Source organism: Pinus tabuliformis, chromosome J (assembly GCF_031772625.1).
Source record: "Pinus tabuliformis cultivar Carrire ecotype Pingquan chromosome J, CPIR1, whole genome shotgun sequence".
Classification (NCBI taxonomy): Eukaryota; Viridiplantae; Streptophyta; class Pinopsida; order Pinales; family Pinaceae; genus Pinus; species Pinus tabuliformis.
The window spans coordinates 1,218,490,747-1,218,562,835 of NC_142295.1; positions in this window are offsets into that span (position 1 = coordinate 1,218,490,747).

Below are 72,089 nucleotides of genomic sequence, written 5' to 3' on the forward strand. Positions count from 1 at the left end.
GAAATACAATACTAATACTTATATTTTATCTATCCTTGGTTCTAATTTTGTTCTTGTGTACACACACAGGATTGGTTGCCACACTGAGAAAATACCCAATGCCTTCTCCTCAACTAGGTGCACATATACATAGTGTGCATCACACACATATGACCACACATGACATACAACTCCATGCAATACATGCACACACACCTGACATACCACACATAAACCTACACCCAGTGTATACAATACAATACATACACCTATATCCAGTGCATAACACAATACAAACACCTACACCTGATGTACAACACAGCTCATACACCTACATCCATTTTACAACACAATAAATGCACCTTGATGAGAATAGGTATTGCAACAATAATGCTGCAACTCCCAGGGCTACCAACTTTACTTATCAACCAAGGGTTTGTACAAACTTGGAGGTGACAGTGCTATATGCACAAGTAGAAGTGAAGGTCTTGCCTATTGTCACTGTTTATCTGGCAAAAGACCCCAAGGGTTCCAAGCCAAACTTCTATAGGGCCAGAAGAAGCTTAATTCTTTGATGAAAGAAGAGCACACCTATTCTAAGAGAGAGCTACTCTACTACAGAAATGAAGAAAACAACATGAAATTCTTAAACCATACCATAACCTAACTAACCAATCAAACAGTTATGCTAAGCAGAATTGCTAAGAAAATCACTAATCTAAGGCTACTATATAGTTGCAGCAGTAAAAAGAATTAAACTATACTAAGGTGGAAGCAAAGAAACTTAAGCGGAATTGGTTTTCAAGCGGAAGAGCAATTGGAGGTTGAAATCAATGAAAGGAGGACATAACGATGTAGTAGTGCATAGGGACCGCTGGATCAATCAACGAACAGAAGATGGATGATGGATATCATATCGTGAAGAATTAAGTGAATGGATGGATGAATCAAGGTAACAAAGGAGATGAATGGCCGAGATCTGATCGCATGGGTGAAGTCAAGAGATGGATGGATGAGGCTAACAGGAGATGAATGTTTGAGATCTTATCACGCAGGTGAAGTAAAAAAATGGACAGATGAGGCTAGTCAGTAGATGGATAATGGAGATTAGATCGCGGGTAAAAGAAACGTGCGGAAATGGTGGAGCAGGTTTCGAAGGTGGTACACTGTATTTCATGTGCCTTAAAACCATAAGCTGTATTTTGAAATTTCACGCAATTAGCCTTACTTCACGACACGTAGCATGGGAAAACCACTCATTTCGCGTGCTCTCGGGCGGATAATGGTCGGACAAAAATCCACGTGATATCATGCAATAGCCGTTGGATCAGGCGGGGTAATTAACGGTGGAGATCGGCCAAGCTAGTTGGTGATTGGGTGAAGCGACAACCGTTGGATCAAGCAAGGCAGATCGATGGTGGGGACTTAAAGTTCATAAAGTAAGTGGTGGACTTCATGCGAGGCAACAATTGGAGAAAATAGTGAATCGGACGATGATTGTGAAGGTTTGTTGGTGATTGGACGACGAGGAAGCGATGTATGAGGAATGTGTTGGAGGTGGTTTCAAATGAAAATGACAGAGAAAACCAGTGAAGGTGAATGAGTAACTGCATCAAACAACAAACTCCATAACTCATGTGAGAACCTGAAACTTGTGTTTTTGGGGATTGCTAAAGGGTCTCTTCCTCAAGTCATGGTCCCAAAGGGAGGAGATGAGACTGAGACACCTGCGCACAACTTGATAGTGATTTTTTTCCTCTAACTAACCTGTGAACTGAAAGAAGGCATAAATGAAAGTAAGCTACAACAAATGCAGCTACTGAAGAAAATGAACAAGAAAATCATGAATGATCTATGCTATATTGTTGTGATGAAAGTGCAACTACTTAATTAAATAAACCGTGAAAACCATAAGGCTACTTAAGAAAATGAACAGAAAACCATGAAACTACTTAAGCAAATAAACAGAACAAAACTCTATGCTAACATACATGTACAGTAAGGAGGAGTTGTGGCTGCTTGGGTTGGGCCCTAACCCAAGAGCTTCAGCCCTCGAAGTTAAATGAGAATTGGCTTAAACATAGCTCATTCTTACTATAAAAACCATGGATTACAGAGCAAACTATCACAAGTCTTTGTAGCTCAGAAATAAAACATAGTTTTACAATGGAAGTCTGAAACCCACTGAGGTCCTAAGCCTCTCTACTTATACATTTGAAGTCTCCAATGACTTCCTTAAACTTGTTTCTTTCACTTTCACTTGCTCGACTATCTTCTAGTCCTCATGATGTGGTTGTTTGCACTCTGAGCTGGTGGAGGAATATTCTAATGGAGGGGTAGTAAATGAGGAGGATTTACCTCCTATAATTACTCTCCCTTGTCCCATTCACTTTTTACCAAGGTCTTTTCCATAGTTCCTTGCTTTTATCTCTTATTCCTACATTTTCCTTGGTTTTACCCTTTATTCCTGCATTACATGCACATTAGACCACAGAGAAAAATATCCAAATCTAAGTCATCTCATAAACAAAATATAATCAGAAGTATTCAATAAGTTGTGAGAATAGTTGGTTTGACTAAGCTAGGAGGTGAATTAAGGCCAATTAAGGCCCATATAATTACTCAATGATGAGGCTCATCATCACCCCCCTATTGAAAGTTTTGCTCATCCTCTGAGCAACTTAGTGGATTTGGTAGCCTCTTTGACATCCTAAGCTTTTGCTGTGGTCTCTTCTTCTTGTTCATAGAAGCCTGCTTTCCTTTATACTTATTCTCACTACCTCTTTTCCTCTTCTTTTATGATCTTCAAGCTATGTGGCAGTGTGTTCCATCTCATTTAGCAGGCATGTATATTATCATCTCTTAGTAGCTTAAACATGTCCTCAAGATATGAAATTTCTTGCACTTGGGCAGCAATATATCTAAGTTCTAGTTGACGATCGATTGCAATTAGATTATGGGTGCTGATTAGGGCCATAGGATTTGATTGTTCAGCTCTAATGAAAAGAGGTTAATTTTTCTCTCTGGTCAACATTCTTTTTCATCTCTGCAGCCCTTGACTCCTCATGGTTCATCCATGATGCCAAAGCCATTAATTGCAGATCTCCTAGCTTTGCATTAAGATACCAAATATTCATGTCTTTTAGGGCCATGTTGTGCAAGTAAAACTTATCCATTTTGGCCCTATTCTTTAGTGAACTTTGATCACAAAGATCAACAAACTAGCTCTAGTCCTGAAATGGCATGGTGCTCCTTTGCGATAGTGTTTCAATCTAAAATTGCAACCATTGTATTCTGAGGTAAAAGCATAGGATTTAGCTAGAATCCTACACTGGATGGCCTCTAAGGATAGGATGGCCATACATGTTAGTTGGTTTTCCTTTTCCTGTAGCTGTCCTCACTGTTTTTCTTATCTTATTCCTTTTGTTGTTCTTTCTCATCTCCATCAGTTTCTTCCTCTGTTTCAACATCATCCTCCTTGTGTTATGTTTCAACATCATCCTCCTTGTGTTTCAACATGTTCCTCTTTATTAGTTTCTTCTTTATTAATCTCATCCCATCTAGCTCTGTATCTTCTTCTTGTTTTGCCTGCTCCTTATTGACAGAAGGACTAACATCATAGATGAGGGTTTTGATGTCATCCTCTCATGGTAAGTCTCTAAATATTGACCATTTTATAGGCATCCTGAGGTTTTGGAGGGCATCCTCAATGAGGATCCTGATCAACCCATGGTGAACTAATTGTTGGGAATTTCCTTTCTTCACTTTTTTGCTGGAATCCGTGAGTGATTGCATCAGAAAATAGGTTATGTTGAGTCTTTGGTGAGCTGGTGTTTCTACCCCAAATCTTAGTTCTTTAAGCATTCTAAAAGGGTATCCAAAAACAACACTGTATCTACCCTCACATGAGATATACTTGATGAGCAACTTGCTTCCGAGTCTTGACGAGGAAATGAGAAAATTCTTGAGAAAACAGAGTTTCCTGTGTATGTAATCCACTAGATTTTTAGAGGAAATTGGCCACCTTTTTACTTATAAACCAGCTACCTCTTAACCTTTACAACTTTTTATCAAATTCTGCACATGAGTGAGTGAGTAGGATACTTACCTGTGGCCTTAATGCCACACTGCAGTTGTCAAAGATCAGAGGTGTTGCTAATGGTCATTCTTCTTCCTCCTCTACTGTTTGCTGATGGTTTCTTGGCTTTTGGAGGTGTCTGCGACTGAAGATCTGATGCTGCTGCTGTTGTTGGCGTCTGTGACTAAAGATCAGATGTTGTTGTTGCTGTTGTTGTATGTGACTGAAGATTAGATGATGCTGCTGTTGTGGAGCTCTAGGATTTGGTGTTGTTATTGCTATGGAGCTCCTGGATTTGATGTTACTGCTATTGTGGAGCTCCTGGATTACCACTTGGAAATGTTTTGTGTCTCACTTAGAATTTCTTGATCATGTTACTGGATGGTGCTGTGAGGATGCTGTAATGAATGGATAGAGGGAGTAGGAGTGTATGTGGATGCAAGGATGATGGTAATGGTTGAGGTGATTATGTTAGAAAACACAACCTTCACCTGAATTGAAGCAATGAAGTGAAAAAAAATAGAATTGATGGAGGGATGCATGGTAAGGAGTGGAGGAGATGAATATATGTGAGGCAGGGTTCCCTTTGGATCTTCTCTTTTCTCCTTGCTTGTCTTTTTCACCCACCCGCAAAAATAAATTATTATGTTTTTCTTTTATTATTATATATATATATATATATTTTTTTAAAGAAACACCTAGGCTGCCTCAGAGAGGTTTTCACTCTAGATATCTACCCTGGGCACCTCAAGGAAGGTTTTGACCCAGGGATCTTCTTTTTCTTTCCATTTTTTCTCATCCTTGGGCCACCTCATGAGGTTTTCAACCCAAAGATGGGACTCAGGTGCCTCATGGATGTTTCCACTTGAATCCTTATTCTTTTTTCCTTTTTCAGTGACCTAATGAGGGAGTAGCTGGAACTTTCTCCACCATCATCACTATCTTATTAATGTTGTCAATGAACTCTTGTCTTGATAAAGGCCTCTTATACATTTTCAATCGGTGTCCATTAACTAGCAATGGAATGGATTCTTCATCAACAGTTCTGATTTGCACTGAACCATTGTCATGGCATATTTCCACCACATAAGGTCCGATCCATCTTTTCCTTAGATTTCCCTTGAAGTCTTTATACCTCGAGTCATATAATAATGCCTAGTCCCCTTCTTGAAATTGCTTCTCCTTGATGTGATTGTCATGCCAGATCTTCCTATGAAGCTGAACTATCTTTGTATGTAAGAGGACCTGCATTCTGAATTCATCCAAGCCATTCAAATGTAACAACCTTTCTTTCTATGCATGATTGTGATCTAAATCTAGTTGGGATGCCATCCTCAATGTGTTATATTCAAATTCAATGGATAGCATAACCTTTTTACCATAGACCAGCTCATAGGGTGTAAATCCAATGTTGGTCTTCCATGTTGTATTATAGGCCCAGGTGGCCTCAAAAAGTCTCTCTTCCCAATCATTTCTGTTGTTTCTCACTACCTTGGTTAAGATGTTCTCTAGTGCTTTGTTGGTCACTTCCACTTTCTCATTAGCTTGTGGATGATAAGAAGTGGAGGTCCTATGCTTCATTTTGTGATGCTTGAGCAGTTCTTCAATCATGCTGGAGGTAAACTGGTTTCCTTGGTCTATGACTAGCTCTCTAGGGTACCCAAATTTGTAGAATATGTTCTCCCTTAGGAACTCAACCACCTTCTCTTCTATTGCTACCTTAATTGCCTTGGTTTCAGCCCACTTAGTCAAATAATCAGTGCACACAATAATGTGTTGTTTTTTATTTGAAGGAAGATTGATAGGCCCAATGCAGTCCATGCCCCACTTGTCAAATCAATCGAAAGTCAATTGAGGTTGTAGGGGAATTTCATCTCTTGGAGTAGGCTTTCCCATCCTCTAGCACCGATCACACTGAATAATGTACTTTCTCACATCCTGATGAAGAGTAGGCCAATAATAGCCTGCCTGCAAAACTTTGAATGTTGTCCTCTTTGTTGCAAAGTGACCTCCACAAGGCCCATCATGACAGGTTAGAAGGATGTCAAAGACTTCCTCTTCCCTTACACACCTTCTCAAGATTTTATCTGGGCCAAGTTTGAACAGATTACCCCCAATCTAGGTGAGGGGGGCACTTTTCCTGACTATCTTACTCTTTTCTTTGGAAGGCAAGTTTGGTGGGAACTGTGATGATACCAGATAGTTTGCTATATCAACAAACCATGGGGAGAGAACTGAAATAGCAAACAAATGATCATCTGGTAACTGGTCATCCACCATTCCTTCTTCACCTGCAGGCATATTCATTCTAGATATAAAGTCAGTAACAACATTTTCCTTGCCAGGCTTATCAACAATAGTTAGATCAAACTGTTGTAATAAAAGCAACCAACTTATAATTCTAGCATTCACATCTGGTTTGTTCATTAAATATTTGATTGCAGCATGATCAATATGTACAAATGTTTGATAGCCTATAATGTAATGCCTAAACTTGTTCAATGAGTGCACAACAGCTAGAAGTTCCTTTTTCGTCACAGTATAATTGAGCTGAGCCTTTCACGGGTTTTTACTAGTAAAATAGATGGAATAGGGAAATTTATCCTCTTCTTGACCTAAGGCTACTCCTTTGGCTTTGTGTGAGGAATCAACATGAATATGAAAAGGGAGGGCCCAAGTTTGGCCTCTAAGGATTGGTGCAGTGGTTAATTTTTCCTTTAGAATGTCTAAGGCCTCTTGACAGCTCTTTGACCATATAAACTCAGAATGTTTGGCCAACAATCCAAACAAAGGAGAGGCCAATTTGTTGAAGTGCTTTATGAACCTTCTGTAGTATCCATCTAATCCTAGAAAACTCCTAACGTCTCTCTGCTTTTGTGGAGGTGGGACCCTTTGGATGATTGCTATTTTGTTTGGGCCCACCTGCAGTCGTTGCTGAGATATTGAAGAACCTAGCATAGTCCCTTCAGTCATTAAGAATTCACATTTTCCTAGACTGGGAGATAGACTTATTTCAATGCATTTGTGTAATTCTTTGCCTAGGTTAGTCAGGGCTTCTTGGAAATCACAGCCATAAGGTGTCAAGTCATCCATATAGATTTCCACAACATCATGTACTAATTCAGCAAAAATACTCAAGACCGCTATCTAGAAAGTGGCAAGAGCATTGGATAAGCCAAAAGGAAGGACCCTATAAGCAAAAGTACCCCAAGGACAGGTGAATTTGGTCTTATCCTGGTCGTATGGGCAGATTTGGATTTGGTTGTACCCACCGAATCCATCTAGAAAAGAAAAGAACTTCTTCCTTGCCATGCCATCTAGCACTTGGTCAATGAAGGGTAGCGGAAAGTGATCCTTCTTTGTGGCTTTGTTCAATTCCCTATAATCAACACAAATCGTCCACTTACCATTTTTCTTGGGAACTAGCACTGAAGGAGAGACCCACTCATAGTTTGAGATAGGGTAAATGAATCCTGCATCTAGCAGTTTTTGCAGTTCTTCTTTGACTATGTCTTTAAGAGTTGGATTCATCCTCCTTTGTGGTTTCTTGACTAGCTTGCAACCTTATTTGATGTATATGTGGTGAGTACACATAGAGGGGTGTATTCCCTCATTTCCTTATAGCTCCAAGCAAAGGCTTCTAGGTTTTCTCTCAACATATTGCATAGCTTTTCCCCTTCAAAAGCAGAAAGAGATGGATTGATTTTCAAAGTTTTCTCTGGGCCAAATTCTATGGTTTTGACACGTAGTGGGTTGGAATCATGCAAGAATAAGTGAATGAGATGTTTTTTCAGTGTTTCCCTTACTTCTTCTTCTAATGGCAGTGAAGTAGGAGTTGGACTTTGGAGCAGGTGTTCAATTAATTCATCCTCATCTTGCTGTCCTCCTCTTATAACTGTTTCAAAAGCATAAATTTGGGCAGAATAGACCTCATCCTCTTCCTCCTCCTCCAACCATAAAGGTAAATCATGCTCTAGGGTGGGTTGAGCAGGAGGGTATAGGACTAATTGTTTAGACATATGCCCATTCTTAATGGTCATATTCCCAGCTCTGCAGCTAATTTAAGCATCAACTGTGGCCAACCATGGCCTCCCAAGGATGAGAGGGTAACCAGTAAGCTTAGCCTTAGGCTGGAGAACTAGGAAATCTGTAGGGTACTCCCAAGAATAAATGGAGACCATCACATCCTCCACAATTCCCTCAAGAGTGACTCTAGAACGGTCTTCAAGTTGCAGAACTGTTGTGGTCTTCCTCAATGTCCCTTGGAGGTCAAGCTTGAGCATGGTGTCCTTGGTCATCACATTAATGGCAGCCCCAAGATCAATTAGAGTGTGTGGGACAATGGTTCCATTGATGTGTACATCAACTACAGGGCTTCCAAGGTCCAAATATTTTGGACATATTACCTGCTCCAGCATTAAATCAGACAACTGCCTAATCACATTAATGGTAGGGGCATCCCTTTTTCTTCTTCCTAGATGCTTAAAGAAATTCTACTTAATCAATCTATTTTAAATAGGAACATCTTTGATTTCCTGGAGAAGGGGGATATTTACACATAGATTCTTCAATTCTCCTAGAAGTTCAATTTCTTTTGGGGTAGGCTAGAGTGGTTGGGCTAATCTTTCAGAAAGGGTGGATTTAATTTAAGGTTTCTTTCCTCTTTTTCTTCCTCAACCTCCCAATGTGCAGAGGGAGGTTGGTTATCTGGGAGAATTCTCCCAGATCTTAGGTTGATCTCCTGGATTTCAACAACATAAGCTGGGTATGATGTCTCTCCATTGTATACTTGTTGATCCTTCCTATTGTTTAGGTTCGGATTTGGCTGGGTAGGCATCTCGGGTTGCTTAGGTGGAGCAGAGTGTAGGAGTTGTGGTTGGGTAGGTGGTGGAGGCAATAAAGCTGGAACATTGTTGAATTGGGGCCTCCACCCCTGGGGTGGTGCATTCCACTAATGTTGTGGCTGAACATAAGGATGAAATGAATGGCTGGCTGGGAATAATACTGAGATGCATAGGACCAAGGAGGGGGTGTAGACCAGGAAGGATGACTAGGGGGTCCTCAAGGAGGTATAGTTGTGCTTTGGTTGGGGTTGTAATATGCATGGGATGACCCTTGCATACCCTGCTGGTATGGTCTAGGCCTAGGAGGTCTCCTTTGGTTGATGTAGAAAAGATGCTTAGTGTGGCCTTCATCTCCTTGATATACAACTTTGAGTCCAAGTAAATAAGGTCACTTTTCTGTGGAGTGGTTTTCTTCACATACTGAGCAAATCTCAATACAACTTAATTGACATTCGTTCCTAGGATGTCTCCTGGTGCATCTAGGACAAAAGGTGGCCACAACTCTCTTTGCTTCCTCTTAATTCCTTTTGATACTCATGGTGTCCAATTGCAGGGCAAGGGTTTGCAACATATCACTTTTGAAATCTTCCAGCATATTTCGAATTTCACCCTTGATGGGTAAGTTGGAAGATGATGTATTGGCCATAGGTTGGCTACCCCTACCCTTTTTCCTGGGTGACCTAGAATGGTTTCTAAAGATAGTATTGATATCCTCATAGGGTAATTGATAGACATCTCCTCCTGCTATCATATGTAAGGTATCCAGAAGATCTTCCCTTACTCCTCTAAGCAGGACTAGCTTTAGTGACTCAGGGTCAAGTGTGCACCTGGCCCTTTTGTAACTAAGATGGAATCTTTCTTCATAGTCTTCTAAGGACTCATCCCAGCCTATGGTCACCCTAAAAGTATCTTCCTTAGTATCCTTTGACCTACAGTATTCCATATATTTTTTGTTAAAATTATGTTGCATCTGATCCCAAGTTGTGATGCTATCTCTAGGTAAACCCATGAACCAATGCAATGCTGCATCCTTGAGGGTAGATGGAAACAGTTTTAGCTTTTTCTCATCATCTGTATAGTCATAGGTTCGACATATAACAACAAACTCAAATAGGAAAGTGTTAGGGTCCTTTATGGTCAGGCCATGGAAATGAGGTAGAGCAAAGTGGCTTATATTCTTCATCTTAGTGTCCCCATTAGTTTCCCTGATGGGGAAGGAACTGTCAATTCTCTCTCTATCTCCCCTGTCATTTTGGTTTCCAGCCATTGGTTCAATAGGAATGGTTTCTTCCTCTTCTTCTTCTTGTGTAGGTTCCTCAAATAGGTAAGGTTGCTCACCTAAAGGGTATTGCAATTCAAAGTCACTAAAAAAGAGAGAAGGTTGTCTGTTGGATGCAGTGGGGGCATTTGAAAAGAATTTCCCTGAATTGTCCCTAATCCTACAAGGTATGAAAGGAAATATTTTTGGGTTGGTTTTTGTAAGATTTTGTTAAAGCTAGAAAGTACTTGCAGAATAGAAAGGAAAGCAGCTAATGACAACTGAAATAAAGAAAGAAACTAGATTACTTTTGTAGAAATAAACTAATGGAAGAAAATTGAAGACTAGAAGTAGAAGAAAAGAAAGTTGAAAACTAGAAATAGAAGAAAGCAGTAATTAATTCTAATTAGACACCTCCCTGGCAATGGAGCAGAAAAGTAATGAGCCTAGGTATTGCAACAATAATGCTGCAACTCCCAGGGCTACCATCTTTACTTATCAACCCAGGGTTCCTACAAACTCGGAGGTGACAATGCTATATGCACAAGTAGAAGTGAAGATCATGCCTGTTGTCACTGTTTATCTGGCAAGATACCCCAGGGGTTCCAAGCCAAAATTCTATAGGGTCAGAGGAAGCTTAATTCTTTGATGGAAGAAGAGCACACCTATTCTAAGAGAGAGCTACTCTACTGCAGAAATGAATAAAACAACATGAAATTCTTCAACCATACCATAACCTAACTAACCAATCAAACAACTATGCTAAGAAGAATTGCTAAAACAATCACTAACCTAAGGCTGGTATCTAAGTTGCAGAAGTAAAAAGCATTAAACTATATTAAGGTGTAAGCAAAGAAACTTAAGTGAAATTGGTTTTCAAGAGGAAGAGAAATCGGAGGTTGAAATCAATGAAAGGAGGACGTAAGGATGCAGTAGCGCATAGGGACCATTGGATCGATCAACAAACAAAAGATGGAAGGTGGAGATCGTATCGCGAAGAATTAAGTGAATGAATGTACGAATCAAGGTAACAAAGGAGATGAATGGCCGAGATCTGATCGCGCGAGTGAAGTCAAGAGATGGATGGATGAGGTTAACAGGAGATGAATAGCTGAGATCTTATTGCGCGGGTGAAGTCAAGATATGGACGAATGAGGCTAGTCGGCAGATGGATGACGAAGATTGGATCACGAGAAAAAGAAACATGCGGAAATGGTTGAGCAAGTTTTGAAGGCGGTAAGCTGTATTTCACGTGCCCTCAAACCATAAGCTATATTTTGAAATTTGACGCGATTAGCCTTACTGTGCGACAATAACACAGGAAAACCACTCATTTCGCACGCTCTTGGGCAGATAATGGTCATACAGAAATCCACGCGATATCACGTGATAGCAGTTGGATCATGATGGGCTGATCAATGGTGGAGATCGTCCAAGCTAGTTGGCGATTGGGTGAAGTGACAACCGTCAGATCAGGCAAGGCAGATCGATGGCAGGGACTTAAAGTTCATAAAGTAAGTGGTGGAATCCATGTAAATAGTGAATCAGACGTGATTGTGAAGGTTTGTTGGTGATCGGATGGAAAGGAAGCGATGTATGAGGAACGTGCTGGAGGCGGTTTCAAATGAAAATGACAGAGAAAACCAGTGAAGGTGAATGAGTAACTGCATCAAACGACAAATTCCATAGCTCGTGTGACAACCAGAAACCTGTATTTTTGGGGGTTGTTGAAGGGTCTCTTCCTTAAGTCATGGTCCCATAGGGAGGAGATGAGGTCGAGACACCTGCGCACAACCTGATAGTGATATTTTTCCTCTAACTAAACTGTGAACTGAAAGAAGGCATAAATGAATGTAAACTACAACAAATGCAGCTACTAAAGCAAATGAACATGAAAACCATGAATGATCTTACGCTATATTTTTGTGATGAAAGTGCAACTAATTAAGCAAATAAATCACGAAAACCATAAGGCTACTTAAGAAAATGAACAGAAAACCCTGAAACTAATTAAGCAAATAAACAGAACAGAACTCTATGCTAGCGTACATGTACAATAAGGAGGAGATGTGGCTGCTTGGGTCAGGCCCTAACCCAAGAGCTTTAGCCCTCGAATTTAACTCAGAGCTAGCTTAAACATAACTCATTCTTATTATAAAAACCATGGATTACAAAGAAAACTGTCACAAGTCTTTGCTGCTCAGAAATAAAATAGAGTTTTACAATAGAAGTCTGAATCCTACTGAGGTCCTAAGCCTCTCTACTTATACATTTGAAGTTTCCAATGACTTCCTTAAACAGGTTTCTGTCACTTTCACTTGCTTGGCTGTGTTCTAGTCCTCATGATTTGGTTGTTTGCATTTCGAGCTGGTGGAGGAATATTCTAATGGAGGGGTAGTAAATGAGGAGGATTTACCTCCTATAATTACTCTCCCTTGTCCCATTCACTTTTTACCAAGGTATTTGCCATAGTTCCTTGCTTTTATCTCTTATTCCTGCATTTTTCTTGCTTTTACCCTTTATTCCTACATTACATGCACATTAGACCACAAAGAAAAATATCCAACTCTAACTCATCTCATAAACAAAATATAATCAAAAGTATGCAATAAGTTGTGAGAATAGTTGGTTTGACTAAGCTAGGGGGTGAATTAAGGCCAATTAAGGCCCATGTAATTACTCAATGATGAGGCTCATCACACTTACAACTGATGTACAACATAACACAAATACGTGTCTAGAGTGCAACACAATGAATGCATATGTCACAATACCATGACTACACAATGCACATACAAAGTACCACATTCCCACAACATAGCATGTACGACATGCACTCAAAACCACACGTACACCAGTACCACATGTACCAAGCAACACCTGCACAACTTGTGCACAACATCACATGTAAACGGCACCACCTGGACAACGTATACACAATGCCATATGTACACTGCACCATTGTACAACTTGTACACAATACTACATGTACATAGTACCACACACATGACATATACATGACACCACATGTACATTGTGCCACATGCAAGACATGTACACAACACCACCTGCACACAGTTCCTTTTGTACAACATGTACATAACACCACATGCACACAACACCACATGTACACAAAAACACTTGTAATCATGAACACCACACCATATGTACATGGCACCATATGTACAACATGCATGCAACACCACTTGTACATAGCACTATATTTCCAACATGTACATAACATCATCTATACACAGCATTTCATATCCAGTATGTGCATAAGACCATATGCACACAAAACCGCACATCCATCATGCACACAGTAGAATATGTACACAATACCGCATATCCACCATGTACATAACACCATCTATACCCAACACTGAATATTCAACACTTCATACAACACTATTTGTACTACACTGTGCACATAACTTTACATAATCAACATCTACAGACACTAAATGTACACCACACCGCATGCACACAATATCAACAAGTACAACATATATGAGATATGCACAAGAGTCGTACCACACATCCAAAACCACACTGATTCTTTACCAAGCAACCTTGCATGCCGCATACCACACTACTTTCACTTTGCGTATGTATCCCTTGGTATAAATTTTCCATAACATAAGCATATGCATAATACACGCATACAATATAAATTCATATTCACATGATACTGACCTCATATGTTTGTCATGACTTACTCTTCCCACTTGATTCCTGATAGAATAGGAACCTCTTCATGTCATTTTCTTGTGTAAGCAATCATTCCTCCACAAGAATGATTACTAATGACCCTATTAGACAGTGACATAGATACACGCATACGTACATACATCCTAAAAAAATAATAATCTCATTAGTCAATGTCATACATACATACATATGTACATATAAACATAAGCATAAAATAATCATGATTCATGATCACCCTTTCCGACATGACATACATGCACGCCTACATGTATACATATATAAAGATCAACATAATCATGACCAAAACAAATATTATAAGTTCAAGGTTAAGAGAAATTTCTTTATCCATGCAACACATGTACAATATTGCGAACAACAGTCCCAGCATAACCAAGGCATCTGACACCTCAGATTCATTTACTTTAACTTTTCTTGATTACCTTTCCCATGAATGTTTTGTCATCATCCATTTACCACAATGGACCCAACCAATCCAACCGACTTTCATAGTCTTACCTTCTGCTACACTTACTCATACACTGAGATTCATCTGTGTCTGGAATTACCTGTTGGGTACCACAAAACTCTCCCCGATCTCCATTAAATTTCCTCTTTCTAAACCAAATCCCAAGACTCAAAACATAAAAGGAAAGAAAAGAAACAGCCAAGAAGGAAACCATGAAACTAATAACGACACCACAACCCAAGTGCCATGGCCATGTACAAGATGAAAAAAACCACAACCAAGCACAAAAAAGCACCAAAATACCAAAAGCACAAGACCTGCAACAAACAACATGACTCAATCCCCACAGTTCCTAAGGAAATATCAACTTGAGCATTCTCCAAGAATTCATGGCAATCTCTTCGCCATGCAATCCCCTGCATCATATTGCCATCTACACTTAACTGTCAGTGTATAAATAAACATAACAATACATCAGTTACCTTATCTTGTTGTTCCAAGCATGGTTCTTGCAAATGAACACATCCATGCCATATCTCAAGGGACTCCAATCCTTTGACAAATCCACATGTAACTAAAGACTAGCTATTATACCTATCAAGTACATTTTCATGAATCTAGCACATATCCAAATAATGTCAAGAAAAATCAAGGTTAAGAAGACTCCCTGTATGCAAAGCACTCGTTCGTTTGAAATTAGGGTTTCCAAACATCGCCAAAGGAAGTCCTACTTGATTCCTTTCTTTTACCTTTACCCTGCTGCAAGTGATTCTTACTATATGCTATCACGTCACCCATCTATCCGTTATATAAATACATCAATTATTACCTTTTCACACTAATATTAGGCATGTTTCCTGCAATTGCTCACACATCATGTCAACCACATGTTCTGAATATCAAGACAATCATATCTATCAATTGAAATCAACCTTTACCAAGACTAACAAACATGTCATAATCCATAGTCAACTCATAGTCATTAGACGTAATGCTACAACTATCACCTACTACACTCAAGTACCTTCTTGACACATATGTATTAGTACAATCATCTTAAAACAAGATCATTAAAACACATACTCATAGTATGTAATTCACTAAACATTCAACCAACTTGCAAAAATACCATGTTAAATAAATCAACTAGACATCGAACACTCAAACACCAAATAGATGTCATAATAAAATAGTCAAGCACAAGGTAGATGACACAAACAAGTTCATACCTTAATGTATCTCAGGGGAGGAAATCTTGTCTACACAATCAATATAGTTAGCACGATATAACTTCTCAACACATTAGCTTATTCATAAATAAGATCATGATATCCATAATAGTCACTAAAACTCATCAACAATTATCATTCATACATAATAATCACATATGCATAGTCAATCTAGATTAGTATGACATAATATCAGAACATATTAACTCATACTTGAATGTCATAACCCTAACCATCTACATAGGCCAATTCATTTTAGCATGATACATATAACATCAAGATATTAATGTTATAACACTAATCATCAAGTTAACTAACATATAACAACAATCAGTTAACATATAACATGCTCATCAACAACATATGACCTAATCATCAAGCTAAATATCATATAACAACAAAAAATTAACCTATAGCATACTCATCAAGAACATATAACATTTTCATCAAGTTATCTAACATCCAACAAAAATAGCAATGCATACAACCACAAGTTACTATCATTCATGACTATGTGACACATGTCCATGTGACTATATTAATCAACTATCATCTATCATGTATGTAACCATAACATCAAAAACATGTACATAAACCTAATGCATGTAAACCTAATGCATATAAAAATCCTTAACTTACATACATGCATGCCCAACATGAAAACTTGTATAGCGATCTGCTCTTATCCCAAAGTCTAATGTTGCAGCCTCATTATGATGACCTACATCTCATGCTTTATCTCAGCCAACACATTAACATCATAACAACGAATAACATCATGATGACCTAAATTGCATACAATGACTTCATAAGGCATGCTTGACCTACATTTCATGCATAACTATACCAAGACTATACATGCATAACAACTGCATAATCAACCATTCACACAAGAAGGCATACTCCACGACAAGACCTTCAACCTTCACATGGAGACATCACTACAACCATGATCAACACCATGCAAATGCAAAAATCACATGGACTACATGCATAAGGAATACATACACAACCAACATAAAAGCATGATCCACACAAAGCCCAAGGAGAGCACAACCACACTCTGATACCACTCTGTAGTATTATATATGACCCAAAGAGAGTGTAAACCACTCTGATACCAATCTGTAACACCCCCTCCCCGTTCTACCCAAATTAACCCTACCAACCATGTTAAACATGAGGAGACATTCTACTACAATCAAATTCGACCTCCTAGGTAGCCGTAAGGAAATGGAATTGACAAAACATCACACACAGTCATCCAACATCATCAACAAAACCCTCAGAAGACAAGTCAACCACTCAGACAGTCTGTCCATGGGTCATACTATTGTTTTGGAACTATTACGCCATAGTTTCTCTCATGTTATAGGAAAGGGAGTGACCAAAAACCCAAAGTCCCTCTCATATTCCTGCCTGCTAGCAATTGTGGACCAAAATTTCTAGTTTTGTTCCAAGGACCCTAGAATTTAAGCCACTTTATCAGGCCCAGAGCCTAGACCACTTCCTAGAATGGAATCAATGCTTAGAATCAGGAATATTACAGGGAAACAATGATGCAAAAGAAATGAGATGATCAAGACCTTTTCCAGACCTCTACTAGCCATGACATGCATTTCATACAACATATCGTGAACATGTAACCTATAGGTGTAAACAATAGAATTAAGTGTAGGGATCCAATATTTATCTGAGAATCTCTATGAACCATTGATTCCTTATCTCATTAACTTCCATTTCATCCATTGGGTCATATATATATTGATCATTCAAAAACAAGTAAGAACATGATGGGAGACATACATAAATTCTTTCACAAAATACAGACATAACCAGCATAGTAGGGACATAAATACCAATGAAATCAGAACCGTATAAACCATATATAATCCATCATAATTCTCATAGAGATTTAAGGAGAAATAATCTTTCATTATTGATGTAAAATCCAAACCTGGGATGGGACTTCCACATTCCACCTGACCGTAGAATGGTTGAGCAAAATCTCTCTTCAACCATTCACGCCCCTACCATATTCCAAGCATGAATGTGGGATATTCTAGAACACATCAATAAAAAGCCATCTAGGGCTTCAAGAGGCCATCCACCTCAACTGATCACACAATGATTCCACCTCACGGTTGGACATCACCAAAATCATCATCAGAACAGTCTTTATCCTCACCTACCAGGGCTCTAGAGACTTTGTTCCAACCTGGCTCCTGAGACTAGTAACTCAACCTACGACTGTTGTTAGCCTCCAGAGTGTTTGTCCAACCAAGGCTCTAGGACTAGTAACTCAACCCACAATTTCTGTTGGGCTTCCAAAGCATTTTTCCAACCAAGGCTTCCAGGACTAGTAACTCAACCCACCACGGGCTTCTAGAGTGTTTGTCCAACCAAGGCTTCCAGAACTAGTAACTCAACCCAAGTTGTTACAGGGCTTCTAGAGAATTTGTCCAACCAACGCTTCCAGGACTAGTAACTCAACCCAATCCGTTACAGGGCTTCTAGAGCATTTTTCCATCCAAGGCTTCCAAGAACTAATAACTCAACCTACGCTAAAGAACATGAGAACCAACCAAAACGAAACAATGAAAGTAAACCAAAAAATTCAATGGATATCTAGGAAATGGAAAGGCTAAGAAATCCACTATTGATCCAGGAAATCCTCCATTGCAATGATAGATCACAACCACGAAACCACATGCATATGTCATGCATGCAAAAACTAGTGAAGAAATGATAGATGCAACTTGGTACTTGCAAGCAAATCTGATGTAGCTACTGATTCCGATGCCCTATTGTGATTTCCCTCTCTTCCTTTTCCTTCTTGCTCCAAAACTCCAATTATGACCCACCCTACAAGAGTTCTCCAAGAAAACTCTAAGTATCCAAGAGTGTGAGAGAAAGAGAATAATGAGAGAGCTCTAAAACTGAATTGATCAAGCCTTGCCCACTGATTCTCATAATTTTTTTTATTAACGAGGACTCTATTTTCTTCATTTTCTATTATTTTCCTTCATTTTACTCTTCAATGTGTTGTAGATTCAAATGGAACCTGGAGCACAAGTAATTCGGGAGATAGAGAAAGATTCCTATACACAGCCTTTGGGTTGATTATAGAATAGTTCCTAGGAGATCTTAAATAGAGGAGTGCATGGAAGATTATCTATGAGGGGATTTTTGCAGCACTCAAATTGTCACATAATAAAAAGATAATAAATTAGGGGATTGGTTCAATGGGCCTTTATTAACATAGACTCAAGCCAATAGAGGGATCCAAATGTGGGGGGTATATCGAGGAAATCTCAAAGAGAAATGTATTCTTCTGGTGGGTGACACACAAAAATGAGACAACTTAATACTGAAGTTATAGTAATGGTGGAGAGGAGGAGAGAAAGGAGGGAAATAGATGCATAGGGTTGTGTTGTAGCGTTACAACCACCCTCCAAAATTTTGAACTACACCCAATTTTGGAGCCTCCCTTAAGAGTTTCATTCAATGACTGCACACACTCGGGTTCACTCTATGAGCTCGTGTGAGTCCTTGCATCTGCCTTGCTTGTTCATTCATTCAAGTTTCTCCATGCTGGTGCCTAATCATGCTTACGATCATGTTTTGGTTATGCTCAAAGTATTCGTTTCGTATGTGTTTTTTGTGTTCTCTATGAAATCATATGTCACACTCACACACATAGTCACATTCATTGTTGCATAAGCATCGTCTCGATCAATTAACAGTCAATCATGAGTGTCATGCTTGTCACTTGCACCATCAGTCAGTCATGTTGAATACGTGTATCTGGATGGTTTGAGTAGTTTCTTCGTTGAGTCATCTGAGTGTGTGTTGCATGATCACCTATGCATCTTTTGATCGTTCACACACCTAGTCATTTTTGCTGAATTTCTGACGACCAGACTCCCCTCTAACAACTGGACCATCACCCCACCATAGATTTGATCAAATGTCAACTAGAAGAACGCAGAAGCATGAAGCAAGTATTTTCAAGTTGCACTACTCGCAAGCAATTCAATCCACTTTCATACTGACCACCCAGACAGTCGGACCCTATAGTCACCCCGGAACTGACTCCCCTAAAAAATTGCACAGAGGCCACTGACCTTACTCGCTCAGCTGATTGAGGAAATTGTGCAGACATACCAGACAGAAACCAAGTGCCCATCCCTGTCTACCTCAGAAAATTGCACAGTTTTCCCAATTAGTCATCCCAACAGTCGACCGGCTGCTCATCCAAGAAATTGCATAGTTTTCATGAGTAGGCCTTCTACTGGCCATCAATCCACTCAGCTCAGAAATTGCATAAAGATGATCAGCAGGTTGACCTCCCAGCCTCAGTATAGTTTCCTCTCCCAGCAACTCCTAGCAGCAGACTACCAATTCCCTCTAGGAATTGCGCAGTTTCTGTTGACAGTGACCCAACAGCCAAATGGCAGTTCCCTCTAGGAATTGCATACTTTTGGCTTCTAGTGGCCCCAACAGCCAACTGCCAGTTCCCTCTAGGAATTGCGCAGTTTTGGCTGCCAGTGACCCGAGTAGCCAACTGCAAGTTCCCTCTGGGAATTGCGTAGTTTTGGATGCCAGTGACCCTAGTAGCCAACTTCTAGTTCCCTCTAGGAATTGCACAGTTTTGGTTGCCAGTGACCCTAGCAGCCAACTGCCAGTTCCCTCTGAGAATTGCATGATTTTGTCTTCTAGTGACCCCAGCAGCCAACTGCCAATTCTCTATGGGACTTGCGCAGTTTTCGCTGCCAGGCGCCTGGGAACTTCCTCCCAAAAACTATACAATATCTGTAGCATAGCCTGTTCCTCGAGAAAATTATGCAAATTTGGCCTTCCATCCCTTGCTGCCCGCTTGTTTTGAAAACTGCGCAGATCCTGCCTACCTTGCCTTCCTACAACCCGAATTGTCCCTCACAAATTTTGTGCAATTTTGCCTTCCAACCGAGTTAGACCTCGCAGACAGTCACTGTGGACATGGATTACCCATCTTCATCACTCAGTGACTCTTGTGCAGTTTTCATCAGTAGTGCTCAGAGCCATCATCCCGCTTCACAACTTTGTTGCCTGTCCCAGTCATCTGCATTTGAAATGATCATGTGTCATGGTAGACAAGGAGGTTTTGGATTTGATGTCGTCTTGTCATGAGTGAATGCAGGTATATTTGCACCAACAAACATGGAAAGATGAAAAATGGGATGAACGAAGGGAGCACATGAAGAAGGAAAGATTCACCAATAGACGAATGAACGATGCATGTGAAGAGATGTGCTCGCAAAAGAATGATCATGCAAAGATATGTTTGCAGATGGATAGACAATCAAACATGCAATATGTGCTCACGAATGGACGAATGGACGAACGTGCACCTTTCACGAATAGACAATCCTGTCAAACCTTTCAACATGCAAGCAAGGAGCAACATGCCTAAGTATCATCAAGTGAACCAAAGACCATCGAAGACTCCGTGCACTTTTCCATGTGGAGGTGAAGTTGTGATACACCATGAAGACATCCATCACCCAACAGCACTGTAGCTCGAAATGCATTCTAGCAGCAACATGAATGTACCAACACTGTCATGTCGATTCATGTCATGAGTCATGTCGCCCACATCTCCACTATGGGCTATGTTTTCAATCAATGTAATGTAACATGGAATTCCAAGAGACCCACTTGTTGTACAAAGAGTCATGTAAAGTCGAAAAGTCATGGAAGTCAAACAGTCATGAGGGTAGTAAAACAACCACAAGGGTCAGTTTTCACCCTTGGCTATAAATACCCCCTCATTTATACATGCAAAGTACTTTTCACCTCAGCTCCTCCCACATATTCAAGAGACTCTATAATCCTTTCTTTGAGGAGTAAGTAGTGGCTCCAATGCCCCACATTTGGGGTTAGTGATGTATGGTGTAACGATGTGTCTTGGAACTTTCGCTTAATTCATAAGCCTGCTAATAGGCCATCATGCTTTCACACATATATTGTATCTGTTGTAAGACTAATCTTTAACACTTGTAATGCATGTTGCTTTAACCTGTGTTCTACATCTGAACTATTTCACTTGTTGTAATACATAATCTATTAATGGAAATGTGTTGTATATGTTTTTAGTGTTGTCTCGCCCATGTAGACTACTTTCCTAGACATCAGACAAACCTTTCACATGAAGCTTGCTGTAACAACCGTTGCACTCGTTCGGACTTATCTGTTGAGTGTTGTCTGTGCTATCTTACCTTGTATGTTGTGACTTCCGCATCTGTGTGGACTCCTCCTCGGGAAGCTATGTATGTCCTGTTGTGTTCTGTGTTCCTAGCAGTGTTGGGATTGCTCCCAATCAACCTGGAACTCACTCTCACCCTCTCCCTCGACAGTGAAAGAACCATTGACACAAGTGACACTTACACTCACGAGGCACGCGAACCTCACTTCCCGAAGACAAAGAAAACCACTCTCCTATGCTGACAAGAAAGAATTGAGGAAGATCCTTAAGATAATGGTAACTGAACCATCATACCGGATGGGACTCCCACACCAAATGGTGTGAGGTCTAGTTGGGACTTCATACCGGGTGATCCCCTGATGTTGGCGAATCCAACACCATCAACATTTTGGCACTAGAAGGAGGGCCATATGACAAGTTGAGCCCATTTATCCGAGTTGAATCTCTTACCCAATGAATAATACATGATTCGTGCTCCCGGGATGTTTCTCTCATTTCTCCCTTAATCAATTATCAATCCCCAATGAGCTTTTCAATCACTTGTCCTTGTTAAAGTTTGACGGTGAGGGCAGAACATCCGTAACCGATCACACTTCTGATTTTCTTCATTTATGTGAACCTCATGAAATCGATAGTGATGAACTTGTTTGCGTACTCTTCTTCCTCATCCTTGAAGGTTGTGCTAATCGGTGGTGTCAGACCATGCCACCTGCTTCCGTTCACTTTCGTCACGAAGCTCCATCAAGCCTTCGATGAGTGTGACCACCAATATTTCTATGAAATAATCTCTCGTTTAAGAATGAAGCCTGGTGAATCAGTTGAGGAATTTTCTACCCGCTTCCTTCACCTATGTCATGAAATTCCTGAGCAGTTTGTTGACCTTGACTTCATGAGCCAAGAGATGAAACTCTTGGTTCATCTCTCCTGAAACGATGAAATTCCTGATTTCCGTTCTTCCTCAACTCTTGCAGATCACCAGACACCTCATGTCTCGAAGAGGGTGCCCCCTCACAGTGGTTGCAAAGATGAGAGATCTGTTTAGCATGTTCCCAATCCATCTACTTAGTTTTCTCCCGCCCCCAATGGGGGAAATTCCAAAATGGTTAGGAAAGCCTATGGCGAAAACTCATCCCTCCATTCCGCAAGAGGACATCACCATTCCTAACTCATGTCTTGAGCCTAATCTGTATCTCTGCCATCCTCCATCATCTACAAGCCATGATTCCTTGCACCATGACTCGCTTGAGTGATTTACTTCACTAGCTAGTTGGACGCACTCTCTTGATTCTCGAGTTGCTGGCTCAAGTTGCATTCATGTGCAAGGCAATCTCATAATACAAGTGAAGGAGAAGGATGATGAAGACACAATCAATTCCTCTCAAAACATTGAGCTTCCATTCTTGATCAATCCATGATTCTTGGTGAAACATCATGCACAATCAATTCTTTCAATCAACCTCCAGTCTTGGGCTGTCATCACTCCCATGCTTTCGTATGTTGTGATGAACACCCAAGAACATCATATGATCTATTGTCATCTCATGTACACTCTTGTTGATCTAAAGATGATCTGAGTTTGTCATTTATGTCAACCCAAGCAGCACTAGGGGCTACCTTGATCTTGCAAGGGAATTTTGACTTGACAACTTACTCTATTTTGAGTCAAGGATCTTCTAGATGTTTTCTACTAATCGAGATGTTTCCGTTGATACATGGCACGCCAAGATATTCTTCACGGGTTGTGGCATGTCACCCATAATTGGTTTTTGTCATTGAATAGTCAATAAGTTAAATATTTTTTAAGCTTCTAAAATCCCTCCAACATTCTCTATAGAAGCCCCTCTCAACTATATAAAAAGAAATCTCACATATCCTCGTTGCATTTTCGCTATAACTTCGTTTTTTCAACATCTCAGATTCCGAAATGAAACCCCATTTGATTCACAATCTTGATGAACGTCGTGACTGAATTTCAGATCTTGGTTCACTATATGTTCGGAGATATGATCTGTGGGAGTTATGGTTTTTGCAGGCTCCCAAATTTCATCTCAAAGAAGTGACCTTGGGAAAATCGTCATAACCCTCTCTCTAAGAAGATGATTGAAATTTTGTAAATAGCGGAAGATAGTGTACAGATTTTAGTTCTTTGTGTATCAATTTTAGAGCCGAAGGAGGAAATGGTGACACGTAGCACACCGTACAAGTTAGCTCTACTAAACTAGTCCATAATTAGGTCATTGTGAGAGATTGGGCATAACTTTGCCTTGAAGAGTCCAAATCGGGTCAGAACCGTGCCATTGGAAAGAAGACTTAGAGGGATACTACAGGACTGAAAATCACATATTGGGAATCTGAAATCATAGAGATACATCAGATTAAATATTGTGCTCCTAGAAGGAAAGAAAAACTAGGTCAAGTGTTGTCAATGGGTGCAAAGGACCAGACTTTCTAGGGTTGCAAAGAGCAAGGTGCAACAAATGATGCAAGAGAGGTAAGCTACAGGTAAGTATCTTCTGTATATGCATGTTCATCTCTTAATTGCATTAGTTTCTTTGTATTCTAATTTGTTGTTTTTATTTAGCACTGACATATGTTCTGCAGGATGAGGTAAGTTTTGCTATTATCATGTCATGGGTATTTCTTTGAATACTTTTTGCAGGTATTATATATTCATCAAGAGAAGACTCAATGCATAATCTAATGTTTTGAAGAGTGAGAAAGGGTAGCATGACAAGAGCAACAATCAAGGTGCAGAACAACAGCAATAAGTTCACCACATGAAGTCTTCAAGTGGGAAGCACTGCATACAATGATTGTAAAAGTATCATTGTACATAGTCATTGTAAAAGCATCATTGTAAAATTTTACAAGTGTCTATCTACCAAGAGTTGAAAAGGCAGTGTTGGGAGGTCTAGGATCATCATTAGGTGGTTGTGTCATAGTTGGGGTTATGGTCTAGTGTGTCTTCTTCTTATACATCATTCTATATCATTGTAAAGTGGACAATTTTCCTTGGTACGAGAGTCCATTCTTCTTTTATTCTTCTATAGGGTGGTAGGGTGGTGCTAGGTTGGTGCATGAAGTCACCATTAGGTTCAAGCTTGTGAAAAATTAAGGGTGGTAGGGTGGTGCTAGGATGAGTTGTAACTCATTGGGTGTTGGGGCATCCGTTCAGTTGAGTACTGAAGAATCTCGGGTGTTGGAGCATCCATCCAATGGGAGTTGGAGAAGAATGCTTTTCTATAATTCTAGGAAGTTGTTTCTTTCATTTCAGTTGGGGCTGAAGATTAAAGAATTTATTAGAAAAGCATTCAGTGGTTTTTGACCCAGAGGGGGTTTTCCACCTAAAATCTTTGTGCCTCTTGGGTTCTTTTATTTACTATTATTACTGCATAAACGTTAATAATAATTGAAGATTAACTAATGCTTTGAAAATATTTAAAAGTTCTAATTGCTAAGAAATATTGATTCACCCCCCCCCCCCAAGTATTTTCCAACAACTATAACTCAAATATGGAATGTGCACCGGTCGAAGAAGACATCCATATCGAAGCTTCCTCTGCACCTCACTTGCTTGTGTGTTCTATCATTCACAGCACATCAACATGCATCAGAGACACTTTGCATTCTCTTGCTTCTTCATCTTCTGAGTTATCTCCTCGATCAACACAAGGCAATGAGGTTGTCCATGATGAAAATGGTTTCAACGGAATGGACTCTTCCCACTCATCATCATCTTGTGTGTTGCATGAAGACAACTCGTCAAGTCAGCTTGCTAAAAAATTTGATGAAGCCTGTGACAGAGATGGTTGTCATCTTGAGAGAAGTTTTTAAATCAGTAACAAAAGCCATCCTCAAGCCATGCATGATCTGGTTCATATCCCAAAATGTAATTTTTCAATTCTGGAAAGTTTCGGGACATGCTAGGGAGTCGAGGAACTTCAACGTTCGTTGATGGTTATGTCAAGACCTCGCGACTCTGGTAAGCCCGTCAAACCAAATCATATCTCGTTTCTCATGCAAAATTCATCTATCTGCATGGTTGGACTTGTCATGGATCCCTATGTAAATAATATTTATTGTTCGAGGTATGATATTTTAAAATTTCATATTTTCTCTAGCGATCAAATCCATGAGTCTGTTACAACATGTATGTCTTCATGCACCTCTCTTACATCCAGCTTGGGTTGGGAGTGTCCATCCCTCATCCAATCATGGGACACTGAAGTTGATCATCTCTATCCAGAATCACACTTATTAGATTTTCTCTCTTGTAATAAACTCCTTGGTCTTCTTGCAAATTTTGCACGTCAAATCTGCCCACTCATCACACTAGCAATTTCTTTGTGTGATGACGAGTGCAAAACCTATCGCTCGAATCAAGTTACTCTCATTTCACCGCACCCCAAAAGGTTTTACACATTCACATTGTTGGAATCCTTTCTACATTTCTGTGATGACCATGATCCTTGCGCACTTTTTCACTAGTTGCAGGTGGGTTTTCTATCATGCCTAGCACACAACGAACTTGGTTCCCTCATTCAGAGCGTTTGTATAATTGGTCAAAATTGTTCATGTCAAACTGGGAATCTGGCATCTCCACCGACTGGTCTGATTTCTCTTCTATCTTGGGTGGATTTCATGTAGTTTATCATTTTACCAACAATACATCCAATGACATTCACTTCGCGCACTATGATCTTCACCATGTAACATCTTTCTTCTTAGACTTCTATCAAGTGAGTGAAGCATGTCAGCCTACACTGATGGCTATGGCAGGCCCTCACTGTCTTGACATGAATGATGAAAATGACCAGATCTATCTATCCCTATCATATTCCCATTGTGATCCCCTCTCTCGAATCAAGAATCTATCTTCTCAAATATCACAAATCTTTCAGAACATCCATCATGAATTTACGATCCAATCTTTGAATGGCTAGAAAAATATTACTTGGCGAGTCATGTTGCAAGTAACAAGCTTTAGTCCTTCCTCACACTTGCAGAGAAACTTGGTGCATAACAACACATACTCGCAAGAGGCCTCCGAGTGAGCCTCCCTTGAGAGTTTCTCTCAATGACTGCACACACTCGGGTTCACTCCGTGAGCTCGTGTGAGTCCTTGAATCCACCTTTCTTGTTTATTTCATTCAAGTTTCTGCATGTTGGTGTCTAAGTCATGATTTCGATGATGTTCTGGTTATGCTCAAAGTATTCGCTTTGTATGTTCTTTTTGTGTTCGTTATGAAAGCATTTTTTCGCACCCACACACAGAGTCACAGTCACTGTCGTGCAAGCGTCATCTTGATCAATGAACGGTCAATCCCGAGTGTCGCGCTTGTCACTTTCACTGTCGGTCATTCATTTTGAATATGTGTGTCTAGATGGTTTGAGTAGTTTCATCGTCGAGTCATTTGAGTGTGTGTTTTCATGATCACCTATGCATCTTTCAATCGTAACTCACACACTTAGTCATTTTTGCTGAAGTTGTGATGACCAGACTCCCCTCTGACGGTCGGACCATCACTCCACCATCGACTCAATCGACTGTCAACCAAAATAGTGTAGAAGCATCAAGCAAGTCTTTTCAAGCTACACTTCCCGCAAGAAATTCAATCCACTTTCATACTGGCCACCCGGACAGTCAGACCTAGTAGTCACCCTGGGACTGACTCCCCTCAAAAATTGCACAAAGGCCATTGACCTTACTCACTCAGCTAACTGAGGAAATTGCGCAGAAAGGTCGGACAGACACCAAGTGCCTGTCCTTATCTCCCTCATAAAATTGTGTAGTTTTCCCAGTCAGTCATCCCAACAGTCGACCGGCTACTCATCCAAGAAATTGTGCAGTTTTTATAATCAGGCCTTCTGCTACCTAGTAGTTCGCTCAACTTAGAAATTGAGTAGAGATGATCAGCAGGCTGACCTCCCAGCCTTAGTGTAGCTTCCTCTACCAACAGCTCCTAACAGCAGACTACTAGTTCCCTCTAGGAATTGCAGAGTTTCTTGTCGCCAGTGACCCAATAGCCAACTGCGCGTTCTCTTTAGGAATTGTGCAGTTTTGGTTGCCAGTGACCCCATCAGCCAACTGCTAGTTCCCTATGAGAATTGCACAATTTTGGCTTCCAGTGACCTCAGCAGCCAACTGCAAATTCCCCCTCAGAATTGCACAATTTTGGTTGCCAGTGACCCCAGCAGCCAACTGCCAGTTCCCTATGGAAATTGTGCAGTTTTGGCTACCAATGACCCCAAAAACCAACTGCAAGTTCCCTCTAGGAATTGTACAGTTTTGCCTACCAGTGACCACAGCAGCCAACTGCCAGTTCCCTCTGGGTATTGTGCAGTTTTGGGTTCCAGGCTCCCGGGTAGTTCCTCCCAAAAAATGTGAAATCTCTCCGTGCTGACCCTCCTTGTAGCCCGACCTGTTCCTCTGGAAAATTATGTAAATTGGCATTCCAACCCCTGATTCCTGCTCATTTTTGAAACTACACAAATCCTGCCTCCCTTGCCTTCGTGTAGCCCGAACTATCCCTCCCAAAATTTGTGCATTTTTTCCTTCTAGCTAGGCCATACCTCACAGATAGTCACTGTCGATTTGGATTACCCATATTCATCACTCAGTGACTCTTGTGTAGTTTTCATCAGTAGTTCCCAGAGCCATCATCCCGATTCACAACCTTGCTGCCTATCCCAGTCACCTACATTCAAAATGATCATGTGTCATGGTAGACTAGGAGGTTTTGGATTTGCTGTCGTCTCGTCATGAGTGACTGCAGGGATAAGTACACCAACAAAAATGGCAAGACGATGAATGGGATGAATAAAGGGAGCACATGTAGAAGGAAAGGTTCACCAACGGATGAACGAATGATGGATGTGAAGAGATGTGCTCACGAACAGATGATCATGCAAATATATGTTTGTGAACGGACAGACGAAGAAACATGCAAGATGTGCTCATGAACGGATGAATGGACAAACGTGCACCTTTCACGAATAGACAATCCTGCCAAGCCTTCCAACATGAAAGCAAGGTGCAACATGCCTAAGCATCACCAAATGAACCAAATACCATCAAAGACTTCGCGCACTTTGCCATGCAGAGGTAAAGTTGTGATACACCATGAAGATATCCATCACCCAACAGTACTGTAGCTTGACATGTACTCTAGCAGCAACACAAATGTACGAGCATTGTCATCTCGAGTCATGACATGAGTCATGTCGCCAACATCTCCACTATGGGCTATGTTGTCAATCAGTGTAATGTAACATGGATGTCCAAGAGACCCACTTGTTGTACAAAGAGTCATGTAAAGTCAAAAATTCATGGAAGTCAAACAGTCATGAGGGTAGTCGAACAACCACAAGGGTCAGTTTTCACCCTTGGCTATAAATACCCCCTTATTTGTACATGAAAAGGAATTTTCACCTCATCTCCTCCCACATAGCCAAAAGAGTCTATAATCTTTTCTTTGAGGAGTAAGTAGTGTCTCCAACGCCCCACACTTGGGGTTAGTGATGTATGGTGTAACGATGTGTCTTGAAACTTTTGCTTAATTCAGAAGCTTGCTAACAAGCCAACACATTTTCACACATGTATTGTATTTGTTGTAAGACTAATATTTAACACTTGTAATGCATGTTTCTTTAACTTGTGTTCTACATCTAAACTATTTCACTTGTTCTAATACATAATCTATTAATGGAAATGTGTTGTATATTCTGTTAACATTGTCTCGCCCATGTAGACTACTCTCCCGGACATCAGACAGACCTTTCACATGAAGCTTGTTGTAACAACCGTTGCACTCGTTCAAACTCATCCATTAAGTGTTATACACATTATCTTACCTTGTATGTTGTGACTACCGCATCCGTGTGGACTGCTCCTCCGGAAGCTGTGTATGCCCTGTTGTGTTGTGTTTTCCTAGCAGTGTTGGGACTGATCCAAATCGACCTGGAACTCACTCTCACCCTATCCCTCGATAGTGAAAGAACCAAAAAGTGACACTTACACTCACCAGGCATGCAAACCTCACTTCCCGAAGACAAAGCAAACCACTCTCCTGTGTTGACAAGCAAGAGTTGAGGCAAATCCTTAAGATAATCACAATCAGACCATCGTACCAGATGGGATTCCCACACCAAATGGTGTGAGGTCTAGTTGGGAATTCATACCAGGGTGATCCCCTGATGTTGGCAGATCTAGCACCATCAACAGGCTGTAACAAACAGAATCCTCAAGAACAATGTTCCAGCAGAAATATGGAAGAGGAAGGAGGTGGAGTGATAGAAACATCTGAGTGCTAATTAAGGTATCATTCTCTGCAAACAACTAAAGTAAATTTGAGCTACCACAGGCACTGCAAGATAATCAAATACATAAGTATATCTGTAGTTTCTACATGTACTATATGCTAGTGAATAACACAAGTAAATCTGAGATATGCACAAGTACTATTCTCTATTTAGTAGCGAAGATAAATCCATAAATCAAAGAGAAACCAACAACTTCATTATACTATTTCAGAGAAGGGAGAACACAAATGAAATGAGCTTTAAAAGAGGAAACATATTGCACATTGATCATGCTTGGAATCACCATGATAGTTTCATTCATACTTAGATGATCCAAATAACTAGTCCATAACATTCAACACAACATCAGTCAAGTCCCCCATGAATAAGCAAATAGAAGCAAAAGTGGCATCTCAGAACTCAGACCTTGCGGGTGCGAAATTTTGGAACCTCATTAAAGTGTTTCTTCCACCTATTTATAAGAAGAGGAGGAGCTTGGGTTACAGTTGCAAAATATCTTTGCCATAGATCCAGCTGTCTGCTAGACTAGTTGCCTTGGTGTGCGAGGCTCTATTGCCTAAAAAGATTACAATCGGGATTTGATCCCTTCTTGGATAAAAATACAAATTGCAGAAATAAAAGGAAAATTGGAGGGTGATGGAGGAAGTGTCTAGTTGTTGATTCTATGAAGGGCCTTTGATTAAGCCATGTCTTAGCTGTGATGTCCTTCCCATGCTACGCGACTGGTTCCTATCAATTATTCCTTAACTGCCTGAGTGACTTGATCTCTGGAGTAGGGAGTGCATAACTTAGTTTGCTTGTTCTAGAACAACAAAGTTTGCCCAGGTAGTCCTTTGTATTTATGACTGAGCGAGGCTCCATGATGAGCCAATAATATTCCTAAGTCCCCCCATACTGATATGTTGCTGCACCATACTTCATTCACTGCTTCAGCTGTCGGCCCATCCTCCATTTAAAGCTCTGCACAATTCTACTGGAGCATTACTACATCAAGACCTTTACTCTAAAAGACATCATAGAACAATGAATCTTGATCACCTTTGGCCCTCTACGACTTAGGCCCCTTCTGCTTTTCTTATCATATGACTGGGGCTATGACCAGGTGCTTAACCCCCGGGCGCTAAGGGCTTTAGACTCCTATCTGGGGATCCTTTTTCCTTTGTTAATTATAATCCCACACACTGGTGATTTGCATCATTCGCCCTTTGATATCTCCCTTTAACCGCTGTGATGATCGATTTGCAGGATTGGGCCCACCCAAAATATCACAGTTGCCATACATGAGAGTGTGTGAGGATGAGTGGTTTTCGGAGGGGTCTTGAGCGGTAAGTGGTAAGTGAGGGGGGGAGTGTAAAATGATATGAGAGGGACATGTGTAGGCAGGGCCCAATATGGAAACCTCTTTTGGAACCCCCCCCACCCCACCAATAAAGGGAAACACGACGAGGGAGGCCAAAAAGGCCTAGGAGTCGTTGATCAAGGTGGAGTCAATATGGGCCATTAAGAGATGGAGGGAGCTTGAAATATGCGGACTTTGAAGAGGAACATACCCAACAACCTTTTAACTCTATTGTACAAAATATCGCTTCCAGAGAGCTCCCACATATCATGATCACAACCCGAGAAGGACTTTAGCTAAAGGGCCTTTGTTTTGTGCGATCGCCGATTGCCGATCTGCGGTGGTGAAGTCATCAGTACCACATGTCACCATGTTAGTGGTGACACGTGTCACCCAGAAATTCCCTTATAGGACCCCTAAAAATGCTGAATTTGTGTGCCACATGTCCTCCGTATTGCCGCGTCATGCTGACATCAACTGCTCCGTGTATTCTTTGGAACAATGGTGCTCTACCACATGGCCCCCTTGGAGTAGAGAGAAAAGGCCCGCCTGCCTCTGGTTTTCCCTTGAATTCCTTTGTTAAATGAAATTAGCCTTTTTCGGTGATTTAACATTATGTGCCTAGTTTTCGGCAATTTTGCGCTATCGACGTGTTCACCCCCAACAATTCCTTAAAAATGTTCCATTGGGCCTACCAATCAACGATTTACCAATATCATGGGGCTGCGGGATTGCAATGATGTGGGAATACAATGATGCGGGACTGTGATGATGTGGGATTATGGGATTGCGAGACTACAAGATTGCGATGATGCGGGACTGTGGGATTGCGATATGTGGGATTGCGGTATACAGGACAGGGATGATGCGGAATTGTGGGATGTGGGATTGGGATATGCGGGAAAGAAATGATGTGAGATGGCAGGATTGCGATATGTAGGTTTGCACACCGCCAATTGTCGATCTGCGACATCGAAGTTCAACACCATGAACCACCGATAAACCATAAGCCTATGCCTGAGACCTCGCCGATAGCCGATTTTTTATAAGACTGGACCCGCTAATATGTGATTTGCGATATCGATGATCAACTAATCATTGATCTCACTACCATCCTTTGTTACTACTGGAAGCTTCGATTATGATTTGCGATGAGCATTTTCCTTTGGGCTATTTCTCTTTGTTTTCTAGCTTTCCAAGTGTATCTTTAATATTCTTTAACTACTTATCCAGGAGTCCATTTTTGGACTTCCATATACTATTGGAAAGCTTATCACGAGAATTATGCAATGAATAGATACTAATTTGGCTCTGAGAGCTTTTGTGGCATAGGAAATGGCTTCAAACTTCAATTCTCTTATGGATTCAGGGAAACTGATAACTTGTAAAGTAGTGAGTGACAACATTGGCTCCTACTGGGGGCAATGCCTTTTTGTAAAGGGGTTGAGAACCTATAGACCAGTATCCCTCACCATTGGGCATGGAGTCATAAATATATGAACTTACATAAAATCTCCATGAACCTTTGTTTGTAGGGAGTCACTTCCTCCTCAAAATGAAATGCAGAAATAAAAATTCTAACAACTAGAAATTAAATGCTTAGGTAGTGAGCTTATTTATTATAAATTTATACTTATGCATAGGGCTCAATTAACCTAAGTGAGTTCAACCCTCCAGTGGAGCCAGACCAACATTTGGGTGCTGGACATAGTGCCTTCATGCTGCTGAAAAGTAAAAATTAAAAAAATAATGTACCATGAAAAATATGCAAATAAGAGGCTTGATGCATGCTCCAGAAATAACCTTTCCTACTGATCAAATAATATGCCCATGTACTTAGCTATAAGGTCATGGAATTGATAAGGAAATTTTGTAGCTGCCTCCTTTTCATGAGCATTCAGCTGACCAATATCCTCTTGGTCAGGGTAGCCACAAACACTTCTCAGCTCCTTCGCCTTAGATCTTTCAAAAAAATCTTGTTACTGATATTTTACTACCCATCCTTCACAGGGCCATCCCTCTTGTAAATATGCAATATACTCTTCATTGTCTAAATGTAAGAGTCATATATTGGAGAATCTACTGAGAATTCTTAGTAGGGATCTTTCAGCACTTTGCGTGGTCCTTCCACTCTGGGCTCTTCTTGAAAAACTTGGTGATGGGATCTTTCTCCCCACGTTTTGGTAAACATCTCCTTCTAGACCTTCGCAACCATCTCCTCCTCCTCTGAGTAATATGAATGATAAATAGGAGGACGGTATTTATCTAGTTCTCCAAGTGAAGGATGAGCATTGTAAATTGGAGCCTCTTTGCTGACCTTCTGATGGGCCTCCTCTACTTGCGCAACTTTCCATGACTTGAAGCATTGTGGATCTACATCACTAGACTCTCTAGAAGAGTCGTATTCATCATAGGAAGGAGAAACATCCAGTTCAGTCGAATCGGGCCTCTGAAGGTTTGTTGGTAGCTCAATGATGCCTCCTTCCTCTCTTTCCTGCTCATTGGGTGATGCTTCTTGATACATGTAGATGTTAATTTGGAGTGGAGCTCCATAAACATCTTTAGCAGGAGGGTTATCAACCTCGAGAATGTCTTCATCATTAAAATGTGCAAAAAAATCTTCAAATAGAGCATTCAGTGGATAATTTTTTTATAAATATTGATGGAATGCTATATGAAAACATTTCAAGGAAGATATGCTACCACGAGGTATCGTTTTATACCAAAATCTAGCATCCTCATCTAAAGACCACTTGAAAAAAATTCATTTGTACATCTTCAATAACAATACCTTGTTGCTCCATGCATTCATGAAAATATTTTAGGTGTTGGTTAGGCCTTCTCTCTATGTTCAAATTGAATCTAGGCAAATAGGTATGTGACTCATGAAACATAGGGACATTATTGGGATAACCAACAATAGAAGAGAAATCCAGTCGGGCAAATTGGTTGGCCAGGAATGCAAGAAGGGCCATCTCAAAAACCTCCCTATATGAGTGATTTCAGATTCAAAAGTAGCGGAAGGTTTTTGGCTGTTGTAGCATCAAAGTGAGTATGAGGCTTCTTGAAAGCCACGATGATCAAACAAAGATATGGATAATAGAGTCTCCAGGATGTTTACAATAAAATGAAACAGTGGAATCGCCAAGGTGAGAGATCTTCAAACCACACTTCCCTTTCTCACCTAACAAAGGAAATGTAAAACTTTGTTGTACCCAGGGAAAAAAATTCTAATCCGTTCCCCGACAATAGTTCTAGAAAGATGTTGTAGCCTCAAATGGAACCTGGAGCACAAGTGCTTCGGGAGACAGAGAAAGTTTCCTAGAGACATCCTCTAGGTTGATTGTAGATCAATGCCTAGGACATATTAAATAGAGGAGTGCATGTAAGATTATCTCTGAGGGGGTTTTTGCAGCACTCCAATTGTCACGTAATAAAAAGATAATAAAAGGGGCTTGGTTCAATGGCCTTCATTAAGGTAAACTCAAGTCAATAGATGGAGCCAAATGCGGGGGGTATATCGGGGAAATATCAAAGAGAAATGTCTTCTTCTGGTGGCCGACACACAACAATGAGACAACTCAATACTAAAGTTGTAGTAATGGTGGGGAGGAGGAGAGGAAGGAGGGAAATAGATGCATAGAGATGTAACAAAAAAAATCCTTAGCAACAATGTTCCAGCAGAAATATGGATGAGGAAAGAGGTGGAGTGATAGAAACATATGAGTACTAATTAAGGTTTCAGGCCAACTATAACATGGGTATCATTCTTTGCCAACAACTAAAGTAAATCTGAGCTACCACACGTACTGCAGGCTAATCAAATACACAATTAAATCTGCAGTTTCTATATGTAATGTATGCTAGTGAATAACACAAGTAAATATGAGAGATGCATAGGCATTGTTCTATACTTAGCAGCCAAGATAAATCCATAAATCAAAGAGAAACCAACAACTTCATTATACTATTTCAAAGAAGGGAGAACACAAATGAAATGATCTTTAAAAGAGGAAACATACTACACATTGATCATGCTTGGAATCACCAGGACAATTTAATTCATACTTAGAGGGTCCAAATAACCAATCCATAATATTCAACACAACATCAGTCAAGAAAATAGAACCCAAAGTGGCATCTTAGAATTCAGACCCTGTGGTAAATTCTGAAACCTCATTAAAGTGTCGCTTCCCCTTGTTTATAAGAAGAGGGGGAGCTTGGGTTATAGTTACAAAATATCTTCGCCAGAGCTCCAGCTATCTACTAGACTAGCTGTCTCAGCATGTGAGGCTCTGTTGCCTAAAAAGATTACAATTGGGATCTGATACCTTCTTGGAAATAAACAAAAATTGCAGAAATAAAAGGAAAATTGGAGGGTGATGGAGGAAGTGTCCCGCAGTTATTCCTGAGAAGGGCATTTGATTAAGCCACGTCTTAGTTGTGATGTGCTTCCCCTGCTACTCGACCGATTCCTGTCAATTATGCGTTAACTTCCTGAGTGATTCATTCTATAGAGTAGGGTGTGGGCAACTGAGCTTGCTTGTTACATAGCAACAAACTTTTCCCAGGTAGTATTTTGTATTTATGACTAAGTAGGGCTCTATGCTGAGCCATTAATATTCCTGAGTCCCCCCGTACTAATCTACTGCTACACCATACTTCATTCACTGCTTCAGCTGCCGACCCATCTGCCCTTTAAAGCTCTGCACAATGCTACAGGAGCATTACTGCATCGGGACCTTTACTCTAAAATACATCATAGAATATTGAATCTCGATCGCCTTTGGCCCTCTGTGACTTAGCCCCCTTCTTATTTTCTTATCATATGATCGGGGCATGACCAGGTCCTTAGCCCCCGGGTGCTAAGGCCTTTAGACTCCTGTTCGGGGAGCCTTTTCCTTTGTTAATTATAATCCTGCACATCGGTCATTTGTAGCATTCGCCCTTTGATATCTCCCTTTAACCCATGCGATCATTGATCTTTGGGGTTGAGCCCACCCAGAATATCGCAGTCACCATACGGGAGAGTGTGTGAGGATGAGCTGTTTTCAGAGGGGGGACTGAGTGGTAAGTGGTATGTGAGGGGGGGAGTGCAAAATGATATGAGACGGACACATGTAGGTAGGGCCTAATGGGGAAACTAATTTTTGGACCCACCCCACCTCACCGATAAAGGGAAACACGATAGGGGAGGTTGAAAAGGCCTGGGATCCGTCGATCAAGGTGGAGCTAATCTGCGCTATCAATAGATGGAGGGTTCTTGAAATATGTGACATTTGAAGAGGGATGGACCCGACAACCTTTTAACTCTATTGTATAAAATATCATATCCAGGGAGCTCTTGCATATCGCGATTGAAATTTGGGAAGGACTTTAGTGGAGGAGGGCCTTTATTTTGTGCAATCACCAATTGCCGATCTATGGGGGTGATGTCATCATTGCAACATGTCACCTTGTGAGTGGTGACATGTGTCACCCAAAAATGCCCCCATAGTACCCTGGAAAATGTTGAATCCACGTGCCACGTGTCCTCCATACTGCAACGTCACTCTGATGTCAACTGCTCCATGGATTATTTGGACCAATGGTGCTCTGCCACGTGGCCCCACTGGAGGAGAGAGAAAATGCCCCCCTACCTCTGAATTTTCCTTGAATTCCTTTGTTAGAGGAAATTGGCCCTTTTCGTCGATTTAACACTATATGCCCAGTTTTCGGCAATTTTGCACTATCAGCGTGTTCACCCCCCTCGCAATTCCTTAAAAATTTTCCATTGGACCTATCGATCACTAATTTTTTGATATTGAGGGGTTGCAGGATTGCAATTATGCAGGACTGCGATGATGTGGGATTGTGGGATTTCGGAATTAGGGGACTACGGGATTGCGATGATAAGGGACTGCAGGATTATGATATGCGGGATTGCGATGATGCGAGACTATGGGATTGTGATATGCGAGACTGCGATGATGTGAGATTGTGGGATGCGAGATTGTGATATGGAGGACTGTGATGATGCAGGATTATAGGATGTGGGATTGCACATCGTCGATCACCGATCTGTGATATCGGCATTCAACACCATGAACCGCCAATAAACCATAAGCCTATGCTTGGGACCCCACTAATCGCTGATTTGCGATAAGACTGGACATGTCAATATGCAATTTGCGATATTGACGATCGATTGATTACTGATCTTATTGCCCTCCTTTGCTGATACTAGAAGCTCTAATTGAGATTTGCGATGAGCCTCTTCCTTTGGGCTACTTCTCTTTGTTTTCTAACTTTCCAAGGGTATCCTTAATCTTCTTTAACTTCTGATCCAGAAGTCCATTTTTGGACTTCCATATACCGTTGGAAATATTATCATGAGCATTATGCAATATAGAGGGACTGATTTGGCTCTGATATCTTCTGTGGTTCGGGAAATGGCTTCAAACGTCACTACTCTTATGCGTTCATGGTAGCTGATAACTTGTAAATAAGTGAGTGACAACAACATGAAATATGTGACCTTTCACCTTCCTTTTCTCCCAATTTCAATAACTTTCATAAAAAAAATGCCAATAAATTCCTCATGCCTTTCCAAGGGATTTTCCATTGCCTTTGGAAATTTCCTTAGCCATAATAAACTGAATCAAGACCCATTAGGACGTTTCCCCCACCATTCAGCTTGGAATACATGTCCCATCACCGTGGCCTTATGTATATTTACATGGATTTTTAATGAGGATTGTTACAAAGTTGCAGAATTTCTGGTGAAGCAGATAGGCAAAATAATAATCTTGTTATGAAAAAATGCACATACACATAAGAAGTAGATTTTCACTTTTTTATTATCCCATACCATCTGTTATTGCATGTCCCTAGCCTCACAACCTTATTTACATAACTGCTTATGATTTCCTATCTGTAACATTCCATCTATCCCATTCCATCTGTCTTATACCTTTTAGGGTGTGCCTGAGACCTAATGATGATAAAGCATTCAACTGTGCTTATTAGGAGTAAGATGAAGCTGGAAAGCTCAATGTGTCATTATCCAAATAATTTATGGCCATAACAGGAGGAGCATTGAAGACTAATATCACAACACTAGGACCTCCTATTCTTCCCGTCAGTGAGAAATTACTTTTCTTTGCCATCGTTGATGGGAGAAAGGTCTTCAATATGAATATCAAACCCTATATTCAAGATTTTAATCTTACATTTGAGCATTTATGTATTCATGTTGGAGGAAGATCAGTGATTGATGAGTTTGAAAAGAACTTGCATCTCAAGCCAATACATGTAGAGGCTTCGAGGATAAATTTACTAGAAAAATATTCCTGATACCAAAAGATGAAAAACTCGTGAGAAAATCCATTCAAAAATATCAAGATGTGGCCTTCAACACTTTGTTTATGAAGAAGTAGAGAAATAGAGAGCTAACAAGGCTCTGTTATACCATTCAAGTTGGGTTCAAATCATCAAGCTACAATTTACCCCAAACATGTCATGTATTAAGAAAGTAAATAACAGAGCAATTGATTTTGGTAGTATTAACTACAAGAATTATTTAAAAAAGACAACATCCTTCACTAAATACATTGTCTGGCAAGCGATAATAAAATGGTTTGAAACTATTATGCACTGGTTTTCAGCTATAGAAAGGCGACATATGGCACACACATTTTTAATTGTTACGTTGAGGTATACCTACTCATTATTGGAGAAGAAAAGCAGTTCATTGGTTAGACTTTGGCTTGACGTGCAGAAGATAAAGCACAATCTCCAAAAAAGGCTATTGATAAAGTATGCCATGTACAAATCCATTCCCTGACCATGATATATATATATATATATATATATATATATATATATATATATATATATATATATATATATATATATATATATATATATATATTGCAAGGTACATGGTCATTTAATCTTTCTCAGCTCTATATATCCCACAAGGTCCAAGGAATTCTTGTGTCTATTGAAGACTTCAAGGTCAGAAGTGTTTTTTGTTATTAGGGTTACCTCTAGGAACTTTTGTGTTGTTTGTATTGCAGTAAATCCATCACAAGTTCCAAGGAGTTTCACTATTTTTGAGTAAGCTTGTACCCAAATTTATAGGCGATTGTGGTTGAGGACTAGTGCGTAGAGAATTTTTTGGGATTGAATTATTTCCTAAATGGAGAAAGTGTGTTGATCAAGATTAGTAGCATTAGGGAGAAGAGATTATGCTTGGTAAAAGGTATAGGCTTGTTCAGAAATCCCAAAACAACCATCATCTCATGCCTGATTACCTATATGATTTATCACCCACCAAAGACTAGCCTAAAGGTAAGCACAATTCTTCAATGCTCCTTGTCCCTTCAAAGATTTTAGTCTCAGAGAGGGCCAAAATCCCAACTTATCCACTGGATCTCAAGACATTTTCAAGAGTTGGGAACAGTCATTGGAATCAAAAGAAGTTAGATCGCCAGTCGAGTTCTTCTTGGAATCGAAGCAAGACAATAATGATTGGTTCTCTAGATAAATTTACAAATCCAACCTCTCAGACTAGAATGGAGAATTCAAAGAGATATACTTGTGTCACATTCCATGGTCCAAAATAAACCAAAAAACACATATATTCTTATTGTGATATGGAGAGTGAAACTGTGCAATATCCTGTTCGAAAAGAAAACGAATAGGGAATATGGAAAGTTGCATTTCTACCTCGAAGCCATGCAAAAGTTCCAATGTTTCTTGTTATAATTTTTCTCAACACCTGCTATCTCTATAAATGACAATTGAGGCATGGGGAGGACATATATATGTATAGGTATATTATAATGATCATACCATGTTTTTTGTTAGAGATTGCTTTAAATATTGGAGAATCACATTGAATTTATTATATTTTTGCCTTAGCTAGGCCAAAGATTCTTTTTAAATTTTAATGGATTTTGTTTTCAAAAGGTATATAAAAATTCATATTCAAAGCTTTCTCATCAATTTCTTTTTGATTATTGCAGAGGTGACAAAGTATTCTGCAGCGTGGAATGTTGTTACCAACCAGGGAAATTTTAAGGATGGAAATATATCTTAAACTTTAGAAACCTTGGTGAATCTTAGTATTCCCTAATATGCAAGCTATAAAATATTTGGTGTAAAGATGTTCAAATTTATAATGATTGTATACATAGTCTCAATATAATTTTGGTGATATTTGAGGTAAAATAAATTTATATTATAAAATTTGGGTGAATAATTTTTAGAAATGATGAAAATTGGCAATTTTTATTTTGGAAAAAGCATGGAAAATTAGCTCACCTGTGAATATTAGCCCCCAAAATTTTCCATGTTACCAAAAGATTTTGATCGATGAGCAGATGGAAACATTTCTTTCTTCTACACCATTTGGGTCAAGTGCTTCTTCTTATAGTGGAAAATTCTTTTAACCATTACAAATATGTTACAAAATAGAGGAATAAGAGTTGTTTGTCATCCATACTATGTAAAATAAAGGTGTTTTGATGTATGTGTTGTTGCCTCGAAGGAGCCGTAGCAAAATATAGCCTTAGATGACATAAAGATATGTGTGTTTTTAATGTTGAGGAAAAGGGATGGAATGGGGTGGGATTTTCTGAAGCACACTTTTTTGGGACAAGATTTTTGTTGTCTGCAAGTTTTAAGTTCTATCACAATCTATGTATAGGGCTGGGCCACAAATTCTTCCTAATGTACATGAGTTTCTTAATAAGATACTTGCCTGCAGTCAATCACATATAAATCTAGAAGGATGAAAGAGTTGAGGCATACCTGGAGGGAGGCAAGCTTATTCATGTATATGCTCTTCTTTGTCAAACCATATGATCTTATATTCGGTATAATGAATGAATATTTTCATTATGTTGACAAAATATTAGTTAAGTATATAGCTTATTTTTGATGTGTTTTCAACATATTGTGATTAGAACTTAGCAATAAATGCTTTGAACTTGATATTTATTATGCGTTCTCTGAGTTTCATTTGAGGATGAATTGTGTTTCATTGGAGAATGCTAATTTTAGTTTATGTTATTTTTGCACATTATATTGCAAGGACGATGTTTTGTTTTCAAGTTTCACAAAGAAAATTGACATATTGAAGCTTTATATGCACTTAATTTTGTTCTATTTGATTCCATTTTCTTTAAATGTTACTTAAACAACACAGGTTACAACATCATTATTTATATTCATTTCTCATAACACATAAGGAAGTATAAGGTCTAGTTGCAATGCAAGTTCTAAACCTTCTACAACTTTTTTGAAACTTGTAGAATTAGTCTTAACTATGTTTGATAATTCTAATGGGATTGTTTTTTAAAATTCATTAAATAAAATGGGGTTCCATTCAAAAATGATGTGCACCTTACTTTTCAAGGAGAAAATAGTGTCTCCACAAGCATCTTTGTTCACGTCACTACAATTTATCAATTGCGCTTCAAAGAAAACTCTCAACAAAAGTCTTTTGATATAAGTTTTAGCAAATATAAGTGAGAAAAGAGGGACATCATCAAGGTTGAAAGGGCCATGAATAAACCTCATCTAGAAACATGTACAAATACATCCTGTTCAGAAAATGAATATAACTTTTTCTAGTAAGATAACATTACTCTATAGACCCGTAGGGTGTTCTTCAGTAGATTAATAAGTATGTAGCATACTTATGTGATTTTGATTCTTGTAGCTTACATTTGGGTTTCCAATTTATTACAAGGCCAAGAACAGATGTTGGGCCAATCATATTAAAAGAAAAGACATGGCTAAACAATCATACATTGAGGAAATTGCACAATCAAGATAAGTATTTCAAAACAACTATCCAAATTCATTGAACCAGGAAAAAAACTGCTGTAAGCTAATACATAATGTGTTTAACAAAAGAATAATCAATTCGAAATCTCTGAGAGGCCAACCAATTCAATCACACAAAAGATTTCCTTACCAATTTTTAACATAACAAAACAATTTCGGAACCAACCTTCCATACTATATATCACTTCTTGTTTGTGGGACCACTACTCAACCAAGTTTGATGAACAAAATGTTTGTAGGTATACAACTAGAAATGATTGAGATTTGTAAATATATAACAAGTAAAGCCTCCCATCCTATACTTGGAAACAATTATCATGACTATATATATTGAGCTTTTGTTGATTGTCACTGGATGAGGATTAACTAGCATTTGGATTGTGACCTTGTTTGAATCACAACTCAAAGTGGAAATATTGTGAGATAGTCTTCTAGTTTGTGGGAAAATGGATTATACGTCTAAAAAAACAAAAGAGCTATAGTAGCAATAAAGTTTTTGATGATAAATATTTCAACAGACCTTAGGTGTAATCAGTTTATATCGCAAGGTCACAACAGACTAGTTCAAAGGGGTCTATGCAAATGCAATGCATGGAGTTAAAATTCAACTCATATAAGTCTTCTTTCACAAGCTGAAAGCCTTCGATGGATGTGAGTTGGTAAGGTTCCAGTCGCAAAACTTTGCATGTACATCCGAGGTGTCAGAATAGAATAGATGAAAGTTAAGAAGATACAAATTCAATTAAGCAAATTGTAATAAGTTCTTTGAAAATGACAACTTTAAACACTCAATAAAAAGAAGTTACGAAACTAGGTAAAGTAGAACAAATATTATGGACTGACATTTGCAATGGAAACACTAGTGTACAAGCATGTGTCAATCTCATCAAAAAATTTAAACAAGTGTTTCTCTTTAAATTCATTAAATTTTTTTTAAGGTACCTTTATTTTGGCATGGAGTGCTTTGAAAAGAAATTTACAACCAAGGAGCATGAGCTAACTAATTAGTATCCTTTTTGAAGGATATTTTGTGTTAAAACTTAACTAAACTCGTGAATATTTGGACAGGCATTTGAATTTCGAAACAAACTTTAATAACTTGTGTGTGGGTCGCTGATATCATCAATTAAAAGGGTTTTGGTATCCTAGTCTATGCTCATAGTCATTTCTACGATTCATAGACCAAATCTGTTGATCTTCATTATTCAAATTTACCATACTTGTGGTAGAGTATGGTAATTTGAGATTTTCAACATCCTTGAGTTCAAAAGATTCATATTTTGGCTTCAACTTGATCATCTTATAATTTATCCAAAATCATTTGATGCGTGTCACTTATCGAAAAGAGAATGATACAAATGTTTTCTCGAGTTTGAATTGGGTGAACAATGTAAATGGATCTAAATGAAACCTAAGAGAGCTATATTAATTGCAAAAAATCTTGAATCCCAAATAAAGTTGGCATATACAAATAGGATGTGGATAAATTCCAATCATTCAAGTAGGCAAATACTTCAAAGACAAGTGTTGCGAGTGCAAATATATATGGTTGTTTAACCAAAAGACCAAATGAAGGTCTTCTGGTCAATAATTTCTAATGATAGAGATCTTTACTATCTCTATAGTGCATTCTATCACAACTACACTAAATAACCAAAAAGAGAGAACCTGATACTGCGGATACTCATGTCATGTCAATGATGCAACTACTGAGACCCCCCTCTTTAACTAAGATCCAAAATTCTACTTACACCCTTTGGAAACATCTGGTGACACTTTCACTGTCACCATGGAAGAGTAACAATTTAATGCCACTGTTACCTTACGTTTCATTTGCAACATGTGGTGCAATTTCTAGTATTAACTATATATTAAACTAAAATATATTATAGTATTACCGGAATAATATTAATATTATACTATTATACCATTGTAGTATAATAATATTCGTATTATTAATATTATGTTTTTATACCATTATTATACTAAATAAATTTAATTAATAGACAAATAAATTTCTAAGAGTGAAACAACTTCCAATGTGCATTTGACACAATTGACATATAAGAATTTTTTTTAAAGATTTTTAATTATTATTACCTATATAAATAATAATGATCATACTATTTTATGTTTATTTAATTATAGTTATTATACTAACATTATTTTATATATTGATATAATATTAGTTATTACATTAAATTTGCTAATATATTCATAGTTATATTTAAAAATATATTATAATTAGCATATAACATAATAATAATATATATTTATTAAGCAAAATTTTTCGGTAGAAATCACATAAAAAAAATGTTTAGCGGACACGTTTAGAACCAATAAATATAGATATATTTCTCTAACAATTATGTTATCATCAATAATTATTATATATTTATTAATATAATTGTCAATATATTTTAAATCTCAATATATTAATAATATTAATTATCTATTCAATTAAAATATATTATAGTATTTCATGAATAATATTAATATTATATTATTATAGCATTGTAGTATAATAATACACTAAATTTCTAAGAGCAAAACAGCTGCCCATGTCCATTTGACACTATAGTTTATAGATTATATATTAAAGATAAAAAAAATATTATATTTTTATTTATAAATAATATTATAATTAAAGATTATATATTAAAGATAAAAAAAATATTATATTTTTATTTATAAATAGTATTATAATTAAGGGAATAAGTTTTTTTTGAATCAATGACTTTAAGTTTTTATTGGATGAACTTAAGTCGATTGCTGATTCTCAAAATCAGACAGACATGAGCGTGATCAAAAAATTGACCACGCCCATATCCTTCCCATTCCCCAATATTCAGGGAATCAGCGGTCCCATTTTTATCTACATTTGTTGTTTACCTTCATATCTGTGAACCATATGACCATAACATCTATCAAATTCAATTCCAGATATGTCGCCCTCTACTCCAAGTGTTATATTTCGCCCAATTCAATTCCAAATATTTCACCGTCTACTCCAAGTGTTATATTTCGCCCAATTCAATTCCAAATATTTCACCGTCTACTCCATGTGTTATGCTTTCCGCAGTTGCCGGGCGGTCGATCCCTGCACCCGGAATAGGAGGGCTCTCAATGGGGCTCGATCCACTAAGAATAATAATTTTTTAATAAAAATCCCAGATTTGAAATGGGAATGGGAGGGTTCTCAACTGGGGATTGGTCTCCAGTTGGAATTTCACACAACATCACAGATGCGGTTGTTGGTCCTGGACCATGGTGGCAAGGGTGTGTCCATGGTTTTCGCAGATTCGAAAACGGGTTGATGTACGTTTGATTGTGCCGCGAAAGCGGAGTCGTAATGGCCAGAAAACAATTAAAAATGCACGTCAAGAGATCGAATTCCTGAATTCGTTCTAGCAGTAGACACAGGACGGGGTTTTTAACTTTATTGTGTTGAGCTTGATGCAACTGATGAGGATTAACAGGATGGATTCCGGCGACAAGCAGTTGTTACATGAGCTGGAGGCACTGAGGGAGAAGTTGTATCCAATCGACAGACATCAGAAGCAAAAGCATTCCATAAGGATAGAATTTTGCTTGGGATCGACATCCCTCAACGAGATCCTCTGGTGGTTCCCGGCTGCCAATGCCAATTTCTGACCCGAAGCCAACGCGAAAAACGCCAAGGCCGATGGGAAGCTCAGGCAATCAAAAGAGAACCACCGAGCGGAGAAGACTCCGGCCGAGAAGAAGAAGCTATGGGATTGGAAACATTTGCATGCTCTGTTCAATGTATTCTGCCCCGCATTTGAATAATGATCTCCTCTCAGTTCAGTTGCTTTCACGTCTCATACACGACTTGCACTTGCACATCGTTTGGAGACAAACAACTCCAACCCTACTGCAAGTGCTGTTTTCTTAGTTCCAAACGTGCTATCTTTGTGTCATAAAAGTCTGAGTTCAATTAATGGTTCAAGTGATAATTTTTTTATTATTATAGATGTATATATTATAGTTGAAATATGGAAATATATTCTTTTAACGATATTGCGGATTAATATTATTTAAAATGTATTTATAATTGTTATGGTTAGTATTATAAAAATTAAATTTACAAAAAGTGTTTTTTAATTTTTTATATAATTTTTTAATATAATGGAAAGAAAGTATATATAAAACTAAGAAAATAAAAATATATAAAAAAGGATTAATTGAATTAGGTTTTTCACAAATATTTTCTTTTAAATTATTTTTTTCATTTCATTTCTTCATAGAATTACAAACATAAAAATTTATGAGTTTTGTTTTTATATATATTGATGGCCTTGTTATTGGGTAACTATATGGGCCTTTATTCACCTCCTAATTTAGGCAAACCAACTATTCTCACAACCTATCGCATACTTTTGATTATATTTTGTTTATGAGATGAGTTAGAGTTGGATATTTTGTTTTGTGGTCTAATGTGCATTTAATGTAGGATTAAAGGATAAAGCAAGGAATTTTGGCAAAGACCTTGGTCAAAACCCGAATGGGACAAGGGAGAGGAATTATAGGAGGTAAATCCTCCTCATTTACTACCCCTCTATTCGAATATCCCTCCATCAGCTCGGAGTGTAAACAACGAAATCATCAGGACTAGAACGCAGTTGAGCAAGTGAAATACGAAGCACCAGTTTATCTCGAGTTTGGGAGCTGAGCCTCCCTAATTTTAAGGAAGTCGTTGGAAACTTCAAATGTATAAGTAGAGAGGCCTAGGACCTTAGTAGGATTCATATTTTTGATTGTAAAACTCTACTATATTTTCGAGTTGCAAGACTTGTGACAATTTTTGATGTAATCCATTGTTTTGATAATAAGAATGAGTTTTGTTTTGAGCCAGCACTGAGTTAACTCAAAGGACTGAAGCTCTTGGGTTAGGGCCCAACCCTAGCAGCCAAGGCTCCTTTTTATTGTACATGTATGCTAGCATAGGTTCATGGTTTAATTGTTCATTTGCTTAAGTAGCTGCATTTCCATTACAACAGTCTAGAGTAGATTGGTTGTATTTTAGTTTGCTTCCATTTGTGCCTTATTTCAACTCGCAGATTAGCAAGGAGAAAAAGATCACTATAAGGTTGTCAGCAAGTGTGTTGGCCTCACCTCCTCCCTCTAGGACCATGACTTTAGGAAGAGACCCTTCAACAACCCTAAAACACAGATTCTAGTTCTTGCATGAGCTTTGGAGTTTGTTATCTTGATTCAGTACTTGGTCCATTTCATTGTCATCTTTTTCCATTACTCTATTTTTGCAATAATATCTCACTCATGTTCTCATTTACTTCAACACTTTCTTCATGCATAATATGGGAAATTAATTCCTGCTTGTCTAGTTGATGAAAATATATCTTGTTGCATAGTTCTTGGAAGACACACATGTTTTAAGCACTGCAGGTACTTTAGGAGGAAGTCTAGACTTCATCACCAGCATCCATCTTCCACCTCATCCACCTCAACCATCTCTTGTTCCACCATCACCCTCACTAGTTTTTTGTCCTTTTTCTTTGAAATCCCCCTAGACACCTTGAGCGAATCTAGCCATATCTTCTCTTGGATATTGACTCCTGAGTCTTCCTAGACCTTCTAACACCCTATCCCACTCATCACACACCTTTTCCAAGCTTCCTAACACCTCCGACATCTCACAATTAGCTCTCGGCTACATCTTGTAGGTTTCCTGTAATTCCTACAGGATCATCTTGTAGGTTTCTAGTACATCTTGTAGGTTTTCCTGAAAAGGCCTCTTTTGAAGCCGAATTGATGGGGAACCTTTAGGAAGTCACAAAAAGCCTCCTAGGACCCTTCCACACCATTAAACCATTCCATAAACCTTCTTGCCATCCTCAACCACCTTCCATCCACCTGTCACATCCACAAGAACAATTAAATTGCATGCTTGATTTTACTCATAAAAACCGAAAAAGTTAAAACAGATTTAGTTTAGTTTTCTTGCTTTCACATTAGTATGAATTGATTCTCTTTACTTCTGTAACATAGATATCAACATTAGGTTAATGTTGATTTAGAAAAATAGTTAATAAGGATATGGTGTGATTTAGCATTACATGTTGTTTTCCTCATTACTGCAGTAGAGTAGCTCTCTTAGTATAAAGTTGCTCTTCTTCCATCAAAGAATCAAGCTTCTTCTGACTCTATAAGTCTGGCTTGGAACCACTGGGGTCTCTCGCTGGATGAACAGTGACAACAAGCAGGACCTTCACTTTTACTTGTGCATATAGCACTGACACCTCCAAGTTTGTACGAACCCAGGTTGATAAGTAAAGCTGGCAGCCCAGGAGTTGCAACATCCTTGCTGCAATACTGGCGCTCATTACTTTTTTGCATCGTTGCCAGGGAGGTGTCTGAGTACAATGTGAATACTGCTTTCTTTTTTTCTACTTTGTCTTCAATTTTCTGCCATTAGTTTATTTATGCAAAAGTAATCTAGTAGCTTCCTTTATGATCCAGGTGGATATTGGTGTCCACCCACCAATTCCACTTAGACCCCCACCATTTCTTCTTTTAGTTTTTGAGTTTCCTTAATTGTAGCACAATTTACTATTTTTAGTAGTTTTTAGGGTCCTAAACTTCCGGAGCCGTTTTGAGGCCCTAAATGATTTTTTTGGAAATCTACCGCCAATGATTTTTTTTATCTAAAATAGTCTTTTCTATCATATTCCTTGGAGAGATCTTTCCAACGGGTTATCATGCGTGTTAAACGAAGATAATATGACCATGTTGTGACCTCGAGAAGTTGGCTGTCCAACTCACCCCAACAGGGCCCATAAACTCTTAGTGTTACATCTCCCCGCGTTAGGATGTTGGTTGTTTAGGGTTTGCTCTTATTGTTCAATAATAAAAAGGCCCTTGAGCTCATTGTAAGGGAGCTCATAGGCATGTAGCCACCACATCTCTTCTCAGAGATAAGCTACCATCGCCCTAACTGGTTTATATCCATTTCTGTTTGTAAGGATATTTTAGTATTTTGCATTAATGAAATGAAGTATTATTTCCATTGCATATCTATGTTTATGGTTATCTCTATAATTTGTTGCGCTCATGTTTAAATCTGGATCAGTGGTATCAGAGTGGTCTTCTTTTTTTCTTTGCATGTCCCCAACGAGGTTGGGATATAAGGATTTAGGGCTTGAATTGGCCGAACCTTTGCAAGACTATCCTCGCAAATCTCGATGGCCTCCCATTGTAGATGAAAAGAAAGATGATGGGGCAGGAGATCGTATCAAAATCTTGCTCGAAGAAGCTCTCGAGTGACAAAGGAACACGATGATGGACAAATTTTCCCAGATCCTTCAACACCTACCTAGGGGCGACGCATTGGCTTCGAACAGCTACTCTGGAAATGCCACACCGTTTAAGGTACAAGTTAATTTTGAAATCCCCATATTCGAGGGTCAGATAGACATATATGCCATCGATAAATGGTTAAATATGCTAGAGGGTTATTTTTCTGTTCATGATTTTTCCAGTCAGGAAAAGATTATTTTCACTCTTCTCAAAGCAGCCCCCCATGTCAAGGACTAGTGGGAAACCTACTGCGAGTAGAAGGATGAAAGTACGGGCTCACTATTTCCAGCCGCACCCACTTGGAATTTATTTCAGGATGCCAACAAGGTGCAGTACTACCCTGTCGGAAGCTATGAGGATCAATACATAAAGTGGACCATGCTGCTGGAGCGAAGGGACCAAGACATGTTGGAGTTTGCTAATATTTTTCATACCCTTCGCACAAAGTTGGGCATCAAGGATTCAAAGCAGCATTTGGTACTCAAATACTGCGGCTGCCTCCATAAGTACATCCAAGAAGAAATAGAATTCCTGAACATCTCCTCGCTCGGCACGGCATATCGATATGTCATCAAGGTCGAGCAAAGTTTTAAACAGAAGAAGCGAGACTTTGGATCTGTGAATCCGATGCAAGGGAAAGGTGCCCCCAAACCACAGAACAAAGGAAAAAGACAAGGCAGGGTAGCCCAAGACAACCCGCTAAAGCTGCAAGCAAAGAACAGTGCCGTGAAGCCAAAAAAGGACACCAGAAAGTGGTGTGAGTTCCATAAGAGCTCCACTCACAACACAAGTGAGTGTTGGGCCAAGCAGTCACTGGTAGCTGAGCTAAAGGTTTCAAAATCAGATGCATGTTCTGACTCTAAGTCAAAACCCAACAAAGGGAATGACAAAGTGAAGAAGATTATCGATGCGGAGCCCAATGCCACCATTACCACCACGAAGATCCAGAGGAGTAGGAGCATCTCTTCCACTCCCAGATATGGGTAAAGGGCTCCTCGCTATAGTTCATTATCGAAAACGGGAGCCAAAAGAACCTCATTTTGGGAGAGGTTGTGAAGCATCTAGGCTTACCAACCACAACACATCCACAACCGTACACCATCGAGTGGCTTCACTAAGGACAGGATCTTCGCGTGAGACAGTAGTATCGTCTTCCATACAACATCAAGCCCTTCAAGGATGAGGTATTGTGTGACATTGCTCCCCTTGAAGTTTTTGATGTATTATTAGGACAACCAAACTTGTGGAAGTGACATGTTGTGTATGAATCAAGGCCTTTGCTACTATTGTTACTTTGGGAAATAAGTTGTACAGGATACCAGTGGTAGCACCGCCTACCACCATCTCTTTGGTTACTGCAAAACAATGCAGTAAGCTCATTCCCAAATTTGCGAAATTTGTTTTCCTGATGATACGTCCTCAAGGAAAGAAGAATATGATGGTCACAACCTCTAGACAGGGCCCCTCCACATGACAACTACAAATGGACAAGGTTGTGGGGGAGTACGAGGACATCTTCACCTCCCCCATAGGGGTTCCTTTGCATTGTCAGGTCAAGCACTCCATCGATCTGACCCCAGGTGCACCGCCACCCAATGGACGAATGTATCGGCGCTCCATTCTGGAGAACAATGAAATCAAGAGGTAGATTTAGGAGCTGTTGTAGAAAGGTCACATCCATCTGAGTTCATCACCCTGTGGGAGCCCGATTGTGTTGGTACAAAAGAAGGATGGGACTTGGAGACTCTGTATTCACTATCGGGCGCTGAACAAGATCACTGTTTGTAATAGGTACCCGATCCCATGGATTGATGACCTCCTGGACCAACTTAAGGGGGAAAAATATTTCAACAAGATCAATTTGAATTCAGGATATCACCAGGTAGCAATCAAACCCTCTGATGTGTGGAAGATTGCCTTCAAAGCCAAGGAGGGCCTTTTCGAATGGTTGGTCATGCCTTTCGGATTGACGAATGTTCTTGCAACCTTCATGAGGCTAATGGATGACATCTTGTGGCCACTCACCATCTCATTTGTATTGGTATACTTGGATGATATCCTGATCTTCAGCCAGAGTTGCGAAGAGCACCTCCACCACATCCGAGAGGTTCTCCAAACAGTGCGACACCACAAGTTATGTGCCAATTTGGAGAAATTCACTTTTGGCATGACCCAGGTTCAATATCTAGGATACATTATTGATGAACATGGGGTGCATGTGGATCTAGCCAAGATCCAAGTCATTTGGGATTAGCCATCTCCATCCACTCTAATAGAGCTTCATATCTTTCTAGGTCTTCCTAACTTCTACTGCAGGTTCATGTTTGGATTTTCTCATATCATTTGGCCCTTGAGTCAAGTCACCAAGGGAGGAGCGAAAGCAAAATTCTTTTGGTCTGAATCTCAACAGAAGGCATTCACAGAGTTGAAATATCACCTCTGCTCGGTACAGTGCTCGCATTATCAGACTTGCAACAACCATTTGAGGTCGAGACAAATGCCTCTGACTATGCTATTGGGGTAGTCCTTACTTAACATAGGCATCTAGTGGCATATCACAGTGAGACACTTTCAGACACTATCTGGAAATATCCCACTTATGACAAAGAGATGTATTCCATTGTGCAGGCCTGCCGACAATGGAAGCATTACATTTTGGTGAAGGAAATGATCATCCACATAGACCACCAACCCCTGTAGTTCATACAGACCCAAAGGAAATTGCAGAATGATCTCCATCAGAAGTGGTCCACATACCTACAACAGTTCCATTTGAATATCAAGTATAAGAGGAGCAGCACCAATAATTTTGTGGATTGCCTTAGTCGACCACTAATCATGGCGTTAACCATTGTGCTCAACTCTTGTGGGCATGAGACTTTTGATTGGCCACTTCTCTACAAAAGCGACCCAGAATTTGACCACACATACCAGACACTCTTGGAGGGTCAGCATGTTTGAGATTTTCACCTCTAGGATACCCTGTTATGCCACCTGGGTCACCTTTATGTTCCTTCAAGCAAGCGTGCCAAGATGATTTGGGAAGCACACTACAGTCGGGCTGCTGGGCATTTTAGGGTCGAGAAAAGGGTGGCAATACTGCATAATTATTTCTATTGGCCGAATCTTTGACAAGATGTCGGTAAGTACATCAAATCATGCACTTCCTGTGCCATTGCCAAATCGACCATCAAGAAGCAAGGCCTCTATACCCCGCTGCCTACACCTAGTCGACCTTGGGAAAACATATCCATGGATTACATGTTAGGCCTTCCTTCTACTAAGCATGGAAACGACTGTGTTTTTGTGGTTTTCGACGGGTTTTCAAATATGACCATTATGGTGGCCTGCAAGAAGAATATCATAGTAGAAGCCACTGCTAAAATATTACTTGAACGAGTGTGGGTACACTTTGGGATCCCATAGTCTATCATCTCAGATTAGAACAACAGGTTCCTTAGTACATTTTGGTCCAGTCTCTAGTCGATGTTGGACACCATACTCACTAATTCCACAACCTTCCATCCTCAAATAGAAGGCCAGACAGAGGTTGTCAACATGATGATCATAAATATTCTGCGCATGTACAACTCAAAGCATCCACGCACATGGGATGAGAGCCTCCCCTATGTTTAGCACAGCTACAACCGGGCTCTCCACAGCTCGACTGGACATAGCCCTTTTCAAGTGGGCTTGGGATTCCAGCCACTATGTCCTATTGATGTGGCCATGCCATTTGCATCTACTCATGCAGATTTAGCTCATGTCTAGTCTGAAACAGATAAGGAAAACAACTTCATTGAGCACATCCAACATATTCACCAGTAGGTCCATGACATTCTGGAGAAATCAAATTCCAAGTACAAGCAATGACATGATCAACATCGGGTGCCACACAAGTTTTAGGTTAGCGAAAAAGTCTGGTTGCATTTGCAAAAGGAACGCCTTACCCGAGCCTATCAGAAACTTAGACCACTCCAATATGGTCCTTACAACATTACCAAGGCTGTGGGAGATAATGCATTTCAGCTCAGCAGTCCCCCATTCCTTGGCCTACACCCAGTGTTCAATGTGGACCACCTTTAGCCATACTTTCCACCATTACTAGACACATCTGACATTGCAGAACAACTCACACCCACAAAGTTAAATCTAGATTGCATGGAGCAAGCTGCAACTGATCAGATCATGGACACACACAGATCAAGCACACTCGCCAGCAGAATATCCAACTGTATCGAGTTGTCAAAGCAGGCCAACTCCTTCACTAGGGCAAGTGGCTAACCAAGGACCAAGTTCAGCAAAAGTTTCCTCATCTTATGGAGGAACTCAACGCAATGGGAACCATTGATTCCTAAGGGGGGGGTAATGATCTAGGTGGATATTGGTGGCCACCCACCAATTCCACTTGGACCCCCACCATTGCTTCTTTCAGTTTTTCAGTTTCCTTAATTGTAGCATAGTTTACTATTTTTAGCAGTTTTTCGAGTCCTAAACTTTCAGAGCTGAATCCATTTCCACCATCAGAAACACGATTCATCCATGTAGTGTATTTGTGAGCGTCTAAGAGTATGCATGGAAACTATAATGGACTTTTACATGTAAGTACTATCAATGAATTATAGTAATAAATAATTAAAGTTAGTTCAAAACGTGCTATCTTTGTGTCATAAAAGTCTGAGTTCAATTAATAGTTCAAGTGATAATTTCTTTTTATTAAAGATGTATATATTATAGTTGAGATATGGAAATATATTCTTTTAACAATATTGCGGATGAATGTGATTTAAAATGTATTTATAATTGTTATGGTTAGTATTATAAAAATTAAATTTACAAAAAGTGTTTTTTAATTTTTTATATAATTTTTTAATATAATTGAAATAAAGTATATATAAAACTAAGAAAATAAAAAATATTGATTAATTGAATTAGGTTTTTCACCAATATTCTCTTTTAAATTATTTTTTTCATTTCATTTCTTCATAGAATTACAAACATAAAAATTTATGAGTTTTGTTTTTATATATATTGATGGGCCTTGTTATTGGGTAACTATATGGGCCTTTATTCACCTCCTAATTTAGGCAAACCAGCTATTCTCACAACCTATCGCATACTTTTGATTATATTTTGTTTATGAGATGAGTTAGAGTTGGATATTTTGCTTTGTGGTCTAATGTGCATTTAATGTAGGATTAAAGGATAAAAGCAAGGAATTTTGGCAAAGACCTTGGTCAAAACCCGAATGGGACAAGGGAGAGTAATTATAGGACGTAAATCCTCCTCATTTACTACCCCTCTATTCGAATATCCCTCCATCAGCTCGGAGTGTAAACAACGAAATCATGAGGACTAGAACGCAGTTGAGCAAGTAAAATACGAAGCACCAGTTTATCTCGAGTTTGGGAGTTGAGCCTCCCTAATTTTAAGGAAGTCGTTGGAAACTTCAGATGTATAAGTAGAGAGGCCTAGGACCTTAGTAGGATTCATATTTTTGATTGTAAAACTCTACTATATTTTCGAGTTGCAAGACTTGTGACAATTTTTGATGTAATCCATTGTTTTGATAATAAGAATGAGTTTTGTTTTGAGCCAGCACTGAGTTAACTCAAAGGACTGAAGCTCTTGGGTTAGGGCCCAACCCTAGCAGCCAAGGCTCCTTTTTATTGTACATGTATGCTAGCATAGGTTCATGGTTTAATTGTTCATTTGCTTAAGTAGCTACATTTCCATTACAACAGTGTAGAGTAGATTGGTTGTATTTTAGTTTGCTTCCATTTGCGCCTTATTTCAACTAGCAGATTAGCAAGGAGAAAAAGATCACTATAAGGTTGTCAACAAGTGTCTCGGCCTCACCTCCTCCCTCTGGGACCATGACTTGAGGAAGAGACCCTTCAACAACCCCAAAAACACAGATTCTAGTTCTTGCATGAGCTTTGGAGTTTGTCATCTTGATTCGGTACTTGGTCCATTTCATTGTCATCTTTTTCCATTACTCTATTTTTGCAATAAGATCTCACTCATGTTCTCATTTACTTCAACACTTTCTTCATGCATAATATGGGAAATTAATTCCTGCTTGTCTAGTTGATGAAAATATATCTTGTTGCATAGTTCTTGGAAGATACACATGTTTTAAGCACTGCAGGTACTTTAGGAGGAAGTCTAGACTTCATCACCAGCATCCATCTCCCACCTCATCCACCTCAACCATCTCTTGTTCCACCATCACCCTCACTATTTTTTTGTCCTTTTTCAGTGAAATCCCCCTAGACACATTGAGCGAATCTAGCCACATCTTCTCTTGGATATTGACTCCTGAGTCTTCCTAGACCTTCTCACACCCTATCCCACTAATCACACACCTTTTCCAAGCTTCCTAACACCTCCAACACCTCACAATTAGCTCTCGACTACATCTTGTAGGTTTCCTGTAATTCCTACAAGATCATCCTGTAGGTTTCTAGTACATCCTGTAGGTTTTCCTGAAAAGGCCTCTTTTGAAGCCGAATTGATGGGGAACCTCTAGGAAGTCACAAAAGCCTCCTAGGACCCTTCCACACCATTAAACCACTCCATAAACCTTCTGGCCATCCTCAACCACCTTCCATCCACCTGTCACATCCACAAGAACAATTAATTTGCATGCTTCATTTTACTCAAAAAAACCAAAAAAGTGAAAACAGATTTAGTTTAGTTTTCTTGCTTTCACATTATTTTGAATTGATTCTCTTTACTTCTGTAACATAGATAACAACATTAGGTTAGTGTTGATTTAGCAAAATAGTTAATTAGGATATTGTTGGATTTAGCATTACATGTTGTTTTCCTCATTACTGCAGTAGAGTAGCTCTCTTAGAATAAAGTTTCTCTTCTTCCATCAAAGAATCAAGCTTCTTCTGACTCTATAAGTCTGGCTTGGAACCACTGGGGTCTCTCGCTGGATGAACAGTGACAACAAGCGAAACCTTCACTTTTACTTGTGCATATAACACTGACACCTCCAAGTTTGTACAAACCCATGTTGATAAGTAAAGCTGGTAGCCCAGGAGTTGCAGCATCGTTGCTGCAATATTGGTGCCCATCACTTTTTGGCACCGTTGCCAGGGAGGTGTCTGAGTACAATGTGAATACTGCTTTCTTTTTTTCTACTTCGTCTTCAATTTTCTGCCATTAATTTATTTCTGCAAAAGTAATCTAGTAGCTTCCTTTCTGATCTAGATGGATATTGGTGTCCACCCACCAATTCCACTTAGACCCCCACCATTTCTTCTTTTAGTTTTTGAGTTTCCTTAATTGTAGCAAAATTTACTATTTTTAGTAGTTTTTAGGGTCCTAAACTTCTGGAGCCGTTTTGAGGCCCTAAACGATGTTTTTTTGGAAATCTACCGCCAATGATTTTTTTTTATCTAAAATAGTCTTTTCTATCATATTCCTCGGAGAGATCTTTCCAACAGGTTATCATGCACGTTAAACGGTGATAATATGACCATGTCGTGACCCCGAGAAGTTGGTTGTCCAACTCACCCCAATAGGGCCCATAAACTCTTGGTGTTACATCTCCTCGGGTTAGGATGTTGGTTGTTTAGGGTTTTCTCTTATTGTTCAATAATAAAAAGGTCCTTGAGCCTCATTGTAAGGGAGCTCAAAGGCATGTAGCCACCACATCTCTTCTCAGAGATAAGCTACCATCGCCCTAGCTGGTTTATTTCCATTTCTATTTGTAAGGATATTTTAGTATTTGGCATTAATGAAATGAAGTATTATTTCCATTGCATCTCTATGTTTATGGTTATCTCTATAATTTGTTGCGCTCATGTTTAAATCTAGATCAGTGGTATCAGAGCGGTCTTTTTTTTTTCTTTGCATGTCCCCAACGAGGTTAGGATATAAGGATTTAGGGCTTGAATTGGTCGAACCTTTGCAAGACTAGCCTCGCAAATCTCGATGGCCTCCCATTGTAGATGAAAAGAAAGATGATGGGGCAGGAGATCGTATCAAAATATTGCTTGAAGAAGCCCTCGAGTGACAAAGGAAAGCGATGATGGACAAATTTTCCCAGATCCTTCAACACCTAGCTAGGGGCAACGCATCGGCTTCGAACAGCTACTCTGGAAATGCCACACCGTTTAAGGTACAAGTTAATTTTGAAATCCCGATATTCGAGGGTCAGATAGACATATATGCCATCGATAAATGGTTAAATATGCTAGAGGGTTATTTTTCTGTTCATGATTTTTCCAGTCGGGAAAAGATTATTTTCACTCTTCTCAAAGCAGCCCCCCATGTCAAGGACTGGTGGGAAACCTACTGCGAGTAGAAGGATGAAAGTACGGGCTCACTATTTCCAGCCGCACCCACTTGGAATTCATTCCGGGATGCCAACAAGGAGCAGTACTACCCTGTCGGAAGCTATGAGGATCAATACATAAAGTGGACCATGCTGCAGGAGGGAAGGGACCAAGACATGTTGGAGTTTGCCAATATTTTTCATACCCTTCGCACAAAGTTGGGTATCAAGGATTCAAAGAAGCATTTGGTACTCAAATACTGCGGCTGCCTCCACAAATACATCCAAAAAGAAATAGAATTCCTAAACATCTCCTCGCTCGACACGACATATTGATATGTCATCAAGGTCGAGAAAAATTTTAAACAGAAGAAGTGAGACTTTGGATCTGTGAATCCGAAGCAAGGGAAAGGTGACCCCAAACCATAGAACAAAGGACAAAGCCAAGGCAGGGCAGCCCAAGACAACCCGCTAAAGATGCAAGCAAAGAACAGAGCCTTGAAGTCAAAAAAGGACACCGGAAAGTGGTGTGAGTTCCATAAGAGCTCCACTCACAACACAAGTGAGTGTTGGGCCACGCAGTCACTGGTGGCTGAGCTAAAGGTTTCAAAATCAGATGCATGTTCTGACTCTAAGTCAAAACCCGACAAAGGGAATGACAAAGGGAAGAAGATTATCGATGTGGAGCCCAATGCTACCATTGCCACCACGAAGATCGAGAAGGAGGAATCTGAACATCCAGAGGAGTAGGAGCATCTCTTCCACTCCCAGATATGGGTAAAGGGCTCCCCACTATAGTTCATTGTCGAAAACGGGAGCCAAAAGAACCTCATTTTGGTAGAGGTTGTGAAGCAGCTGGGCTTACCAACCACAGCACATCCACAAACGTACACCATCGGGTGGCTTCACCAAGGACGGGATCTTCGCGTGAGACAGTAGTGTCGTCTTCCATACAATATCAAGCCCTTCAAGGATGAGGTATTGTGTGACATTTCTCCCCTTGAATTTTGTGATGTATTATTAGGACAAACATACTTGTGGAAGCGACATGTTGTGTATGAATCAAGGCCTTTGATATTATTGTTACTTTGGGAAATAAGTTGTACAAGATACCGGTGGTAGCACCGCTTACCACCATCTCTTTGGTTACTACAAAACAATGCAGTAAGCTCATTTCCAAAACTGGGAAATTTGCTTTCCTGATGATACTTCCTCAAGGAAAGAAGATGACGATGGCCATGACCTCTAGACAGGCCCCCTCCACACGACAACTACAAATGGACAAGGTTGTGGAGGAGTGCGAGGACATCTTCACCTCCCCCACAGGGGTTCCTTTGCACTGTCAGGTCAAGCACTCCATCGATCTGACCCCAGGTGCACCACTACCCAATGGACGAATATATCAGCGCTCCATTCTGGAGAATGATTAAATCAAGAGGTAGATTCAGGAGCTGCTGCAGAAAGGTCACATCCGTCTGAGTTCATCGCCCTATGGGAGCTCGATTGTGTTGGTACAGAAGAAAGATGGGACTTGGAGACTCTGTATTCACTATTGGGCGCTGAATAAGATCATTGTTCATAATAGGTACCCAATCCCATGGATTGATGACCTCCTGGACCAACTGAAGGGGGAAAAATATTTCAGCAAGATCAATTTGAATTCAGGATATCACCAGGTAGCAATCGAACCCTCTGATGTGTGGAAGACTGCCTTCAAAGCCAAGGAGGGCCTTTTCGAATGGTTGGTCTTTCCTTTCGGATTGATGAATGTTCCTGCAACCTTCATGAGGCTAATGGATGACACCTTGTGGCCACTCACCATCTCATTTGTAGTGGTATACTTGGATGATATCATGATCTTCAGCCAGAGTTGGGAAGAGCACCTCCACCACATCCGACAGGTTCTCCAAATAGTGCAACACCACAAGTTATGTGCCAATTTGGAGAAATTCACTTTTGGAATGACCCAGGTTCAATATCTAGGATACATTATTGATGAACATGGGGTGCATGTGGATCTAGCCAAGATCCAAGTCCTTCGGGATTGGCCATCTCCATCCACTCTAATAAAGCTTCACAACTTTCTAGGTCCTGCTAACTTCTACCACAGGTTCATGTTTGGATTTTCTCATATCACTTGGCCCTTGAGTCAAGTCACCAAGGGAGGAGTGAAAGCAAAATTCTTTTGGCCTAAATCTCAACAGAAGGCATTCACAGAGTTGAAATATCACCTCTGCTCGGTACTAGTGCTTGCATTATCAGACTTGCAACAACCATTCGAGGTCGAGACAAATGCCTCTGACTATGCTATTTTGGCAGTCCTTAGTCAACATAGGCATCTAGTGGCATATCACAGTGAGACACTTTCAGACACTATCTGGAAGTATCCCACTTATGATAAAGAGTTGTATTCCATTGTACAGGTCTGCCGACAATAAAAGCATTACATTTTGGGGAAGTAAATGATCATCCACATAGACCACCAACCCCTGTAGTTCATACAGACCCAAGGGAAATTGCAGAATGATCTCCATCAGAAGTGGTTGACATAACTACAACAGTTCCATTTGAATATCAAGTATAAGAAGAGCAGAACCAATAATTTTGTAGATTGCCTTAGTCGACCACTGATCATGGCGTTAACCATCATGCTCAACTCTTGTGGGCATGAAACTTTTGATTGGCCACTTCTCTACAAAAGCGACCCAGAATTCGACCACACACACCAGACACCCTTGGAGGGTCAGTATGTTTGAGATTTTCACCTCCAGGATACCCTATTATGCCACCTGGGTCACCTTTGTGTTCCTTCAAGCGAGTGTGCCAAGATGATTTAGGAAGCACACTACGGTCGGGCTGTTGGGAATTTTAGGGTCGAGAAAAGGGTGGCAATACTGCATAATTATTTCTATTGGCCGAATCTTCGACAAGATGTCAGTAAGTACATCAAATCATGCACTTCCTGTGCCATTGCCAAATCGACCATCAAGAACCAAGGCCTCTATACCCTGCTGCCTACACCTAGTCAACCTTGGGAATCCATCTCCATGGATTACATGTTAGGCCTTCCTTCTACTAAGCATGGAAACAACTGTGTTTTTGTGGTTTTCGACAGGTTTTCGAAGATGGCCATTATGGCGGCCTGCAAGAAGAATATCACAGCAGAAGCCACTGCTAAAATATTCTTTGAACGAGTGTGGGTACAGTTTGGGATCCCATAGTCTATCATCTCAGATTAGAAAAACAGGTTCCTCAGTACATTTTGGTCCAGTCTCTAGTCGATGTTGGACACCAAACTCACTAAGTCCACAACCTTCCATCCTCAAATAGAAGGCCAGACTGAGGTTGTTAACATGACGATCATAAATATTCTGCGCATGTACAACTCAAAGCATCCACGCACATGGGATGAGAGCCTCCCCTATGTTCAGGACAACTACAACTGGGCTCTCCACAGCTCGACTGGACATAGCGCTTTTCATGTGGGCTTGGGATTCCAGCCACTATGTCCTATTGATGTGGCCATGCCATTTGCATCTACTCACGCAGATTTAGCTCATGTCCAGTCTGAAATAGATAAGGCAAACAACTTCATTGAGCACATCCAACATATTCACCAGTAGGTCCATGACATTCTCGAGAAATCAAATTCCAAGTACAAGCAACGACATGATCAACATCGGGTGCCACACAAGTTTCAGGTGAGCAACAAAGTCTGGTTGCATTTGCAAAAGGAACGCCTTACCCGAGCCTATCAGAAACAGAGACCACTCCAATATGGTCCTTAAACCATTACCAAGGCTGTCGGAGACAATGCATTTGAGCTCAGCAGTCCCCCATTCCTTGGCCTACACCCAGTGTTCAATGTGGACCGCCTTCGGCCATACTTTCCACCATTACTAGACACATCCGACATTGCAAAACAACTCACACCCACAAAGTTAAATCTAGATTGCATGGAACAAGCTGCAACTGATCAGATCATGGACACACACAGATCAAGCACACTCACCAGCAGAATATCCAACTGTATCGAGTTGTGAAAGCAGGCCAACTCCTTCACTAGGGCAAGTGGGTAACCAGGGACCAAGTTTAGCAAAAATTTCCTCATCTCATGGAGGAACTCAACGCAATGGGGACCATTGATTCCTAAGGGGGGAGTAATGATCCAGGTGGATATTGGTGGCCACCCACCAATTCCACTTGGACCCCCACCATTGCTTCTTTCAGTTGTTCAGTTTCCTTAATTGTAGCACATTTTACTATTTTTAGCAGTTTTTCGAGTCCTAAACTTTCGGAGCCATTTTGAGGCCCTAAACGACGTTTTTTTAGAAATCTACCACCATCGATTTCTTGTCTAAAATCATCTTTTTTGTCGTAGTCCTTAGAGAGATCTTTCCAACGGGTTATCATGCACGTCAAACGGAGATAATATGACCAAGTCGCGACCTCGGGAAGTTGGCTGTCCAACTCACCCCAACGGGGCCCATAAACTCTTGGTGTTACATTTCCTCGGGTTAGGGTTTTGGTTGTTTAGGGTTTGCTCTTATTGTTCAATAATAAAAAGGTCCTTGAGCCTCATTGTAAGGGAGTTCAGAGGCATGTAGCTGCCACATCTCTTCTCAGAGATAAGCTACCATTGCCCTAGCTGGTTTATTTCCATTTCTGTTTGTAAGCATATTTCAGTATTTTGCATTAATGAAATGAAGTATTATTTCCGCTGTGTCTTTGTATTTATGGTTATATATGTAATTTGTTGCATCCTTGTTTAAATCCGGATCACCTTCTTTCATCTTTCATTATCTGCTTTCCTTTCCATTCTGCAAGTAGAATTTCAATTCAGCAAGTATTTTTTTCTGTCAGTAGTTTTCATTCAATCAACAATTTCATTTCTGCAAAGTACTTTCTAGCTTAAAAAAATCTCACGAAAACCAACCTAAAAGAATTTCTTTTCATGCCTCGTAGGAATAGGGACAATTTAGGAAAATTCTTGCCAAATACCCCCACTGCATCCAACAACCAACCTTTTCTCTTCTTCGATGGCTGTGAACTAGAGGAACCTTTAGGTGAGCAACCTGACAAATTTGAAGAACCTGCAGGGGAAGAAGAAGACGAGGAACCCATTCCTACTAAGCCAATGGTTGAAAACCAAAATGACAGAGGGAATAGAGATAGAGTTGAGGATGCCTTCCCCATCAGGGAAACCAACAGGGACACGAAGATGAAGAATATAAGCCCCTCTGCCCTACCTCATTTCCATGGCCTGACCACAGAGGACCCCGACACTTTCCTATTTGAGTTTGCATTTATATGTCGAACCTATGACTGTAGAGATGATGAGAAAAAGTTAAAATTATTTCCATCTACCCTCAAGGATGCAACATTGCGCTGGTTCATGGGTTTACCTGGAGATAGCATCACAACTTGGGCTCAGATGCTGCAGGCTTTTAACAACAAATATTAGGACTACTATGGGTCAAAATATACTAAAAAAGAAATTTTGAGGATGACCATGTGCCAGGATGAATCCTTAGAAGACTACGAAGAAATATTCTAGCTCAGTTATAAAAGGGCCAGGTGAACACTTGACCCCACGTCAATAAAGCTAGTCCTGCTCAGAGGAGTAAGGGAAGATATTCTGGATACCTTACATTTCTTAGCAAGAGGAGATATCTACCAATTACCCTATGAAGATATCAAGACTGTCTTTAGAAACCATTCTAGGGCAGCTAGGAAAAAGGGTAGGAGTAGTCAACCTATGGCCAGTACATCATCTTCCAACTCATCAATTAAGAGTGGAATTGGAAATATGCTGGAAGATTTCAAAAGTGAGATGTTGCAAGCCCTTTCCTTGCAATTGGACACCATGAACATCAAAAGGAAGCAAGAGGAAGCAAAGAGAGCCTTGGCCATCTTTTGCCCTAGATGCACTAAGAGGCATCCTAGGACCGAATGCCCATTGAACTATATTAAGATTTGCTCGGTCTGTGAAGAAAACCACTCCACAGACAAGTGCCCTTATTTACCCGGACTCAAAGTTGTGTATCAAGGAGTTGAAGGGGTCATTAAGCATCTTTTCTACATCAACCAAAGGAGGCCTTCTGAGCCTAGACCATACCAACAGGGTATGCAAGGGTCATCTTGTGCATATTACAACCCCAACGAAACCATAGCTCTACCTTCTTGGGGACCCCCTGCTCATCCTTCCTAGTCTACACCCCCTCCTTGGTCCTATGAATCTCAGTATCATTCCTAGCTAGCCAGCCGCTCATTTCAATCTTACGCTCGACCAAAAACTCAGTGGAATACACCACTTCAGGGGTGGAGGCCCCAATATAAGAATTCTCTAGCGCTATTTCCTCCACCAGCTACCCAACCACAACTCCTACACTTTGCTCCACCCAAGCAACCCCAAATGCCTACCCAACCAAATCCAAACTCGAAAAATAGGGAGGCTCAACAAGTATACAATGGAGAGACATCATATCCAGCTTATGCTGTAGAAATCCAGGAGATCAACCTATGATCTTGGAGAGTCCTCCCGGATAACCAACCTCCCCCTCCACATAGGGAGGTGGAAAAAGAAACAGAGGAAGGCAACCTTAAAGTAAATCCACCCTTTCCTGAGAGATTAGCCCAACTACTCCAACCTACCCTAGAAGAGACTGAACTTCTGGGAGAATTGAAAAATATGTGTAAAGACCCCCTTCCCCAGGCAATAAAATATGTTCCCATTTATAATAAGTTGATTAAGGAGAAATGCTTCAAGCATCCAGGAAGAAGAAAAAGGGATGCCCCTACCATTAATGTCATTGGGCAGCTATCCGAATTAATGTTGGGGTAGGTAATATGTCCAAAATATTTGGACCCTGGAAGCCCTGTAGTAGATGTGCACATCAATGGCACCATCGTCCCACACACTCTCGATCTTGGGGCTGCCATTAATGTGATGACCAACGACACCATGCTCAAGCTCAACCTCCAAGGGTTATTGAGGAAGACCACAATAGTTCTGCAAACTTGCATACCATTCCATAGTCACCCCTGAGGGAATTCTGGAGAATGTGATGGTTTCCATTGACTCCTGGGAGTACCCTAGAGATTTTCCAGTTTTCCAGCCTAAGGCTAAGCTTACTGGTTACCCTCTCATCCTGGGGAGGCCATGGTTGGCCACAACCGATGCTTACATTAGCTGCAAAGCTAGGAATATGACCATCAAGAAGGGGCATATGTCCAAACAGTTAGTCCTATACCCTCTTGCTCAACCTTCTCTAGGGCATGATTTACCTTTATGGTTGGAGGAGGAGGAAGAAGATGAGGTTTATTCTACCCAACTTTATGCTTTAGAGGCAACCATAGGAGGAGGGCAACAAGATGAGGATGACTTAATTGAACACCTGCTCCAAAGTCCAACTCCTGGTTCATTACCATTAGAAGAAGAAGTAAGGGAAAAATAGAACAATCATCCAATTAACTTATGCTTGGATGATTCCAACCCACTCCATGTCAAAACCATAGAATTCAGCTGAGAGAAAACCTTGAAAATTAATCCATCTCTTTCTACTCTCGAAGAGGAAAAGCTATGCAACATGTTGAGAGAAAACCTAAAAGCCTTCACTTGGAGTGACAAGGAAATTAAGGGAGTACATCCCTCAGTGTGTACCCACCACATAGACATCAAAGAAGGTTGCAAGCTAGTCTGGAAACCACAAAAGAGGATGAATCCAACTCTTAAAGATATAGTCAAAGAAGAACTGCAAAAACTGCTAGATGCAGGATTCATTTACCCTATCTCTGATAGTGAGTGGGTCTCTCCTTTAGTGTTAGTTCCCAAGAAAAATGGTAAGTGGAGGATTTGTGTTGATTATAGATAGTTGAACAAAGCCACAAAGAAGGATCATTTTCCCCTACCCTTCATTGACCAAGTGCTAGATGGCCTGGTAGGGAAGAATTTTTTTCTTTCCTAGATGGATTCAGTGGGTATAGCCAAATCCAAATCTGCCCAGAAGACCAGGATAAGACCACATTCACCTGTCCTTAGGGTGATTTTGCCTATAGGGTCCTTCCTTTTGGCCTATGCAATGCTCCTGCCACTTTCCAGAGAGAAGTCTTGAGTATTTTCACCGAATTAGTACATGATGTGGTGGAAATTTATATGGATGATTTTACACCTTATGGTTGTGATTTTCAAGAAGCCCTGACTAACATAGGCAAAGTATTGCACAAATGCATTGAAATGGACCTGTCTCTCAGTCTCGAAAAGTGTGAATTCTTAATGACTGAAGGGATCGTGCTAGGTCATTCAATATCTCAGCAAGGATTGCAGGTGGACTCGAACAACATAGCAATCATCCAAAGGGTCCCACCTCTGCAAAAGCAGAGTGATGTTAGGAGTTTCTTATGGTTAGCTGGATATTACTGAAGGTTCATAAAGGACTTTAGCAATTTGGCCTCTCCTTTAATTGGGTTGTTGGCCAAAGATTCTGAGTTTATATGGTTAAAAAGATGTCAAGAGACCTTAGACATTTTAAAGGGTAAGTTAACCACTGCACCAATTCTCCGAGGCCCAAACTGGGCCCTCCCCTTTCATATTCATGTTGATGCCTCACACAAAGCCATAGGAGCAGCCTTAGGTCAGGTAGAGGAGAAATTTCCCATGCCATCTATTTTATCAGTAAGAACCTGTCAAAGGTTGAGCTAAATTATACTGTGACCGAAAAGGAATTCCTAGCTATTGTACATCCATTAAACAAATTTAGGCATTACATTACAGGCTATCAAACATTTGTGCATATTGACCATGTTGCAATCAAATATTTAATGAAAAAACCAGATGTGAATGCTAGAATTATAAGATGGTTGCTTTTATTACAGCATTTTGATCTAACTATTGTTGATAAGCCTAGTAAGGAAAATGTTGTTGTAGACTTTCTATCTAGGGTGAATCTGTCTGCAAGTGAAGAAGGAATGGTGGATGACTAGTTACTAGATGAGCACTTGTTTGCTATTTCAGTTCTCACTCCATGGTTCGCTGATATAGCAAACTATTTGGTATCAGCAGGGTTCTCACCAAATTTGCCCTCTAAAGAAAAGAGAAAGATAGTCAGGAAAAGCGCCCCCTTCACCTAGATTGGGTGAAATATTTTCAAATTTGGCCCAGATCAAATCTTGAGAAGGTGTGTAAGGGAAGAGGAAGTTTTTGACATCCTCCTAACCTTTCATGATGGGCCTTGTGGAGATCACTTTGCAAAAAAGAGGACATCACTCAAAGTGTTACAAGCAAGCTATTATTGGCCTAGTCTTCATTAGGATATGAAAAAGTACATTAGTTAGTGTGATTAGTGCTAGAGGATGGGAAGGCCTACTCCTAGAGATGAAATTCCCTTACAACCTCAAGTAACTTTTGAGCCATTTGACAAGTGGGGCATGGACTTCATTAGGCCTATCAACCCTCCTTCAAAGAAAAAATAGTACATTATTGTGTGTAATAATTATTTGACTAAGTGGGCTGAAACCAAGGCAATTAAGGCAACAATAGAAGAGAAGTGGTTGAGTTCATAAGGGACAATGTATTCTACAAATTTGGGTACCCTAGAGAGCTAGTCACAGACTAAGGCAACCAGTTTACCTCCAACATGATTGAAGAACTACTCAGTCATCACAAGATCAAGCATAGGACCTCCACTCCCTATCATCCACAAGCTAATGGGCAAGTGGCAGTGACCAACAGGGCACTGGAAAGCATCTTAACCAAGGTAGTTAGAAGCAACAAGAAGGATTAGGCAGAGAGACTAGTTGAGGCCACCTGGGCCTATAATACAACATGGAAGAGCACCATTGGATTTACACCCTATGAGATGGTCTATGGAAAAAAGGCTTTGCTGTCCATTGAGTTTCAATATAACACATTGAGGATGGCAGCCCAACTAGATTTGGATCTCAGTGATGCACAGACAAAAAGATTGTTCCAATTGAATGGATTGGATGAATTCAGAATGCAGGCCCTCCTACATACAGAGATAGTTTAGCTTCAGAGGAAGATCTGGCATGATAAACATATTAAGGAGAAGCAATTTCAAGAGGGCGATTGGGCATTGTTATATGATTCTAGGTATAAAGACTTCAAGGGCAAGCTAAGGACAAGATGGCTCGGACCTTATGTGGTAGAGAGATGCCATGATAATGGTTCAGTGAAAATCAGAACTATAGATGAAGAAGCCATTCCATTGCTTGTTAATGGACACCGATTGAAAATGTACAAGAGACATTTATCAAGGCAAGAGTTCATTGAAAATATCAATAAAACAATGATGATGGTGGAGCAAGTTCCAACTCCTCCCTCATCAGGTCACTGAAAAAGAAAAAAATAAAAAAGAATAAAGACTCAGGTGAAAAACTCCATGAGGCGCCTGAGTCCCATCTTTGGGTTGAAAACCTCATGAGGTGGCCCAAGGATGAGAGAAAATAGAAAGAAGAATAAGAAGATCCCTAGGTGAAAACCTTCCTTGAGGCGACTAGGGAAAACATCTGGGGTGAAAACCTCTCTGAGGTAGCCTAGGTGTTTTTCAAAAAAAAAAAAGAGATAAAAAGATATAATTGTTATTTGTAGGTGGGCAAGAAAGACAATCAAGGAGCAAAAAGAGGATCCAAAGGGCACCCTGCCTCACACATATTCATCTCCTCCACTCCTTACCATGCATCCCTCCATCAATTCCATTGTTTTTTTTCACTCCATTTCTTAGGCGAAGACTGTGTTTTCTACAAGATCCCCTGTATTCCTACATGATCCCCTGAAAACTTATAGGATGATCCTTTAGGAATTACAACAACCGGGAAAACCTACAAGAAGCAATCTGAGGGTGAATGGTAGGGTTGGTGGGTCCCTAAAATTATTCCTAGACATGATCTAACACCTCACCTAGTCCATTATCATCATCCCTACAATCACCATCCAAAAAAAAAGAGATCAATTTTTTCCAGTTATGAAAAAAAAGGAAAAACAGAGGACAGTAAGAGAATTACCTGAATGTCCGTTGCTCCACACACACTCCTACTCCCTCTATCCATTCATTGCACCATCCTCACAGCCCTAGCCAGCAATATGATTAAGGAATTCTAAGGGAGAAGTAGCTATAGGACATCCTGTAGGAAATCCTGTAGTATCCTTTCCCACAAAATGTCAATCATCAGCTACAGGTCTTCCCCGGGATGATCGAGGAGATCCACAGCAGCAACAACATCAGATCTTCAGTCACAGATAGCAAGAGGAGAAAGAAGAATGACCATGGAGCAAATAAACAACGCAACACCTCTGATCTTTGACAACTACAACATGGCATCGAGACCATAGATAAGTATCCCGCTCACTCACTCATATGTATCATTTGATCAAAAGTTGTAAGGGTTACAAGATAGTTGGTTTATAAGTGAAAAGGTGGCCAATTAACTTGGCCACCTTCGTTCAATCATCACATGCAAAACTGGGTGTCCTCTCACACGTGGCTGCAGTCAACTCAAAGACAGAGGAAGAGTAGGACAAGAGGTGGTTAACTATGGATCTACGAGGTGGGAGCTGATTATGAGGAGTGGAAATGATGAGGTGGTAGTGGGGACCAAGGGTCCAAAAATGGCAACATACCTCTGCTTCCAGCACACCACCTCACTCTGAAACACCGTAAAGGGAAATAAAACATCACTTGCATGCGTTCATGCATTCCACCTCGAAACTCCCTCACTCAAGTCACTCTCATAACTTTAGCCACCCACTGGAAGAAAGGATCCATCGTTCTACAAGAGAATTTATATAGGAGCATGCATAGGAATTCCTATAGGAACAGTCTACATGATATAGTCTATAGGAGCAATCTACAGGATACATAGAGGTAGTCTACAGGATAGGTAGTGTTATGAAACCAGCTCACAAAAAGATATAAAAGAGAGATCCACGCCTTAGAATTCAGCCTCTTCGAGGGGGCAACCTCCTTTACATTAGATAAATGAACAATTCTTGGATGATACAAATGAAAATACATCCTTTCTATATATAGGAGTCTAAGTGGTCCCAATACAATCAGAGCCTACATAACAATAATATTGTAGGGCACAACAATAACAATAGTGGGCTTCTATGTGGCACAATAGTAACAATATGGGCACTACATGGGTACATCAATATAAATAAGGGGTATAACTACAATAGTAATGGGGTAATCACTAGTATTATAGGGACCCAAAATGCCCCTCTCCTTCAAAAAAGTGTTGTCCTCAACGCTTGAGTAGTTCAGGATACTTCTGCATAAAATTCTCGTCCTCCCATGTGGAATCTTCAGCGGATAAGTTCTTCCACTTGATAAGGTACTCTGAAATTGATCGATTTCGTAGCTGTCGAGTTCTTGTTTCTATAACTGCTTCCGGTTCCAATATAATTTTTCCTTCTTCGTCAAGTTCTGGCAATATTGTTTGAACTGGGAGCTTGTCGCCTATAACCTTCTTTAAGCATGAAACATGGAAAACTGGGTGCAATCGAGAAGCTGCAGGAAGCTCCAATTTGTATGCCATAGTACCAATCTTTTGCAACACCTTGTACGGACCATAATACTTTGGTGATAATTTATTATCCTTCTTAGCTTGCTTGAGGGACATTTGCTTATATGGTTGTAGCCGTAGGAATACCCAATCACATACATCAAAACTTCTTTCACTGCGATGCTGATCTGCCTGTTGTTTCATTCTATTCTGTGCCAACACAAGGTTATCCTTTAAGAGTTGGAGGACTTGTTGTTGATGTTCGATGTGATTTTCCACTGCCTGAACCTTAGAATTTTCTCTTAAATATGATGTGATGGATGGTGGTTGATACCCATAAAGTGCCATAAATGGGGTCATTTTTGTTGTTGTATGAAAGGAAGTGTTATACCACCATTCAGCCAGAGGCAACCATTTGACCCATTGTGTCTGTTTATCAGATACAAAGCAACGAAGGTATCCTTCCAAACATTTGTTTACTATCTCAGTTTGCCCATCAGATTGAGGATGATAAGATGAGCTATGAGCTAACTGAGTACCAAGACAAGAAAATAATTCTGTCCAAAAATTTCCAGTGAAAATGGGATCTCTGTCACTTACAATAATCTTTGGGTTTCCATGTAGCTTTTGAACTGTTTCCATAAATGCAGTAGAAACTGTACTGGCTTTAAATGGATGTGATAATGCACAAAAGTGTGCATACTTCGTAAGTCTGTCAACTACCACCATGATGACACTCTTTCCCTCAGACTTGGGTAAACCTGTGATAAAATCCATTGAAACCTCCTCCCAACGTTGGCTTGGAATGGATAAAGGTTGTAATAGACCCGGTGTTTTAATTGTTTCAACTTTATTTTGCTGGCAAACCAAACATTCCGCCACAAACTTTTTAATATCTGATTTAAGGCCATCCCAAAAAAATTCCTTCTTAACCCTATGGTAAGTTTTTAAAAATCCTGAGTGCCCTCCTAAGGGAGAAGTGTGCAATTCCATAAGAATCTTTTGTTTTAGCTGGGAATTATTACATAGGTATAAGCGATCTTTGTACCATAGCGAATCATTTTTCCAACTAAATGTATCAGAAGTACTGGAATCTTGTTGTAGCTTTTGAATAAGTGCCCACACTTCTTCGTCGCTCTTCCATTCCTCCCTTGCTTTGTTTATCCAATCTGGTTGGATAATAGAAATGGCACACAACAATGCTTCCACATCCTCATCCTTTCTTGAGAGTGCATCTGCCACCACATTTTGCTTCCCTTTTTTGTAGATGATTTCAAAATCATAACCCAACATCTTTGTGACCCACTTTTGTTGCTCTTCAGAGAATAATCTTTGTTCTAAAAAGTATTTAAGGCTATCATGATCCGTTTTTACCTTGAAGTGTCTTCCCATTAGGTAGGGTCGCCATTTCTTAAGTGCATGGAGTATTGCCAACATTTCCTTCTCATAAATAGCTTTTCTTAAAAACTTTCCCTTGATTGGACGACTTTCAAAAGCAATGGGTCTTTCATCTTGCATTAGAACAGCACCAATTCCATTTCCTGAAGCATCACATTCCACAATAAAGGTTTTTGTGAAGTCCGGCGTAGCTAAGACCGGTGCTTGGCACATTGCCTCTTTA